Source organism: Vipera ursinii, assembly GCF_947247035.1.
Source record: "Vipera ursinii genome assembly, chromosome: Z".
In the NCBI taxonomy this organism is placed as follows: domain Eukaryota; kingdom Metazoa; phylum Chordata; class Lepidosauria; order Squamata; family Viperidae; genus Vipera; species Vipera ursinii.
Genome location: NC_139517.1, coordinates 99,947,745 through 100,019,833, shown reverse-complemented (window position 1 = coordinate 100,019,833; position 72,089 = coordinate 99,947,745). Strand labels below are relative to the sequence as shown.

Sequence of the window (72,089 nt, the reverse complement as noted above, 5' to 3'; positions counted from 1 at the left end):
CAATGCAATTGCCTGTATGTGCCAAACAATAGTTCCACGCATTTATGGCAAAGTGTGATGTCATGAGTATCTTTGTAACTAAGTGTGTGTCCACACCTCAAAAATACATATTTGGTTAGAAAAGATGTTAAGAAAACATGTAGATTTTAAACCGGAATTATTTTTATATCAGAAAAATATGATAAAGAAACTATATATTTGATGTTGCATGTATTAACAGTAGCAAAAATTGTATTTGCCCAGCACTATAAAAATGAAGAAATATCATCTGAAGAAGAGATAATCAAGAAAATATTGGACTGTGCAGAAATGGACAGACTGACATTGAAAATTTAAAAAAAGAAGACTCAGAATATTTCCAAATATGGGATGTATTTTATCAATGGCTGGAAAAATGGGATACAGTAGGATTTTAATGTATACTATTAAGCAAATTGGAACCAGTCAACACATTTTTTACTAAACATTTATGAATTATAAATATAAAAAATCAATACAAAATATTATTTTAAAAAGTGTTTGTCCACACCTAAACTTATTCAAGTTTCAAGTCAGTTGAATGCATAATTAAGTTATCAATTAGGAATGTTCTCATTATAGCAGATTCCAATAATGATAGCAAAAACAAGGACAAGAAACAGAAAGTGCAAGTTATTTCTAATGCCTATTCCTTACATTATTTACATCATTCAGGCCATAAATTTTAGGCCTTTTGTGAAATAAGATGCCTAAATTCCTGTCGTATTACAGAAAATGCATGATTACATTCATATTATTCCAAAAAGTAATTCAAATTACGGTATGTTCTTATGAAGAAAGTTAAAATATATTTTATCCTTAATCTTTAAACTTAATTATTGACCTTACAGCACATATCAAATATATTCAATGAATAAATTAAAAACAGGACAATGTAATTCCATTATATTCTACAATAACATATATTTAACTTTTCTTTGGGAGATGTCCATCAAAAGTTTTTTAGAATGCTCACAGACATCTATATCCATTATTGACAGATTAACTGGAAATTTCAGAAGACATTATTCTCAATACACTTGTAGAGTCTCCACTGAGGGCAATGGAACAAAAGCCAAATTGAATGATATCAGAAAATAATGACAAGATGTCCTACTTTCTTAAAGAGAAGTTTTAAAGATATTTTAATTGCAGTTCTAGACACAAATGTGCAAGGTACTTAGGTATTTTTTCTGCATTGGTTTCTGTATTTGAATTATTTGCAGTGTAAGATAAACCTCAGCTGTAACATAGTTCTTGTAATGGCTGCATTTAGCAACCAACTGAACAAGAAAAAGAAAGAGGCTGTTTGGCAGTAACTGGGCTTCAGCATCCATAAGGATCTGAAAAAGTCCTTTAGGCTTATTTTCATAAAAGAGGAAAAAAATAGCGCAATAGAATGGAAACATCTCAGAGGTTTCCCCATCGTGTGATTTATGGCATATGTATCTGAAACTAATCTGCACGTCTGCATCCTTCTTTATAAGTTTATGTCAATGGTGGAAATATTTTATTCTTGGTCTTGAGAAAGAGATAGAACCAATGATCTTTTTAGTTCATAAATATAGATCTCAGGCTCAGGACAATACTTGATGGCTAAGAAGGAAAATGGAACAAAAAGTGTGGTTTTTCTTTTCTTTTCTTTTCTTTTCTTTTCTTTCTTTCTTTTTCTTTTTCTTTTTCTTTTTTTGTGGAGAGTTTTTGTGACAGCAGCAGTGGTGCCACATAGCTAACTGCCTGGAAAGAAGCCAAGCCAAATTCTGCAAGCACCTCCCAGAGCAGACGTGGCTAAGCTGAACAATCCCAGAACGCATGCTTAGAGATGAAAAGAAACCACCAGTGACTTTGCCACACACCCTTTTACTCTGGCACACTTTGCTGTACTTATTAGTTTCAGCAAAATATCTATTTTTATCTCGATAGAAGAGAATATCTGCACCTCAGGGCTGAACAGTGCGAGTGCTTGGTGCTCCCTGAGCTTGGTTGTTTATTTGCAAACATTTCATTATCAGAATAAGAAACAACTTCAGTACTAGAAGGGTGTGGAGTTTGCTCTCTGTTTATATACTTGCCCCATCTTGTCAGTCTTGCTGATAGTTCCTTGATTAGGCTATTGTTCGATTGTTGGCTGAGTTGGTAGGACCAACAACAACACAAGCTACATATAAATAGTGAGCAAACCCCATTCTCATCCAACACTGAACATCTATTTCTGTCTATCAGAAATAGAGATGTTGGTAGCCCAAAACATAAGGTCTTCTTCAATTAATTCTTAAAAGGTAAAGGTAAAGGTTCCCCCGCACATGCGTGCTAGTCGTTTCCAACTCTAGGGGCCGGTGCTCATCTCCGTTTCATAGCCGAAGAGCCAGCGCTTGTCCGAGGACGTCTCCCTGGTCATGTGGCTGGCATGACTAGCACGGAACGCTGTTACCTTCCCACCGTAGTTGTCCCTATTTTTCTACTTGCATTTTTACGTGCTTTCGAACTGCTAGGTTGGCAGAAGCTGGGACGAGTAACAGGCACTCACTCTGTTACGCAGCACTCAGGATTCGACCCGCCAAACTGCCGACCTTCCGATCGACAAGTTCAGCGTCCTAACCCACTGAGCCACCGCGTCCCTAATTAATTCTTAGCTGGACATAAATCTTGATGAAATAAGCTAAAATTTATCCTCTGGGGTAAAATCACATATTATATTAAATAAGAAATAAATCATATTAGGACAACATCATGTCAGAACCAGCCAACCAATCTCAGGAAAGGACATGGATACTTTAAAGAATTGCAGGCAGGTGCCACTTTTAACTTTGACATGTTCCAAATGACCTTTTAAGAGGCAATCTGACAAGCTCAGTTGTCCAGTTTCATTTTCAGCCTGAGTTATCAGGTGTAACCAGTCAAACTCACAGGTGAAAAGTTTAAACTAGTTACTTTATTGTTCTATTGCCTATTTCACAGGAATCTTTCCAGACTGGCAATTTGCCCCTGGAAAAGACTAGATAAGGTTCAATGGCATTCAAAGGGGATCGATCAGACTTTGCCCTCTTCTGTCTACCTACCAATCCCAGACTAATCCCCCACTTGATCCTTCAGCTTGATTGGGAAAGCCTCTCATTTTATGCCTACTGTAATTCCATTTGCAGATGAATGTTTGTAGCTTTAGAAATGTCAGGTTTAACATTTTTAGTTTTAAAATGATATTCTCAATTAGCATTTCTGTTCCTCAATTCCTCAAATTTTTGCCAAGTCCAAAACCCAGTGAACTCAAAGAGAACACCATGACCCAGTTTAGTCTTAACCTCTTTCCTGCTTTCCCTCCAAATGAGGAACAGGACAGTGCATAAATTTTATCCAACCAGTGTCCTGTCTTTGTTTTATAAATTGGTCACAGGATAGAAAAATCTTCAGGACCAGGATGCTAAATCTGTGTTTTGGGGGGAAATGGCTAGTTTGGGTCTAGAACTGGGGTCTGCAACCTTGACAACTTTAAGACTTGTGGACTTCAGCTCCCAGAATTCCTCAGCCAGCATGCTGGCTGAGAAATTCTGAGAGCTGAAGTCACAAGTCTCAAAGTTGTCAAGGTTGCAGACCCCTGGTCTCGAAAGTGAGATGAGACAAGTGTTTCCATCAATGAGGAAACTAACTTTACATGAAATCTACTGAGCCTCAACAATAGTAAAGTAAAATACCAGCTTTGCAGAAGTTTAAAATAAATGAGGCCAGAGTTAGAAATATATTTTCTCAGTTCCAAAATGGACCATAGCAGGAGACCATTCAGATTCAGTACCAATCCTTAAATCATGCAAAATATTCAAATATCAGGCAGACCATGATTTGCTTTAAAACAATTTATATTGAATAAAATACAGTTAACTGGATTCAGATCTTAAGCTGTGGATCTTAAGCTATTCAGTATGAGAAGCCAAAACTGAACAAAGTAAATTGTGTTTTAGTTTTTATTTATTTTTTTATTTTATTGGATTTATATACCGCCCTTTCCCGAAGGACTCAGGGCGGTTTACAGGGTATTTAAAACAAAAATCGATACAAAAGTTAAAAAACAATTTAAAAACATTAAATCAAATACCTGAAAAAAAATAAAAACCTCAATTAAAATTCTCAGCCTGGGCCGGAAAGCTCAAAGAGCCAGGTCTTCAGGTCCCGGTGAAATGAACGAAGGTCGGGGGCAGTCCTAAGCTCCGTGGGCAGCTGAATCCAGAGGGCAGGTGCACCCACAGAGAAGGCCCTCCCCCTGGGTGTTATCCGCCAGCAATCTTTTACCGGTGGTACCCTGAGAAGACCCTCCCTGTGGGAGCGCACTGGACGAAGGGAGCTTGATGCTGGCAGCAGGTCTTCCCTTAGATATCCCGGACCCAAGCCATTTAGGGCTTTATAGGTCATCACCAGCACCTTGAATCTCACCCGAAGGGCAACCGGAAGCCAATGCAGCTCGCGGAGTAGAGGTGTTACATGGGAGTATCAGGAAACCCCCATCACAACTCTCGCAGCCGCAATCTGCACCAGCTGAAGCCTCCGAGTGGTCCTCAAGGGCAGCCCCATGTAGACAGCGTTGCAGTAGTCTAAATGGGAGGTCATGAGCGCATGAGTGACTGTGCATAGGGCATCTCGGTCCAGGTATGGTCGCAACTGGCACACCAGGCGAACCTGGGCAAAAGCCCCCCTGGTCACGGCTCCTATGTGGTCTTCAAAATTGAGCCGTGAATCCAGGAGGATGCCCAAGTTGCGAGCCTTATCAACGGAGGATAACACCTCACCCCCCATCGTTAAAGATGGAATAGTCTGGTTAACCCGAGATGCCGATATGCACAGCCACTCGGTCTTGGCAGGATTGAGACGAAGCCTGTTTCTCCCCATCCAGACCTGGACCGCCTCCAGGCAACGGGACATCACGGCGAGGGCATCACTGGGTTGGTTCGGGGTGGAGAAAAAAAGTTGGGTATCATCAGCGTACTGATGATACCCCACCCCGAAACCATCAATGATGTCACCCAGCGGCTTCATATAGATGTTGAACAGGATGGGCGAGAGAACTGACCCCTGAGGAACTCCACAAACGAGAAGCCTCGGGGCGGATCTCTGTCCTCCCATCAACACTGACTGCGAGTGGCCCAGGAGATAGGAGGAGAACCACCGTAAAATGGTGCCTCCCACTCCCAACCCCCTGAGACGCCGCAGTAGGATACCATGGTCAATGGTATCAAAAGCCGCTGAGAGATCTAATAGGACTAGGACAGAGGAACAACCCCTGTCCCGGGCCCACCAGAGATCATTCACCAGCGTGACCAATGCCGTCTCCGTGCTGTGTCCGGGCCTGAAACCCGACTGGTACAGGTCCAGATAATCAGTTTCCTCCAGGAATAGAGGAAGCTGATGCGCCACCACACTCTCAACAACCTTCGCCAAAAAGCGAAGGTTGGAGACCGGACGATAGTTATTTAAAACAGCCAGGTCCAGGGCAGGCTTTTTGAGGAGGAGTCTCACCACCACCACCTTCAAGGCGGTGGGGAAGACACCCTCCTTCAAAGAAGCAGTTATTACTGCCTGGAACCAGCCTCGTGTCTCCTCCCGGGCCGCATAAACCAGCCAGGAGGGGCACGGGTCCAACAAACAGGTGGTGGAGCTCAGCCTCCTCATGATCCTGTCCACATCATCAGGGGAAACAGGATTGAACTCAGTCCAGATAACATGCTCAAGACCGTCCAATTCCTCCACATCAGACTCCACCCAGTCAGAGTCCAAGCCGGCCCGGATCTGAGTGATTTTGTCCGTCAGATGATGACTAAACTCCTCGGCCCGTCCCTGTAAGGGATCCTCCCTCATCTCCTGATTAAGAAGGGAGCGAGTCACCCTAAACAGGGTGGCCGGGCGGTTATCTGCGGACGCGATGAGGGCAGCGAAGTAATTAGCCTTCGCCGTCCTCATCACCGCAAGATAAGTTGCTTAATGAAATAATCCATTGGGCTTAGGATGTTGTTGAACTAGGAAACAACATCACTGTGCTTATTTCTATTGCTACTTCTCCGAGTATATGTACTGTATATTTATTGTAATGCTTTAATATTATTACCATACACACACACACAAACACACACATACATTACACTTGATATTTTTCAAAAGTTAATTAGATTGTAATATTTTATAGGTATTCCTCAACTTACAATCATTCATTTAATAACTGTTTGAAGTTCAAACAGCGCTGGAAAAAGTGATTTACAACCAGTCCCTGCACTTATGACCAGTCATGTAATCAAAACTTGGGCACTTGTAATAATGGTAGTGTATCAAGTGATCACAGTTTGCCACTTTCCCCACTGGTTTCTGACAAGTGAAAGTAAATGAAGGAAGTTATTTACTTAACAAAAAACAGTGATATATTCAAGTATTAAAAAAATGAATTAAATACCCCAAATTTACAGAAATCAAAAGTTAGAAAAAGAGATAGTCATTTATGAACTAAGATCAGCTAGAACAGCTGTGCTAGCTGGGAATTCTGGGACCTGAAGCCCACAAATCTTAAAGGTGCTGAGGTAGAGAGACACTGGGCTAGTTTAACAGAATGATGTCTGAATTAAGCATTTCCCTGAATTAAGTTCATAAAACAAACATAGAAAATTGAGATTTCCAGAATCAAAGTCCTATCCTTTATGATCACCTGCTAGATCTCAAATATTAAAGATGATGATGATGATGATGATGATGATGATGAATAATAATAATAATAATAATAATAATAATAATAATAATAATAATAATAATAATAATAATAATAAGAAGAAGAAGAAGAAGAAGAAGAAGAAGAAGAAGAAGAAGAAGAAGAAGAAGAAGAAGAAGAAGAAGAAGAGGAGGTTGGAAGGGTCCTTGGAGGTTATCTAGTCCAACCCCCTGCTAAGGCAGGAAACCCCATACCATTTCAGACAAATGGCTGTCCAGTCTCTTCTTAAAAACTTCCAGTGTTGGAACATTCACCACTTCTGGAGGCAGGTTGTTCCACTGGTTAGTTGTTCTAACTGTCAGGAAGTTTCTCCTTACTTCTAGGTTGCTTCTCTCCTTGACTAGTTTCCATCCATTGCTTCTTGTCCTGCTTTCAGGTGCCTTGGAGAATAGCTTGGCTCCCTCTTCTTTGTGGCAGCCCCTGAGATATTGGAACACTGCTATCATGTCACCCCTCACCCTTCTCTTCATTAAACTACACATACCCAATTCCAGCAACCGTTCCCTATATGTTTTAGCCTCCAGTCCCCCAATCATCTTTGTTGCTCTTCTCTGTACTCTTTCTAGAGTCTCGACATCTTTTTTACATCGTGGTGACCAAAACTGGATGCAGTATTCCAGGTGTGGCCTTACCAAGGCATTGTAAAGTGGTATTAGTACTTCACATGATCTTGATTCTATTCCTCTGTTAATGCAGCCTAACACTGTGTTGGCTTTTTTGGCAGCTGCAGCACACTGCTGGCTCATATTTAAGTGATTGTCCACTAGGACTCTGAGATCCCTCTCACAGTTACTACTATCGAGCAAGGTACCACCTATACTATACCTGTGCATTTGATTTTTTCTGCCTAAATGCAGAACCTTACTTTTTTCACAATTGAATTTCATTTTGTTAGATAGTGCCCAGTGTTCGAGTCTGTCCAGATCCTCCTGTATCTTAAGCCTATCTTCTGGAGTGTTGGCTATTCCTGCCAGCTTGGTGTTGTCTGCAGATTTGATGAGTTCCCCATCTATCCCCTCATCCAAATCGTTGATGAAGATGTTGAAAAGTACTGGGCCCAGAACAGAGCACTGGGTCACCCCACTACACACTTCCTTCCATGTAGATGCAGTTCCATTGAGGACCACACGCTGAGTACGGCCTGTCAGCCAGCTACGAATCCATCTGGTGGTGATGCTATCTAACCCACATTTTTCTATATTATCAAGTAGTAGGTTGTGATCTACTTTATCAAATGCCTTACTGAAATCCAAGTAAATTAAATCTACAGCATTCCTCTGGTCCACTAGTTTTGTCACTTGGTCAAAGAATGCAATAAGGTTTGTCTGGCACAATCTGTTTTTGACAAACCCATGTTGGCTTTTAGTGATAACTTTGTTCTCATCAAGGTGTTCACTGATTTGTTGTTTGATTATCTTTTCCAGAATCTTCCCAGGTATTGAGGTCAGGCTGATAGGTCTGTAGTTTCCTGGATCTGTTTTTTTTCCCTTTTTTGAAGATGGGAACTACATCAGCTCTCTTCCAGTCCTCTGGAAGTTCCCCAGTGCTCCAGGATCTTTGAAAAATATAGTTCAATGGTTCTGAGATCATGTCTGCCAGTTCCTTGAGAACCTTGGGGTGTAATCCATCTTGTCCTGGTGATTTGAATTCGTCTAGGCTGGACAGGTGCTCACTTACCATGTTTTTGCCTATCTTAACTTGCGTTTCTATTCTGTTTTTTATGGCACTGGTTTTGGTAGGTTGGACTGTTTTTTCCCTTTGTGTAAAGACAGATGCAAAAAACAAGTTAAATAGTTCTGCTTTCTCCCTGTTGCTTGTCACCTTCTTGCCACTTTCCCCCACTAATGGACAGATTGTGGAAGAACAAGGTGAATGGGACTTGTTTACTTTATCTGACACTCAGGTGATGAAAGTAGCAATGTCACATGACTACATTGTTTATCAATGAGGACCACCTGCAGCCATCTAACCTGCAGAGGAAGATGTATGTTCTTTCCAAGGTTCATTATTGAGATTTAAAAAGTGTTAGAGACTTGGGACTAATTTCAGGCCAAAAATTTAAACTGAAGTTAGGCTCCCATAAACCTATATGCTCATTTTTGGATCATGCTCATCTCCACAGTAACCTGCCCCAAGCGGTATCGTTCAGAATGTTGAGTAGAGGTTCCATCACACACAGTAGATAAAGAAGCAGAGTGATAAATATTTGGCAGGGCAAATTCAATGGTACGTCAGGTTATATATAATTTCATTGCATGATCATTAAACTTTCATGAACCAAACATATGATAGACATTACTCTTTAGAAACTGATGTTTGTTTTTGCACCTATTGTGAGTTCATTTATTGAACCAGAAATAGAGCTGCATTTGGGTTTTAAAATTTTCTCACTTTATTGCTTTATTGTATTCTTACTTTATTGCTCTGTACACCGCCCTGAGTCCTCCGGGAGAAGGGCGGTATATAAAACAAACAAACAAATAAATAAATAAATAAATTAGATGTATATAAGGATTTGAACTTGTAAATGCTGTGTATTCTGTAGTTTTATTTGCATGTTTATCTGGTAGCAAATCCAGTGATTTGAAACATTTAGGACTTAACCTGCACAATTTGTACAGTATATTTCAACTTATATTAGTGGAAGCAATCTGACTTTTATTGCCAGCAACTGAGAGAGATCAGGGAAATGTGAGAGTCAGGAAGTGCAACCAATAAAAGTTCAGCTGGGACAGCACAATCTTAAAAAAAAATATCTGGAATATGACAAAATCCATGACTTCAGAGCTGGGGGCTCTGAAACCAGCTGTACAAAGCGTTTCTCCCCCTATCCAGCACAAAGAAAAAATGGAGTCCCTAGCAAGCTGAGACACTCACTCACTCACTTATTTCTCCTTCAGGCAGCTCTTCCTTAGGAAATCGAAATCTACGCACTTTTAAACAAGTCTAGTTACACTTGAATTCTTACTTTTTCTATATAAGCCTAGAAAGTATTCAGTTCTGTTCCTATAGGGAACGCTGTAGCTAAAGTAGTTTTTTTTTTAAAGGAGCATTTACATATTCAAATGAATTATTTCTTCCTCAGTCTTACACTTTGCCCATAGTACAATATGCACAGCTCAGTTATAATGTAAAATAGTGTCTCTCAACCTTGGCAATTTTAAGATGCCATTTTGGGGGCTCAGGGTAACTGAGGAACTACCTCATCCTGATGGGACTAGCCCACCCTACACATTATAGCAGAAAAGACCCTACTTCTAATCCCATTGGCCAAAATATTTAGGCTAGTGCAGACATGTCAAACACAAGGCCCGGGGGCCGGATCCGGCCCGCGAAGTGGTTTCATGCGGCCCACGAAGCCATCCTGGAAACAGGGAGGGAACAGCCCCCGCTGCCTTGGCCCTGGCCCAGAGACCCTCCTTCTGCCAGAGACCCTCAGATCTGTCCCACTCCTGCCCAGGCCCCCATAGGCACCCTTGATGCAACGATGTAGAGCTGGCCACGCCCACCCAGTAGGCCATACGCACTCTAGCCATGCCCACCCAGTAGGCCACGCCCACCCTGGCCATACCCACCCGGCCCCCTGAGGACAACAGCAATGCTGATGTGGCCCTCAATGAAATTGAGTTTGACACCCCTGGGCTAGTGAGTCCAGGAGAAGGGCCTTTACTGTTGTGGTCCCTGCCCTCTGGAATATTCACCTGCTGCAGGTGAGGTCTGCCCCACACTCCTGCATTCCAGAAGAGCCTAAAAACTTGGCCTGCTCAACAAGAACCTGCTACATTGGGGGTGGCTGTCTGGGTAGAGAAGATTCTCATTTCCAGGCCACCCATCATCTTGGTTTTAACCAGATAGGATGGGACTCTAATGTCTGGAATTCCAAACCATTATAAACAGCAACAGAAATTCTGGAGTTGCAGCCCAGAATTCTACACCACAGTATCAATTTGCAACATCCTATAATCGTGTCACGTATCTGAAGCACCGTATGATCAGACCTGCAAGGCAGGCATTTAGAAATCAAATCCCTTTCATTTCATGCTCCTTTTAACTTCCCATGATACCACACACTCTCTGACAATTACAAATTATATTCATTTGCTCTGTGTAGCCCTAACTTTTTACAGGTGTTAATAACAAGATACAGGTTATTTACAACAGTTGATTTAGTGACTGTTCGAGGTCACAACAGCACTGAAAAGGGTCAAATCCTTTTTAGCATCCTGATGGTCATGTGATCAAAACTCAGATGCTTGGCAGCTTATATTTATCACAATGACAGTGTCCCAGGTTTACGGAATCACCTTTTGTGACCTTCTGACAAGAGGAAACCAGATTCATTTAGTAACCATGTTACTAACTTAACTCACTTAACAACTGTGGCAAGAAAGGTAGTAAAATGAAGCAAAATTCACTTAACAACTGTTGCCATAATAACTACAAATCTTGTCCTGGTGTCTAAGTGAATGACTTGAAATATGAGGGAAGGATTGTCATTCATATTTGCCATGCATTGTGTGAGTGGGTTCATGAGAAGGAAGGAACCATTATTTTCATGACCTGTTCTGAGCTTCCCTAGCTCAAATGACATGACCCAGAATACTGATTAAATCTGGCTCTGCTTTTTAAATGAATCCACCCAAAAGGCAAATCTCCTTTCCCCACAAAGAACAATCTACTGCTTAGAAGTAGTCATCTGAATTTCAGATTAATCTCTAATCAACCTAAGATAAGCTATATTATGAGTCACTGTAATGCTTGATAAAATACAAGTGGAGAAATTAATAATTGTTTACATATTACAGAAAAACAGAAACCAATAAACTTGATATTAGCTTCTTCATCATTATCCTTTAGTGTTTTCCCATAGGAACAGGGTGAACATCTTTTCACATCATCAAATGCAGCAACCAGGTCCAACTGGATGGTTTTCATGTCTGCATTAATTGTATCCCACCACCATCAACTCTCACCCAGGTGTTTATCTTCAATGATAAAGTGGTAGACAGTGCAAGCCACAGCATGGGAGGTGCCTGTAGAACATGGCCACATCACTATAGACATTTTTCTTGCATTGTCTCTGTTAATAATGCAACACCCATCTGTTGTCAAACTGTATCATTGCTGATATGGTCAAGAAGGGAATTACTTAATGAGCAATGGAACGTGCCCATCTCCATGCATGTAAAGAGCCTTGGCACTTTTGGTGGTTGGCTAGTACTCAATGCCATACAGCGTTAGTGGGCAGACATCATTTTATACACTTTCAATTTTAGTGAATTGGCATAAGCCAATCACAGAGCACTCCAGCGATCTCCTTCCACTTCAGCCATGTTGCATTCATCCTTGCACATGTTATCTCATTAATGCCACCATCATTTGCAGAAGGGATCCTAAATAGTGCAATGAGTTTGTCTTTGCAAACTTACTAATAGCTATTAAATGTAAATACAAAATCTGAAACTGGCACTAGTGAAATGTAAAGTAATTGAACAAGAGCAGTAAAGCTATACCATAACAGAACTAATGTCAAACCATGGCAGGTTACCAACTATCAGAATGTCAGTTCAATACCTTTCCTGGTTTTGTAACTTACAATGAATGGAATCTGAATTCACTTCATCATTGCTTATGAACAGAATTAATCTCATCTCCCTCAATTTAATACCTTCCAGTCTTTCATATCTGAAACTGTCAGGATGAAAGTTACTTCAATATGTACCTGTGATGAAGCCATTGTACCCAAAGTAATCTTTCTTCCATTCCTTCCTGTTTCTTTTTTTCTGCTACTCCTTATTCATAGGCCTCTTAAACATGGTTGTTTCAAATCCACATAGTGTGAAGAATAATTGGTATAAGGGACAATGGTCAGTAAAAGATAAGAATCTGCATGCTGCACATTTATTTATTAATTATATTGAGTTAGATGTTAATGAAGGGAGGTTGTAGATGTTGCACCTATTGGAGATACTGAGTAGGTTAGTTCCAGAATAAAATATACTTGTTTTTATTAGTTCTATTCATCAACAGATCTAATTTATGCTTTTATCTTTCAAATTATCCATAACATTATTTTATGGTGGCTCTTTCTCTGATTTAAATTAATTGTCAATTATTTTTTATCTAAATTTTACTTCTTCTTTAATAAGACCAAGTATCACAGTATAAGTATTACTGGTATTTTGCATTTTTTGTTGGTTTGTTTACATTTATTTGCAAATATAGAGAGTAATTATAGCAGAGATCCCAAAACCAACATTCACTACTCCATCATTAAACTTTCAAGCGAACATCTTGTAAACAGACTGCAGCCATTCCTCTGAGTCCGCTAACTAATGTAGTTTGTCATCCGAAGATAACCAATGCTCAGTGCTCATTGTTCATAGTCCTTTTTAAGATTTTCATTCCAAAACTAATAAATTAGCAAAAAGTTTTTTAAAAAATACAATTGCATTAATTAGTTAATTGAAAAGTTATATTTGCAAGGTGATTTTTTTTTAAGGAATCACAATTTCAAGTTTTTGGAAATACACTCCTCCTAAACAGCAGTGCAGGGATTAGCAGATTACTGAGTGCCCATAACAGAGCATCATATGACTGACTGTTTAGGAAGCAAATTAAATGCAATTTAATCCCATAAGCCCCTGAGGGTTCCTTCCTATAAACTGATAAATTACTGCATTCTGGAACTGTCTTAATAATATTTTTTTTCTTATTGCTCTATGTATACAGCTTCATAATGGAATTAAAGACAATGGGGATTTTTATAAACAATTTAAATATTTATTATTATTTTCAATGCTTAAACACATCCAGAAAACAGGTTTATAGAGAAAGTATGTATCCACACACGATAACATGACATACTGCCTGTAAATATGATATACCAGAATAACAGACTTGGAAGGGACTTTGGAGGTCTTCTAGTCCAACTCCCTGCTCAGGCAGGAAATCTTATACCATTTCAGACAAATGGTTGTCCAATCTCTTCTTAAAAATCTTCAGTATTGGAGCACCCACAACTTCTGAAGGCAAGTTGTTCCATTGATTAATTCTTCTAACTACCTGAAAATTTCTCCTTAATTCTAAGTTGGTTCTTTTCTTGACTAGTTTCCATCCATTGCTCCTTGTCCTGCCTTCTGGTGCTTTGAAGAATAGCTTGACTCCCTCTTCTTTGTGGCAACCCCTGCTATCATGTCGTCCCTAGTCCTTCACTTCATTAAACTAGACATACCCAATTCCTACAACTGTTCTTCATATGTTTTAGCTTTTAGTCCCTTAAACATCTTTGTGGCTCTTATCTGCCCTCTTTCTAGAGTCTCAACATCTTTTTTATATTGCAAATACCAAAATTGGATGCAATATTTCAAGGGTGGTCTTACCAAGTCATAATAAAATGGCATTAAACTTAATGTGATCTTGATTCTATCCTTCTGTTTATGCAGCTTAGCACTGTGTTGGCTTTTTTAGCAGCTGCATCACACTATTAGCTCATATGTAAGTGATTGTCCACGGGGACTCCAAGATCCCTTTCATATTTACTACTATTGTGCCAGGTACCACCTATTCTATACTTGTTCATTTTGTTTTTCTTGCCTAAATGTAGAACCTTACTTTTCTCAGCATTGAATTTCAATTTGTTAGATAGGGCCCAGTTTATAGTATTACTAAATATCTCCACCTGTCTGTAATGACAAGAAGAGTTCTGCATATGCTCAAGGCACTCTATTCTTTATTGATACTTATCTCAGATTATAATTTATTGCTGTTCACTAAGCAGGGTTTCATTTCTTTCTCTTGTTTGTTTGCTTCCCTCCCTCCCAATACAAAGTAAAGGAACTTCAGTCTGCAAACTCCCTTCTTCCTCCCATCTCCTATTTCTGGGTGTGTGTGGGAGTGAGATTGAAGGGAAAAAGTGGCATAAGAGGATCTTACAAAAGATTTTAATCAAGAGAGGGAGACGCTGTTCTGGAAGCAGATCAGCCAACCCAAGCTTCCATCTTGACACATGCCAATGCAGCTGATTTCCAATAGGAAGGCACGCCCCATCAAGTGGAAGCAAGCTTGGCAAGGAGGAGAGACCACGTCAGCCACCACACAAGGCAGCAGTGGAAAACTGGGGTATCAGAGATTGTAATGACAGCAAGACAGTCTTAGGAAGCTGTGGAGAAGTGAGACAATTGATTTACATTTAATGTTTAAAATGTTTTCTTGGAGGCAAGATCCCTTGGAATCAAATGAGTTCAGAAGTGAGCGGAAAGTTAATTGCCTTTTGGGGGGGGAGGGGAAACAGGCACAAACCTTGTCAGGGGCAAAAGTGTAGCAAGGCATAGCATAGCTATGAAATGAATCCAGACTAAGAAAACGAAAATCTTCCTTATTTCTTGGTCTCACATTTCACCACTTTTGAAATTGTAATATTATCAGCCAACTTGAGTACAGAGTTTGTGAAGGAATTATAACTCTGTTTCAAGGCCATATATACTTTCAATTGAGAAGATTAGAATTCAGTTGTGGAGACAAGAAAGCAATCAAAATACTCTTAAAAGAGACAGGAGGAAGTAGAGGGGCTCCACTAAAATAACTACAAAACCAAAGAAAGCAGAGAATGTGAAGAAATGAAGTATCCTGTATACATGTGCATACGTGTGTATGCATATTTGCATACCTACATATAAATCCCTAGACTGTTATTTGAAAAGTGGTGTCCTCAACTCAGGCTGTGGTTGCCAAAGGTTGTATGTTGTTAAATGTAAAAAATGGAAAAAAAAATCTGTTTAGAGGAAGAAAGCCTGATGACGATGGTGATGATGATGGTGATGATGATGATATATTGTTTATGTGGGTCATGTACGAACACAGCAAGAGGCAAGAGAAGGTTAGCTAGATAAAATAATGTTGACACAATATATTGCAGGAACAACATCAAGCACCACTTTACAGCTGGAAAGCATAGTCATGGGGGCGTCCAGAAAGGGCCAAATATCCAACTCTCCCTCGCCCCGCCTTCTTTTAGACAGAAATCGAAAACTGGCTTGCCTCAAAATAGCTCCCTTCAAACGACCGGGAGGAAGGGACTGGATTGGTGAGGGATCCCAGAGAAAGGCTTAGATTGGCGTGGGATCCCAGAGGAAGCGCCGTACAAGAAACGGAAGGGGGATAGTAAGGAGGGAAGAAAAGGGGAACAAGGGGGAATGAGCGCTTTTTGCAGTGTCGAAACCGTCGAGCGTCTGCCTTGGTGCCTCAGTTTGCGCGCACAATTTCTGTTTCTCTCTTCTCCCGCCTTCACCTTGAGGGTAGAACCTGGACAGCTCCTCCTTTGAACGCGGCGGCGGGTTCCACAGCTTGCCTCGCAGCCTTCAATTCCCCAAAAGGGCCACAGAGGATGAATGCGGGAAGGGGAAGGAGGAGGAATGGAGAGAGAGAGAGAGAACTCAGACAGCCGCATTCTCTTTTGTAAAGCTTCAAAATGTCCACGTCCTCAAAAAGAATGGAATCAATTTAACATTCCCACCTCCAGTCCGCCCCCTTTCCTCCAAGCAGCCCACCCCCCCCTTCCCCCTTCCACGCCCATCTTAGAGGCGTGCGCGGTCCCCGCGCGCCTCCTCCTCCCCTCTCCATCTCCAGATCCCAAAGTAAGGGATAGGTTTTGGGGGGGGAAGTCACGTGACGACCACGGCTCCTCGAGCCCACCCTCATCCACTAGCCAGTTTTGCTAATCTCCTATTGGCTGAGACGCGTTCCACGACTCTGCCGGAGCAAAGAAACTCCTGCCATATAAATAGGGCCGTCGAGGGCTTTATTATTTTAGCATCCAGGGCAGCAGGTTTCTGCTAAGTTTGGAGTTACGCGCCCCACGACTGTATGCCTGCGTCCCTTAGGTAAAAGCTTACCATCGACACCCAGGGACTCAGAAACACAAGGAGTCTGCATGTCTAGCAATTAGACATGCTCAGCTTTGTGGATACACGGATTTTGTTGCTGCTTGCAGTAACTTCATGCCTAGCAACCAGTCAATGTAAGTGCCTTTGGGTCTTATTTGCAGTAGGGTGGGGAACGGGGAAATCGAAGAAAGGAAGACTGACTTGGGATTGAAGTACTGAGAAACTTGCTATAACAGATACTAGAGTACAACCTTATATATTTTTAATCAGAAATACGTCACTCAATATGTCGCAGAGGTGCTTTTTCAGGAGGCAACTGGACTTCCTCGTTTTTCTGTGAAGACGTTTCGCTTCCCATCCAAGAAGCTTCTTCAGCTCTGACTAGATGGTGGGGAATGGAGCCATCACCCAGACAGAGCTGCAGAAGCTTCTTGGATGAGAAGCGAAACGTCTTCAAAGAAAAGCAAGGAAATCCAGCTGCGTCGTGAAAAAGCACCTTTGGGACTGAGAAAACTACTTCGAATAGTTTTGACCATATCCCACCGTTTAAAAAAAAAACACCATTTGCCCTGGTAAAGCGCCATTCGGACAGATTGCTCTAGGGTAAGTAGCGTAAGTATCTTAGTTATCCCTTTGCAATGATTAGAATTGACAAAGGGCCTTCTTGCTTCGGTCGGACGCAACGAACAGTTTAGATTGATTTAAAACTTACTGAATTTTTCCTCCTGCTTTTCTTGGCTTAGATCAAGAGATCCTGGCCAAACGCCAAGGAGACTGCCTCCTCCCTCCTCGCTCCTCTTCTGGTTTAGGAAAGAGAGTTGGAACTTAAATCAGAATCCAAATCCGAAGTAGGAATAAAAAGAAACGACTTGCATTTAGATTAATTTGGAGAAATAAGAACTCCTAAAGTATCTTTAGAGAAATGTTAACGTTATTGTTCATCTTCGACATGCCATGTAAGGAATTTAGAAAACAAGAGGTGATAACAGTTCGCCTTCTGGGCGTTGTACATAATCTTTGCTGAAGTTGCTGAAGATGCTTTAAGAGCTCCCTCTAGGGGAAAACAGGGGGCAGAGCAGGTTAGACTATAAGCATCCCTGAGTTTGTAAAGATTTACAGTTTTTAATAAGAAAATTTTGTGGGAAGTAATGTTCCTAAACAAGGAACATCATATTTTTTCTTGAAAAATTCTTTTAATAAAGAACCACCAAATAAAAGTGTTTCCTGATCGGGAACCAAATTTATATGGTGGATGAATATTCTAGTTATTACATGTTATTAATCTCAGATTGATTTTACCATAAGATTTAAAATGGTTTTATAAATAATATTCTAGAAAATAATCTTAATAAGCAGTGTCTGTTTTTTAGTAAATTATGGAAAGACAAAATTTGATACTAGCAATTCTAGATTAATTTCATCAAGTCAATATCTTCTTTATCTTCATACAGTAAAATTAAAATGAATTTGCTGAGGTCCCCAACTAAGCTAGCATGGATTTAAATTTGTGGATGCCATGTCTAAACAAAATTTTAACAAAGTATAACTTCCATCTTCTATGGACCTCATTCCTAGAACTGTAGGCAAACATTGGAATTACACCTAAACATTCTGCATAATTCAAAACTTGCCAGAGCAGTCAGTTTAGGTATGCCTTTATATCCATGCATAAATGTGATGTTCCTATTGTTCACTAGCACATCCATTCCCCAATTTTTTTGGGGGGGGGAAAATACTTTCCACTTTGAATAATGCAAATCCTAGCTCGCTTCACATAGTTGGCCTTCCTTAATTTCAGACTCTTAAGAGTTATCTGAGAATTCCTGCACTATAAGCAAGACTAGAAAAATAGTGAACAAAATAACTTGGAGAAGAAATGACAAACTACTTCCATACTATTGCCAAGAAATTTGTATGCAAGCAGACCCAAGAGTGAAGCTCAGCTTTAGGTCGTTTTGGAAGAGCAGACCGCCATGTTTTCAAGAAGACAATTAGATCTGGTGAAATCAATTGGCAGTAAGAGATTCTATAATGTTGAATAATTATTCAGGATTGAATTCAGCAGTACTTTTTTTCTTTTTTAAAATTGCAAAGTCATTTTTTCTCCTTGCCACTAGAGGACGTCCTATAGACCCAAAACCTAATACTGTAAAACTGAAGCAACATTATCAGTTTGCTTCAGTTTTACTGTATTAGGTATTAGGTCTATAGGACGTCCTCTAGTGGCAAGGAGAAAAAATGACTTTTTCCAACCAATTAGAATTTCTTTCTACCATTTAGTTCTCCTTCGCTTCAGGTTTCGCTTCCGAGCATCAGCTTTTCAAAAACAATATGTAACTTTATTCAGACACCAGACCTAAACCATAATTATAATTTATCCTTTCACCGAAGTAATTATATATATACTTGAGATAATAAGAATTTGCTAAATTAGTTACCTCCGCTATGAAGTAATGATCTGATTCAAATCAGTCATCAACTTTAAGCATAATACTGTAGTAATGTGCCAGCATCACTATTAAATTTTAGAATAATAACAATTACACATTTGAGGAAGGAGGAGAATGATAGGTTTTTCTTTCAAGAAGTTATTTGAAGTATAGAATTAGGCTGTTATCCTAAATACACTTAGAATGTAATTTTACAAGCATTTTCCTGAAATTACATACTACTGAACTTAGTGGGCTTACTTCAGTGTATGACCTGCTAAGAAAGGCCCATTGAATGTAATTCAGCATATTTCTGATTAAGGAAGATTCCTGAGCATTTTTTTGAAACTAGGTAGCCGAATTACTTTGAATAACCTAACATGTTGGGTTCGTGATGCATCAATACATATGTGTTGATACAGGTTTGATACATAGCATTGCAAGACCCCATGGGACCTCTGTCACAGAAACGTCTCATTTTTTTCAGGTTTAGCTATCTCACCCAGTAGCCAGAGACAAATGTGTGACAAATAAATTATTAACAATGTATATATCAAAAGTAGTTTCTTGTGGTTCCAATTTTAGTGCTAAGCTGATAGATTTGGCTATTCAATTATAAAAAGAATTCCGAAACAAAGGAACAAAACCAGAATGTAGACATTTCAAATACATTAGATGACAATGAAGTTTCAACAATATGGGATCTACTTAGAAGTCTTGTGCAAAGTTTGTTTTTGAAACAACTGGCATCTTGTTGATGCCACATCACAATCTACATTTGGAAAGGTAATTTGGACAAAAGTTAGAAAAAAATTGGCTTTGGGAATCCTGGCCTTCATGTGCCTGGAAAATGTGGTGTGAAATTATTTCCCAATTTTAAAAAGAGTATTTAAAAAAAATAATTTGTGAATTATTTGCTAAATCTCAATTCCCAAAACTTCAATCATCTTCAATTTGTTCTCATATCTGAAAGGATGTGAAATAATACATTAAGCAGAGAAGGAATTTTCCATGTTTAACAAAATTAGCTCAATGTTACACAAATAAAGATAAAAATCTTAAGTTTGAATTATTTTGCATACAATATTACCTAACCAATTTTCTTTATCAAAATAATTCTAGCACCCAGGAATAAAAGTTTATGTAATCAAATTCTGAGTGATCAAAAATATTGGTGCAGATATTTAGAAGGTTTTCCATAAATTTGGGTGCATCCTGAACCTCAAACACTGTAGAGATATTTTTTTTGAGTAATAGGGTTTATATATGTCCAGGTTTCATAGTATAAGAAAATTCAGGACACATCTAGGTTTACAAGTTTCTACCTATGGAATTTCAAACATAATTTTTCATGTTATAATACATTTTACTGAACATATCAATTGAATCAAAATTCTTTGTCAACAATATGCTGCAAAAATCAATGCTAAATAAGTTTTTTCTAAAGAAAAAAAAGACATGTTTGTATTTCCTACAGTCAAGCATGTCACAGTGTAAAATGCAGCACTTCAAATGCAAAACTATTTGCAAGTTAATACTAATTATCTGTTTCTTCTTGTTATTTTTTTCCAGATGTAAATGAGGTCAGTATAATTATTTTAAAATACAAGAGAGTATTACATAGAAATATCAGGTGGCCTTTTTTCGGTGGGGGGCATGGCCATTTACTAACTACTGTTTTCAAAATGTGCATGGGTAAGCTAATTACTAGGTTTCATGGGTATTGCTCCAAATATACCCATCCCTAATTTCCTAGTGGGCTGTCCTTGTAATAAAAAAAAATACCTTCATATGTGAATGCAAGATTAAGAGAAGAGTCACATTGCATGCATAGTAATTGCTAATCTTCCTTGCTAGCTTTTCATTTAGGATTGTGAAGCATGAATAAATTCAGGTATGCTTTTTAATAATACCTAACTTTTGTGACACTAACTTGATTTTTTTGTCTTTCCAAATTTGAAATTGTTTAGGCTTCTTTGTATATAATAAAGATTAACGCTAGCATCTAGAATGCAACATTGCTAATTTAATACTTTCCTTAAATTCATTTTTATTTCTTTCTAGGCAACGGACATATGGAGGCTAAGCAATTTTAGAAACTTCTTATATAAGTATTATAGATTAGATTAAAGGACAACTGATGCTTATTGGTACAAATAAGCCTTTTTAAAGTACAAAATTACACTGAATGCAATTTAAAGTCAACCCAAACACAGAACCAGAATTTGGAAGTAAATATTTTAACTTCTGAACGGGTATAGTTAAAAATGGCTTGCTTTCAGAAGTTGTGGGTGCCCCGTCACTGGAGGCTTTCAAGAAGAGACTAGACAGCCACTTGTCTGAAATGGTATAGGTCTCCTGCTCATGCAGGGGGTTGGACTAGTTGACCTCCAAGGTCCCTTCCAACTCTGTTATTCCATTAGGATACTACCAAGATTCATATTTAGTCTTGTATGATTTCTGTCAAATAATTGTTAGTAACACTCTTCATTAAAACTATGCTTCAGCATGAAGAATGGGTTTTCTGATGTATTAGAGTCCAACAATTAGTGGACTCTACTTAAATTGGTATTTGAAATGATTATTAATACCATTAGAAGAAAAAGGCTTCCAAAATATATGCTTAAATTTTCTTCTAATGATATTATCAATCATTTCAAATAACAATTTAATTTCATGATTTAATAATATTTCTAAGGAATATATTCAACTGCCTTGACTAAATATATAATAAATGAATAGTAGATGTCTGATTGGCACCTCCTAGTAAAAAAATAGAGTTTTGCTCAAATATATTATACATCTCCACACATTTTTTTTACAAAAGTTTATGTCATCTATTAGTTTGTTAACCTGATTCTTGAATTAAGTCTTCTCTTGATAGAGACTATCTATATTAATAGAGTAGCTTTATGAAATAATTATTTGAAGGTTCATTTCCAATTAAGATTCTTTATGGTTTTTTTCAGGTTCCAAGAGGAGATAAAGGGCCACAAGGAGAAACGGTAAAAGATTGTTTTTCTTTGGCTGTATAATATCTGAATCATTTTGATTCAAATAGGAAAAAGCATAACCATCTGCCCAGTGGAATGCAACCAACCCCTAGAATGTCAGTATTAATATGGTGTCTGATTCACAGCTTTCCAAAACTGAGTCTTAATCATGTATGTATATATGTGTACAGAGATATACACACATGCAGTTTAAATATCTTGGCAGTTTGAAATCACAGAATTGGATCGATGCTATCTAAATGAGGCTTCAGTCCCCTTCACTGAGGATTTTTAATGGCACTAAAATAAGGGTCTTGGTCTATCTAAAAACACCCATCTTGGCCACCTGTCTTTTATGTGCTGCAACTAAGCCCTTCCCATTAACCCTTGTTACTCGGATGTATTTGTATGACTGTATGCTTTCTTATATAAGTCACTTGAATATAGCTCTGTGTGGAATGGAATGAATTTATTTGGGAAAGCAGGTATAATTTAGGGGAGCACATAAGATCTGAGGGGAATGTACAATTTTATGTCAAAATTGGGACAGCGGACATCTTAATTTTATAGTTTGAAGTCAGTGACACAGCTTTATTATTCACAAATCCTATATCAATATCCAGGATTTTTCAAAGAGTCTTCACCAAAACTGCACCTGCAGATTATTTTTATGTATTGGGAAAGTTTTTGCTTGTTATAATTTAATTAATTAATGGAGGTTCATGGGTGTCCAAGTGAACAAAAATTCAAAAGAATCGGATACATTTTCCATATAAAAAATTCTAAAACTATTGCTACAGAATTCACATGTTACAGTGACAAAAGGCTCACTTTTCTCTAGCGTACACTCATAAAATTCCTTAGTCCTTATATACAGAAGACTGACATGATCCTGAGTTCATTAGTGGCATCCCAATTATGACAGAAAAAAGTCATATATAAAACTTTTGACAGCAGCTTCTGCCAGTCACTGTCAACAATACTATTCTAATATTATTAACTGTTAGCAACTACTTCAGCTTAAAGCAGTTGCCTTTTTTCCTTGAGTTTCTATGGTTTTAATGTAGCTGTGGAATCATAAATATAGATACCATAGTAATTTGTAGACACTATAAATCTACAGCGTTCCGTGCGTCTTTGGCGTCCAGTCATGCCGGCCACATGACCACGGAGACGTCCTCAAACAAGCGCTGGCTCTTCGGCTTTGAAACGGAGATGAGCACCGGCCCCTAGAATTGGAAACGACTAGCACGCATGTGTGGGGGATCCTTTACTTTTACCTTTACCTATAAATCTACAATCTAATTTTGCTTCCCCAAACTAAATTGTAGGTCATTTCCTTGATATACTTCTTATGACAAATACTCACACACACACACACACACACACACACACACACACACGATACCTTATGATGGTTTTTACTCCCATAGCCTCCAGCCAGTAAAATAGTTTTATTCCTAATAAACTTGGCTAATAATTGAGATACAGATACGACATCATATTGTAAAGTAACAAATTAAGAGAGTAGCTCTTTGTTACAGATTAAATCACACATATTTTAACCTATAACTCTGTGTGTGTGTGTGTGTGTGTGTGCGTGTGTGTGTTGTGCATATGATATTGATATATATATCCAATATCATACAGGAGTATTATTTGCTATATGCAATGTTAAATATGACTATGATATGAAATAAGAAGGTAATATGTCCCAGTGTGGCTTTTTAGACCAACCATCATCAATCCAGTACTTTTCATATGTATTAAGAATGCAGCTCCCATAATTCCTAATTAGCACAGAATTCTAGCTATTAGTCTAGAGTCACTTCATAATTTTAATTAGCTAACAATGAAATAGGCACTGCTGTTTGGCATTTAATTTGTGTAAGCTAATAATATTTGTATTCAGAAAATGCTATACAATCTACCAAACAATTGCACTCCCTCCAAGTTTAAGAGTAGGTGTTACCAAACTTTTTTTTAAGTTAGAACATGCATGTACTAAATCAGAATAGATTTAGTGAAAATAATGTGCTATGGAAATGTCTTAGCTTAACATTCCATCAGAGTTTTTTTACTAACAGTCTGATGGAAGGTCTTTCAATTCAGCTCCATCTCATGCAGTGCAGATTCTGTAAAGCTAAATTATTAAGGATCTGAAAACACCATAGTATTATGTTGGAAGTCATTTTCAGTCTATCAGACAATACAATGATATTTGTTAAGTTCTACCTGTCTTAGGTCATGGTTAGTTTAAAAGACTTTTTGTATACATCAAGACTCTCCATTTGGAATAAAAGTTGGGCATTGTTCATAGGTATGCAAAAGTCTATTAAGTTCTATAGTATATTTTTAAGCTCCATATTAATATATACATTTATTAGTGAAACAATGCTGTAATTATTAATTAGCCAAATTTTCAATGTTAAGATAATCTCCATTTATTGTGTCAAACAGACAAGCTTAAAATCATGAAAGACAATTCAATATTTTATTAAATATTTTAATAGGTTTTTGTTAAACTAACAAGTCTGAGGATGACCACTAGTAGCATCCCATGGTCACATGACCAAAATTCAGATGGTTGGCAACTGACTCATGATAGTTGCAGTGTCCCAGGGTTATGTGATCACCTTTTGGGACCTTCTGACAAGCAAAGTCAATGGGAAAGCCAGATTCACTTAAGAACTGTGTTACTAACTTAATAATTGCAGTGATTCTCTTAACAACTGTGAGAATCAAGATTGTAAAATGGGGCAAAATTCACTTAACAGCCATCTCATTAGCAATAGAAATTTTGGGCTCAGTTGTGGTCATAAGTCAGGGACCACCTATACTATCACTCCTGCCGTTGTAGATGAAATATCTGTGATTTTGTGGGAGCAAGCCAAATGCTTAAATGTCTAAGAGGCAAATTATCTTCCTTTTAAGTGACACTTAGGAATGAGTGCACATACATTACAGGATCAGAAGAACAGATAGGGCTGACTCATATAATTACACTGTGATAGTTATTGGAATATTTATCACAAGATGTTCAGGATTTATCTTCATAATTATTCCAGTTTCTAAAGTAGTAGCCATCAAATGAGCTCAAATTACATAATTCAAATTCCTAGAATGTTTGCCTTTTGTCATGTTGCCTGGGAATTGTGGGAAGTGTAAAGTGTAAAGCAAATGTTTATAAAAGATTGATGTCAAACGATAATAGGAATATTTCTTTTTATTATGCCCTGCCATAAGCCATCCTGAAGTTTGAGACTCCCATCTGTAGTTTTAAGTCATATCAAATATTCATATAAAATTGTCCATGTATTAAAGCCTCTAGGGATTCAGTCAAACAGTTACACTCATTTCTTTGGCAGGCAATACCATTGATCTCAGTATGAGTTACTGCTAAACAGTCACGTCTGGGATTGCATCCCTAAACCTCCAGTTTCCTTGAAATATAATGTAACATGAAGTTTGGATATTTGTAACTTACAAAAATTATGAAGCTAAGGGAAAGACTTTTTGTGCTGAGAATATAGCATGAAGTCTATGAAATCTCCCCTAGTTGTTTCATTTTTGCTTTGTTACTGATTATTATATTTTTCCCCCTAGGGTCCAGCAGGCCCACCAGGCATAGATGGTGAAAATGGTCCACAAGGTCCTCCAGGGCCCCCTGGGCTTCCTGGTCTTGGTGTAGTAAGGCTTCCAACTTTTTATTTTACTGATTATGCATTTAGGGTCTAAGGATAAATATTTATATAATACCCAAAAAGTCACAAAAGACCTTATCATTTTAAAGCATGAAGTATACATTTAAAGGTAACTTTTCAAATGTATCTCAGATGAACTAAAATATGTGCTTTGTGTAACTTAGAAACATTTAATATACTGTTCTCCATTTTCATTCTTCGTTCTTCATTCACTTTACCCATTTTAGAGTCATTTGATAAGTTGATGTTTCAAAATCCCAGAAAGTAAAAATTAAATATTTATTATGATACAGTAATAATCAGACTCTTAATACCATTTAATAGGATGGAGTTGTCATACCTTTTCCCATGTAATTACATTTAATATATATTAAAATAAGTATAAATGTCTTGTGGTACAAATATGCCAATTCAGTATTCCCAAAATAGCTCCTCTTAGTTATGTTGATATCTGTTATTACTCATTTACAGAACTTTGCTGCTCAATATGACATATCCAAATCAGCTGATATGGGCCCTGGACCTATGGTAAGCAAATGTTTCATTTCATACACATCCAAATTGTACCCGCAGGCACCTCCAACAAGGCAAAGTGAAATCAGCAATAAGGCTTCCCAGCATTGCATTTTAGCAATTCGATGTAACCCAACATAAATTAGTGAACTATGGAGCCATTTTGACTTTTCAAATACCATTAGAACCCAAACTGTGCTTAGCAGTGGTACACCAGTAAAAACTGTCCTCTGCAAAAGATAATTATTACAGAACTATTAGAAATGTATATAACTGCAGTATTCAATAGCTGAATTTACAGAAATCTACCTAAGAAATACTGTGAAACCGTGCATGTAATGCTTCTGATAGCTGTGATTCAATGAATTTTACAAGAGATAGATGTTCTTTGTACCCCTTCATAAGCATTAAAAATATTGAAGTGGTTTTGATACCAATTTCTAATACTACATTTGTCTTCTTACATAATACAAACACATGAAGTTGTGAGAAAACAGCACTCCTTAATAATCTCAGAAAAGTAATACTTGCTTGAAAGATACAGCATCATCCTAGACAGAAGATCCCAAAAGCATTAGAAGGCGGGAACAACTTCAGAATTCAACAGAATTGGATAGTTTGTTTCCAGTTTGCAAAGAATATCAATCTAGAATCAGCCTAAGTGAATTTTCAATGTACATTTTGCTTCTTCCAGATTCGGAAAGGTATTATACCAAAGGACCCACAACCAGGAAGCCAGCATTACTTCAAAATATGCAGTTCAGAATAAGTTGTTGTCTTGGCTTAGAATCACACCCTAAACTTAATGCTATCTGTACTTATTTGACCAGGAAGACATATATAGTGATTGGCTTATGATAAATACCATAACTTCTCTCCATGTGGTTGCAGATGCTTGCAGTAAGCTTTTGAGCTATGATCTTATGGATACCAGTTGTCTCCAATTTTCTTCATACTTGGCAGTTTATTTACAAATATTTGGTTTCCTTCCATATATGTGTGTTTAGAGAGATGCCCTAATGAATTGGTTCATCAAATTAAGGAAATGTCCTAATTAACTGGGACATCAAATTTACCTTCTCAAATTAGCCAGCCAAGTTACTTCATCAAAATATATGATGTGGCATACATTCATTGGTAATATCACTTTTGCATAGTCATGTTCTGTAATTCTATAATACCTATATTGATCATAATGTGGAATTGCAAACACAGACACAGTTTTTAGACAAACAGTTCCCCAATCAAGTGGCCTTCATATGAAACAGGACACTCAAAAACCCCACATAAAGTCTCAACTCATTTAAAAAGAAAAAGATAGGGAAATCTGCATTATTGGTTTATAAACCTCACCCACTACCTTTGTCTACATATTTTGGAATGAGATTATCAGAAGAAATCTATTGCATATTGCATTAAAATATTCTTCCAACAGAAGAGAATATTTGTAGCTCAGCATTGAACTGTAGGGTCCTTGGTGTTCTCTGAACTTAGTTGTTTTCATGCAGATGTTTTATTGCCAAACTAGGTAACATAATCAATGGACAACCAAGCTCAGAGAGCACCAAGAACCCCACAACTCTTGTTCCATCTATTGCACAGGACTGAGCTATATATTCCATATATAATAAAATGTATCAGTAGTTGTGACCTCTGGTCTTGGATCTCATTGAAAATAGAGATGATATATTTAACTCTGTAGAATATTTTATTACCTATTCCAGTATATGTAAAGCCAATTTTGTCTAGCAATTAAGCACCAGGCTAGACACCAGGACACTATAAGTTTTGTCTGATGCTAGAAAGCCAGCCAGGGAACTTTGGGCCAGCCACTTTCTCCCAGACCCACTCCTCACAGGGTTGTTGTTGTGGAGAAAATAGAACGAGGAATGAGTATTAGATGTCTTCAACACCTTGAGTTATTTATTAAAAAGTAATAAAGACAGGATAAAAACCCTCGAATAAATAAATATTGTCACAAGTGTAATGTAATATCAGCTTCATTTATAAAACAAGAAGCATAACAAGCAGTATGACTCCCTGGGGGAGAAGGGAGAGGGGAATATTAGCATCAATTTACTTAGGCTTCCCTTTTACAGATGTGCAAAATTAGGGAATTTCACAAAATTTTAAAAAAAAATATCCATGCTCTCTCCCTTTGAGTTACCTGTGACCACTAAAATTAGCATCTTTAGGGAACTGGAAACACTTGAAATTGTCATGGCAAGGACAACATGGAAAACTTATGTTATCTCATCTCAGTGTGAGATTTCTGTGTGGCTTTTTTCTTTCTTTCCTGGCATCACGTTGTTTAGGAGAATCCACTTCAATGTCACAGAGACATTTTGGAAAAAATCAAGAAAGAAGGAGAAAGAAAGGGAAGCTGGATTGAGAATGTTACTCTTTTAGCTAATGTTCAGATTTAAGCCACATTGTAGTTGTCGGGAAGTATAACCGAGATTTCTGGATCAGAGAAACTTTATTCAGAAAGCCTTCCTCATATACTGTATATGATAAATGAAAGTGGTTACTGTCCTAAAGTAAAAGGGCAGAATGAGGAAGGAATGGCTGCACCCGTTATTATATAAGCGGAACAGGTTTTATTTATGCAGTAGAAACTTATTTTCTAATTCCAATTCTTCGGAAAAGATTCAAAAAGTTCATGGGGCATTAGAGAAGGAAGAAATTTTGATCTGTCTGCAGCATCTGTTACTCTGGTTGAAAAGCCCTCTCCTATTATGGCGTATCCTTAATTTTGTCAAACCCCAATGATGAAAATCAGAAGGTGCTCCAAGCAGTAAGATTTTCAATTTACAGTCTAATTAGGAGGCCGTTCTGTCTTTTTTGTTCATACACCTAAAAGTCTTAGAGGATGCAGAACAGCCAGAAAAGAAAAATGAGGAATTTTATTGATTTTTTTGTCAATAAAAGTATATTTTTGTCAGTCTACTGAATTATATGTGTGAAATTACAAGACACCCCCTGGGAGTGCTGTTACATTTTTCTATAGGCTTTTTCTAATGTTTGACAAGCTCATACCATGCTTGACAAGAACTATTTGACATCAGAATACTTTTGCTGTTGATTTGCACTTCTAGCACAGTGAGATCCACTGGGATCCACACTTATCTAATCCAGCTCAAAGTATACAATTTCTGAAATCAAAAACTATGCGTCCCATTAAAAAATATTTTTTTCTTCGAAAGCAGAAAGGTTAGCTGCAACAGCAGCAGCAACAACAGAGGATCATGAAAAAATACCGTGAGGATTTATTTTCTTTTAGACAAAGCCAGGCTAAAATGTAAATATTAACTCTCATCCAATCAAAAATAGTGTACTGCTTAAATTCAGACTAGATTCAGACCAATGTAGGGATTAAACATATTTTCATCAATACTGTATTAATGGTCTGTTATGTGGAAACAATAAGTCAAGATTAGCTTTTTTAAAAAACTCCAATAAACATAGTCTTCAGTTATGTTGGATCTCAAATTCAATAATCCTCAGACATCGCCTTCATTGTTATTTTTAATGCCAAAAGTACTATTTATTTAGACAAAATATTACTGTATATTTCATGACAGATTATCCAGTCTCTTATTTTGATATGAATTTGATCTTTTAAAATACCGTTTTTCAGGGATTAATGGGACCTAGAGGCCCACCTGGAGCCAATGGAGCCCCGGTAAGTATATGCTGATCATTCCCATTGATAGGAAAGGAGTTTCATAAGCTATAACTGTCCAAAAGCATGAGTTGCCGATATGAATGACTCTGTTACCTGCAGTAAGACCATAGTGTTCCACATTGGCGAGTTCCATATTATAATCCTCAATTGGTGATCAAATATAACATGACTTTGAATTTTTCTAAATGTTCTGCCATGGTAAAAAAAAAACCATATCCTCCCTTCTTTGATTCTTCTATTTAGCCCATTTTCCCATTTAAGCTTTAATATATCTGCTAAGAAAGATAAAGTATGCAGTAGATGGCTTTATACTATTTACTCAGCCATAGTATAATTTATCACAGTATAAACTTAGCCACTAGTTTTTATGCTTAGCACCAGTATGAATCACAAAATGTGATTAAAACAAATCATGACTTAATACAATGTGAGACCTAGTCACAGTCCTCCTCATGACATGCTTGGCATTTCAATTAAATTATAGGAATAATTTGGAATGTTCCTTCTGCCAAAACAGATTAGTAGAATTCTCCTCTATTATCGGTGTTTCTTGGTCACATATTTCTTCTACTGGAAAGGGGGGAACAATCTCAGCCACTTAAGAATTGCCTCGAATCGTGAGATGGGCAGCATATAAATTTAATGAATAATAATAATAATCTGATTCCAATAACTCTGCATGGTCACAGCTTGGCCATTAGAGGTTTTCCAAATTTATCATTGTGTCATTGAGCCCTGCGTTTACTGGTTGAGTCGGTTCAAACTATTCTCCAGGCACCTTTATTATAGAAGAATGTGTACTTTGCTTTTTCTCACAAAAATTGAATAACGTGCCTTCTTTCTATTCTAGGGTTCTCCTGGCTTCCAAGGACCTCCAGGTGAACCGGGTGAACCTGGACAAGCCGTAAGTAAAACAATGTTTTACTATAAGAGCGATTCCAATTATTGAATAACTATTTCATTTCATCCACAACACACACATTTTGACAGCCTGCATAACTCTACTGCACATTTTTTGCAGGAATTTATGAATTTATTTTTTTCAGATCTAAATTATGTAAGACTTTCTGTGAAGTATGACATCTTGCTTAAAAGGAAGCCAGAATAATTGCATTGTATTGTCTTGTGTTAATTGAACATTGATTTTAAATGAAGAAAAATATTGAAAATTGGATTATATAATGAGGAGCTATGATTTCATGAAATCTAGAAACCATCTTAGGGAGAAAGGATTCAGAATTATGGTTTTGATTTAGTTAAGTCAACATTCAAATGCAGGATAAAAGGATTGACATCTCTTAATTCTCATTATCTTGTTTCAAAATTAACTTTTATCATTAGGGACCCCAAGGTTCTCGTGGTCCAATGGGTCCTCCTGGAAAATCTGGTGAAGATGTAAGTATTCATGAACACGTCATGATTTTCACTAGCTGAATTTTATAATGTGCTTGATTGCAGTATTATGAAAAATATGCAGAATAATCTTATGACAGAAAAATTAATGGAGATTTTGCATGTATGTGAAGAAATAATGAAGAAATAATATTTATGCCTCTTAAAACCTAGAAACAAATAACAAAAGTTATTCAGACTAATTCATGGAAATCATGTGTGGCACTGAAAGCCATCAACTTTCTAGCCATCTAGCGACTTCCTTCTGCATTTAGTTGACTAATGTAGGAACAAACTGCTGGGATCGATGGACCAGGTTCTTCTTATGTTCTTAAATACAGGTTTAATTAATTTGTATATTAAAAAGTCAGTTGTTCTCTCCTTCTTAGGGCCATCCTGGAAAATCTGGAAGACCTGGAGAGAGAGGTGTTCCTGGACCTCAGGTGAATATTGTATTTGGGAGTGAAATTATTTGTTCCTGATTTTTATTATTTTAGTATAACCAAATTCATCATTGCACATAATGACAGAAATTCTAGAACAGTTTTCTCCAATCTGATGCCCTCCTGTTATGCTCAACACTAACTTCCAGAATTCCCATTCAGAGTGGCGAATGTCTATACTAATTGGGGGGTTAAAAGATCCAAAATCCATCAGGAAGGAATGCTTCAATATTCAAAGTCTGTAATCATAATTAACAGCTAAAAGCCTCTTTATGAAGAAGAGAGGCAACAGCTCAGTGGAAGAACACATTCTTTGAATCTAGTAAGTCTTGCTTTCTTTCCTGTTTTTTTCCACATCAAAGTTTCAAACTCTAGGTAAAGAAATAAAATCCCACCTTCTTCAGACAATATTGGGTGAAATCGAAAAATAGTTCCATTTGGATCTGGGCAGTTTTGCACGCATGATGCTCACACTTGAATGGGCCAGTGACTATCTCAATAAAACAGATAAATGATTTGTTACATTGGCAGGAGATGAAACCTGGCCCATTCATTGTCCATCTGCCGCTTCCATCTGCCTGAATTACAGTTCTTACTGCAGTGATGCTGATCAATGCACAAACATTGGATCTAGCAATAGTGCCTGTAGAGTAAGTCAGGATATTTGGAGACCTCACAGATATTTCTGGAAAAGAAAAGACTCTTTTCTACATTACAAGCATAGTTATTTAAATTCTAAAAGCTGGTGACTTGTTAAACTAACAGCCTCCATGCAACATCTCAGAAGTAAGCATAGCAACAATGTTTGACCTTCTCTCATGCAATTTATAGAAACAGAAAACAGAGAGACTGGATTAGCATTCTGACAAACAGTCTTATGTTTGCACTGTTAACCCTGTAAAAACACAAAGTCATTTTTAACCTCATTTGATAAGGTATTCAATTTGTAAACTTGTTCCAGGATACCGAAGGTCTTATGCTACATTTCAGACAGATTAGTTTCCTAATTAGTCCCTTATATCATTTTTACATGTTGTGTAAATAAGATGTAAAGTGTTTTTTTTAATCCCATTTATATCCCGCCCTTCTCCGAAGACTCAGGGTGGCTTACAATCTAAAGCACAAATCAATGTGCTTAGCAATAGCCTTCATTCTATGTATATGCCTGCTTATTAGGGCTTTCGCCTCCCCCCCAGGCGGCATTATTACAAAGTCAGCTTATTGCCCCCAACAATCTGGGTCCTCATTTTACCTACCTCAGAAGGATGGAAGGCTGAGTCAACCTTGAGCCTGGTGGGACTCAAACCTGCACTAATTACAGGCAGCTGGTGTTACTTAAGGAGGCATTAGCCCACTGCTCCACCAAGGCTCTATTTACACAAATTAAGCCTATTTTCCTGTTGTTTTTTTCTCAAGGGTGCTCGTGGCTTTCCTGGAACTTCTGGTCTGCCTGGATTCAAAGGACTAAGGGTGAGTGTTTTATAGAGATTCAGGGGAGCCTATTAAAAGGGTGACACCTTAGAAGATATTATGTACAACTGTTCCTCTAAGACCAGAGATGCAAGTAACTCCCAAAATTTTAGAGTACATTTACAGAATGTGTTATCATCATGCCCTCAGGATACCAGAACTGGAGAATCATGAAATGTACAGCAAGTAATATATTTCTTGTAACTGTAAAATGCACCCTTTGTTATTAATAAGAGAATTACTATTTATCCAGTTCCCTGCACCTCTCAAAAGCAATAGCATTCATACAGATCGTAACTGTCCATAACCATTGGTTATGTAGTCTACTCTTAGCAACACTAGCAGGATAATGTTTAAAGCACTAGTTTCCTAATGATATCAGCAAAGAATTCAGTGAGACATCAGCAATACATTCTAATCAGCCATCTTGAGAGGGAGAGGAAATTATAATGCTGATTCTTTCTATAACATTTCATTCATGCATCCAGGAAGGAGGGGAAGGAAGGAATAGCAGGACTGTGAAATTATAAAGTTGAAGGGAGCTTCATCTAAATAATGTGTGAAGCTTCTCTCTTTGAATGCCTATCATTTAAAAATATTGTTCTAGATTTTTTATTTATACTACATAAAAGTAAATGTTTCTCCATAACAGGGACACAATGGTTTGGATGGTCGCAAAGGAGAACCTGGTGCTGCTGGTAACAAGGTAAAGTAATTATATATAGTTTCTGAAAATATGTACTGGAGACCTGCAAGATCGAGGTAAATGCACCGAGAGACACAGAAAAAGTCCTTGCTGATAAAGATTTTAGCACAAAATCCTGTTTCAAAAGAATAAAGACTGTCAAAAATTCTACAGTTCTACAAATGTCATATATAAGTATTTATAGTGAGAGAGAGCAAAAAAAGAGGTGCATGGTGTTACAATCATGTATTTACTTTCTTTAGAATAAAACCAAATAAATTATCTGAATAGATCAATGCACACTGAGAATTAGATGCTAAGAAGCAATAAAAGCCAGAACAAGGCTCATGGTTACCACTTGATCTTGAGATTAGATAGCAAAAATCTTGCAAGGAGTGAGGCAGATAATAAAATATTTCAGATTTCCTTTATGACAAGTAATCATATTCATTAATTTATTCATTACTTTCTCCAGTTTGTCCACAAAATAGTGTGAGGGTAGAAATGCAACCTGGAATATATTGATCCCAGAATTAATTATTGGCCTGGGGTGTCATATTTAATTATACTATGCATGTCTAGACTATACTTTTAGAGTATATCCTGGTTTTTCCATAAATTATATCATAGTGAGCCTTTGTAAATCCATTCAAGAGACTTTTTTCGAGTTAAAACAAATATTGTTTTGACTGAAAGCTTAAAATACAGCAGATCAAAATCAAACCTTTCTAACAAATTAAATATATATTTGGATTTTGTTATATTCTTATGAACATGTAGTGATGACTATGTGTAGATCTTATGTTACATATCTTGTTTCTCTGTTGAAATGAATAGAAGAATCCTAATTGCAGGGAAGTTCTAGCTTCTAAAATGGGCCTTATCGGTTCAATAGCCATCAGATAGAAAGACTGGATAGCATCTCTATATATTAACTAAACTGTGTCGAGAGCTAAATTATTCAATACAGCTGTGATATTGAACTTTTAGCCATTCAAATTATTCAAATCATATATCCTATTTATGTGAATGTGACTGAATTGGAGCTTAGCTCTCCCATTGCTGGAAAATTCTGGGTTGACTAGTTTACCTGGGTAACAGCCAGTATTTATTGTGTCCTTTTTATAGGGTTTGAAAATGTATAATTAAGTATTTAAATATAAGCTTTGTTTGATATTAGTATTACTAAGTGTATGATTGGTTGCACAGTCAACCAGGTGATTAAGAGTAGATTTGGCATTATTATCCACCTATCGAGTCATTCCCAAGGAACTGAGATAGTGATTGATAATGATGGTGATGTTTCCATTTTGCATTTAGATTTTAGAAGCATCAGCCTAAATTTTCTAGCACTTTTTCAAATATATCCATAGTAATCTAATACAAATGTTCACAAGATGTATTTGCTCTTTACAGGGTGAACCTGGTGCCCCTGGTGAAAATGGTACCCCAGGACAAGCTGTGAGTATTTTCTCTTATATAACTTACATAGGATTAAATTTATGAATAGAATTCTTTATTGGCCAAGTGTGGTTGGACACACAATGAATTTGTCTTTGGTGCATAAGCTCTTATTGTACATACAAGCAACAGGTGATAAATTATGATCATAATCAACATAAAAATTCATTCATCCTCATAAGATACAACCCTTAATGATCGTCATAGGAAACTAAATTAGCAAACAACATAAATCATACTAGGATACTAAATAAATCATTCATATAAATATAAATCATAAGATACAAGCAAAAAGGTTGTAGTCGTAAGAAGATAAGGCCATAGTAATAGGAAAGATGGGAGGAATAATAGTAATACAGAGTTACTAGGCAGTTTGATAGGTTGTAGGAATTAGCTGTTTAGCTGAGTGATGGCATGAGGGGGAAAAACCGTCCTTCTGTTGTTTTGGCATGCAATGCCCTAGAGCAGGGGTAGGCAACCTTGGCTCTTTTATGACTCGTGGACTTCAACTCCCAGAATTCCTGAGTCAGCTATGCTGGGAGTTGAAGTCCACGAGTCATAAAAGAGCCAAAGTTGCCTACCCCTGCCCTAGAGCATCATTTAGAGGGAAGAAGTTTAAGCAGTTTATTCCCAGGATGTGAGGGGTCTGTAGATATTTTCACAACTCTCTTTCTTGCTTGTGCAGTATACAGGTTATAACATATTTTAAAGCAACATTTATTAATCTCAATTTTATTGCCCCCCAGTAATGGTACCCAAGAAAATTAATGATACTATTCTTATGCATATATACTATGTCTTATTAAATAATTTGCATGTAATTTGCTTTCAGGGTGCTCGTGGTCTTCCTGGTGAAAGAGGAAGAGTTGGTGCTCCTGGCTCAGTTGTAAGTTTTTTTTCTTCCTGTGCAACAAGGTCTTAAATTTGTTCGTGTGTGATTATTTTATTTTATACCAGGAATTTAAAATTGACATTTATTTTCTTTAGGGTGCTCGTGGCAGTGATGGAAGCGTTGGCCCTGTTGGTTCTGCTGTAAGTCCAGCTATCTTCTATCCAACATGTTCTTACTTTGAATGAACTTCACTGGGTCTACCTCTGTAATCTGTTTCACCTCTTTCCCCCCCTTTAATTAGTGCATAGCAGGGAGTTTTCTAAGCAATTTTCAGTTATTTCCAAATGTGTATCAAGTATTTTCATTTCTATAATATTTATTGTAGCATTAAACAATGAAAGTCATACTTACAAAGTGACATTTTGTATTTTGAATTAATGCTAACATAGTTCAAGACAGGTGTTACTTCTTGGCATTTTGGAAATGAAATACTATCAAGTCTCATTCTTAGGGAAATTCTATAGACTGTTCAGTTAAAATTGCATATTTTCTTCCTGGATAAGTTGAGAAATAATTGGATTCCAATCATACCTTTCTGTTTACAAAGCATATCTTAATTTTTAAACAGACATTACATTTTTAAGCAAACTCCTTACGTACTATTAGCTTTGCATGACTTCCTCAACATTGATTTTAGCTTATATTTACTCTTTCATCTGTAACCAAACCCATCTAAGTTGCTATACAGACCCCAGAGACAAACCTCAGCTAAAACCAGGTTCTGTTGGAAGTTCACAATATATTGAAGTGAATCTTGAGAAAGAATGTGGTTTCCTGGTATTCCATGATATCGCAATCCATGATATTTCAGTAGGAATAAAGCACTAGTTTTTAAGCCACAAACTCTTCCAAAACCTTCAAGGAGCTGACAATCTCAGCTTTTCCTGACTGGCAGTGCCACCACATCATTGCCGTACCTGCTTCAAAAAGATTTTGCAATGATTTCAGAACACACTTCTTCTCTTACAATTTTTCACACTCACATTTTTCCTTCCTATGTTCATGCTAGTGAATTATTATTTCAGTAAAAATATTTGTGCCACTCCATTTGGTGGAGTGGCATAAAGTATATCTTTGTCACTCCATTAAATGTACCAGGCTTAATTTCCGTTTTATCTACTTTAGATAAGTTCTTCTAACTGTAGATGACTAATCCTTTGCTTTGTCGTTTATCTTGCAGGGCCCTATTGGTGCTGCTGGTCCTTCTGGATTCCCCGGTGCTCCTGGAGCCAAGGTAGGAACATGCATCAGAATGAGAAAATACCTAGAAAATCCTTCATAACTACATCCTCTGATACAAAGTTGGCACATCAAGAACAAACTACTTTCAAACAAAGACATCTAAAGTTATATAGTTTAGAAGGAAAGAGAGAATTTCCAGCTACTAACAATTTTCCACTGTTAGTCTCACATTTTTGAAAAAAAGAGTTTTGATGAATGTATCTCCATCTTGAAAGAGTGGTTTCTTTGGAGATTATGTGATAGACAACTTGGTTGCTTCTGTATATAAAGCAACCTTGTCAGTCATCATAACCACATGGTATCCATTTCAAACATCTAAAGGTTAATCAACTCTCCAAATCTGGTAACTGCTTTGTTATAGAGCCACCCACCATTACTCTAGGAATGTATCCTTTAAAATTAAAATTGCAGGAAAGGGTTATATATAATGAGGTAATTTTTTTTTCATAGTTCCATCTTTTCTCCCTACGGTATTTCATAAAATAAGAGCTGCATAAAATTCTGTTTGTTTTTCTGCCATTGTTGTTATATAATTATTTACCTGTGTATTTTAAATACAATAAGTATTTTGAAATGCAGTAGATCCTATGATGCAAATATAAATATAAGGATATAGATATGTTTTAAATATTTATTAGTTTTTAATTTCTCAAATACCACACTTGAGACAGGGGTTTCATATGCATGTCATTTTTACTAAACTAAATAGTAAAATGGCTATAGTAATATTTTTTTCATTTCATTGATAGGTATGTGATATTGCCATTGATACACTCTACTCATTAACAGATTTAAAGCACTAAAATTTACCTCCCCCTTTAACAATTTTACTAAGTTTCAAGAATTTTGCAAAAAGAAAAAATGCATAAAAGAAAAGAAAAGGTGTACATCGTCACATTAAAATATCTGGGAAATAAATACCTTGTAAGCTATCTTCTAGACTATAGCAAGAATGTCTCAATTCTAGCAAATGTTTTGTATTTTCCCCATCAGGGAAAAATAAGTGTTGCTGATGTTGGACAAATCATGATATAAAACAGTGCAAACAGTGCCCCATTGAGAACACTGAGCATGGAACAGACTGTAAAGGAGTAGATGGTCTGGATTTAAGCACCACTAGGCTTTTGCATTAAATTGAGTATCTTGGACTATAAGGTCGCGAGTAGAGCAGTCCAGATAATTTACACTAAGCTATCACTAATTTGCACTAAAGCAAACTACATCCATCTAACACTGCCAAAACCGTATCAGTGTCTGATCTCTTTCTGACAGGGTGAAATCGGTTCTGCTGGAAATGTTGGCCCAAGTGGACCTGCTGGTCCTCGTGGTGATATCGGACTCCCTGGCGCTGCTGGACCTGTTGGCCCTGCTGTAAGTGACTCTGCCATTGATATTATAAATCTGGCTGGGGATATTCTGGGATGTCCACGCATCTTAAAGTTGCTGAGGTTGAGAAACACTATTTTGGATCAACTATTTCCAGTGCTTCTTTTGTAAAAGAAAAAGGTGCCGGAACTCACACATGTCATACAACCCGCCTTGCCTACCCTACAAGGTTCCATCCAAAAAAGGTGCCGGAACTCCGTTCTGAGCGCTCTATGAGAAAAAAAGCCCTGACTATTTCCAACTTGAAACTTCAAGAACATTTCTGCAGAATTCCTAGCCAATATGAATTCTGGGAGTAGCTTTATTTTCAATAAATTGCATCCCACAAACACGAACCTACCATCATATACTTTTGTAAAAACAATTAATTTCATATGCTTTGCTTTCTTTTTTAGGGTAACCCTGGTGCCAATGGCCTTTCTGGTGCTAAAGGTTCTGCTGTACGTATGCTTGTGTTGAAACAAATATTTCTGTGTTCATATGGAGAAGATCACTCTTGGGGTTGCAGAGATGATCCTAGCATTGTAATGAGGTTTCTTTTTTTTTCTTCCTTTTTGGACAGGGTCTTCCTGGTGTGGCTGGTGCTCCTGGTCTGCCTGGTCCTCGTGGTATACCTGGTCCAACTGGTGCTGCTGGTGCAGCTGGTGCCAGAGGACTTGCTGTAAGTTGCCTTAAATGCACTTAAATCATTTTCTATCTGCTACTTTTTCAAAGCCTGAAGCGCCCAGTTTTAGTAGTGAATGTTTTAGCTGACTATTAGACTTGCATCTGTACTCTAAACCTACACTCATCTTCCGGATAAAAGCTATTTAAATGATACACACTTGACAGATTTTTAATATTATTAACATTCTGCATCTAGATTTAATATGGCTGCATCTCTTTAAAAAGTTTTAAAATATATAATTTATTAAATCTAGAATTCATGAAGTCCAGCACTATTCTTCCCAACTATTTTATGAAGGAGGCTTTGCGGTTGTTTCTCCATGTTCAATTAGCTAATATAATCAAATGACCACTTGATTATGCACAATTGTGGTATATAGTGAAAACAGTCTTCTCTATTAGGTTATCATGGCTTAGTCCTGTCTTAAATGTATAATGTATAAGGATCCTATTTTCCACCAAGATTTCTACACAGTTTAACGTTTTGAGTCCGTACTGTAAGCTTATATAATTATCATTAAATTCTGAGAATTTAAAGGAATCCCAAAATCATGTTGTTCACTCCTGGCAGAGGTCATATTTTAAATTCATCACTTCATACATACATGCTACATAAACAATATTTCTTATTTTTCCCCCAACTCATTTCTTTCTTCTCATATCTGAACGGGTACATTTTCTAAGCCAGGACTGAAATTACCATAAAGTATAATGAAATATAATTTTGCTAAAATGAATAGGTAAAAGCAGAGAATATTTTGTTTAAAACGCCTGTTTTGGCCCACTCCCTTAAAATTCAAACAGTAATCCAAACTAGGATCAACTTGATTGGTATGGGTGAGTGCATGATTTTTAAACATAGCTTTTTCCATTATGGTTCTTGGAAAAAAATATGTACTTAGAGAGTACACCAAAGTACACTTCTCTGATATTTTGTTCCGTTTGGTTCTAGGGTGAACCAGGTCCACCTGGATCCAAGGGAGAGACTGGTAGCAAGGGTGAGCCTGTGAGTATTATAACAATATGAAAGATCTTTAATTTTCAAAATGTCTTTTCATCCAAGTGATCCGGGTTAAGAAGCTAATGGCTTTTCTGATCTCTTAACCACCCACAGGGTGTTGCTGGCCCAGCTGGTCCTGCTGGTCCATCTGGTGAAGAAGGCAAAAAAGGTCCCAATGGTGAAGCTGGCTCCTCTGGTCTACCAGGATCTGCAGGTTTAAGAGTAAGTCTCTTGCATGCTGTAAAAATGATGATTTGAAAATATTTGGAAAATCAGTAGGAAGAATTCAATAGTGCAAGTCCTTCGTGAAAAGCATATTCAGTCTCCTGGAAGTTAGAAAACCAGACAGGTGATCGGAAGAACCTACCAGAATTATATAGTGGTTAAGGTGTAAGACATTCCTAGAAAAAGATCTGATTTCAGTTCCCCATCTGATAATGGAGATCAGTGTGTGACCTCTCTAACATCTTATTATGATTTCCTCAATGCAATGAGGAAAAACCTTCACTTTGCACTGCTGGTTCTGACCTCAAGGTACCCAACAGACCAAAGAGGTTTTCTTCCTTTATATGTAAAATGTGTTGCAAGCTCATGGTAATTGCAGAGTTTGATAGGTTTAGGACCAGGTTTCTAACTGAAAGGTCCCAGATATCAAGGGGGAAAAGACACAATAAAATAAGAGAAATGGGGATAATGTGCTGTATGTTAAATTCTTATGAATGCCGTAGTACGTTTATTCTGTATTTATTATGCACAATCTCCAAACCTTCACAACTTTAGTAATGAATTGTTATATGATCTGCTTCTCTTGCAACGTACAATTGTTAGTCTCCTGAACTAATTCTGAGAAAAGAAGCAATGCACATACACAAATAATGAATGAAAATAAGTAAGAGATATACATGCATGCCTAGTACAACCTACGTATGCTCATGCTGAAGTCATATCATGATTCTTTAAATTTTACTATGCTATAATCCATAAAGATACTGAAAGCTGAATCTTAGAAGGACTCACTTTTCAGCTTCAGTCCCATTTGCCGAATTCAAGTTCCATGATAAAATGCAGGAAAACCAACATTTTGGATCTTTCATAATGTCTCCCTTTCCACTGAACAAAGAGACCTCCTTTATATGTTCCAATGTAAATGCTAATGCCTTATGTGTTGTTTACTGAAGTCCTTTTCAAGTTCTGATCAAAAGTTGTGGTTTCTTTCATAGGGTGTACCTGGATCTCGTGGTCTCCCAGGATCTGATGGCAGACCTGGTGGTTTAGTAAGTTTTCAAAATTTTTACAATCAGTTTTATATTTTAATCAAATAACACCCCCTCTATCCTATCCCATAAAGCAAGCCAGTGGGTTTCTGGCATTGTCCCCTAATGCAAGCTTCTTCCTTCCTAGGGCCAGGTTGGCAGTCGTGGTGCTACTGGTCCTGCTGGTGCTAAAGGTCCCAGCGGTGACGCAGGTCGTCCTGGTGAGCCTGGTCTGATGGGTGCAAGAGTAAGTAAAGAGGATGATGTTATGAAATCAATGAGTAGTTTCAGATAGCAACTGCGTTCTGAACTTCTTTGTTTTCCCAATGGCCAGTTTTAAAAACCATATTTTTAAGAAAATGTTTATCAGATATAATAATAATTTATAATAATATAAATTATAATAATATAAATTATAATAATAAATATATTGTACATTCATGACCTTATCTGCCTCCCATACTTACACCCTAAGGCAGGTTATTCCTCTTCTTGTTTTAGACATATGAAGCTGAAGTTTCAAGCTCATATACATTATGTTGTACTCCTATGCTCTCTTCCCCAGCAGAAAGTCATACTGAACTGAATAATGGGGGGCGGTGTTACTTTTAAATATATTTCTGCAATTTTGGCAAATAAATCTTAACTGAAGCAGGGCATCTCTAGATAACATTTTTTTTGATAAATAGAACACTGCATTATATTACATTTATACCCATATTTAAATATGCACGTAGAGTGAAATTAAGTTTCCCATACCAGTTTTAAGTAACTGAAAAGACACATTACAGCTAAATACTGTATCTCTGCTTATTTAGGGTCTCCCAGGACAGTCTGGAAGCCCAGGTCCAGCTGGAAAAGAAGGTCCTTCTGTAAGTATCTTCCTTCCCTTTGTTCTGCAAAGATTGAACAGTAGATACATAGATATTTTAAATGCATTTTCTGCATTTATATTTAATCATAGTAAGCTTTAATATTTGAATCCTATTTTTCTGAGATTTTTTTTTAAAAAATGTGGAATGTTCAGAAATTAATAATTAAGCCATGAACTAGAATTGCATTTTTATGTATATTGAACCTTAGCAATAGCTGTGTAGCCAAAGCTACTCATTTAATGTTTATTTTTTTTTTTTAGTTATGTAGAACCATTTCCATAAAATTATGAAGAAGGGGTGATTTGGATATTTTTCTTTTGGTACTGAACTATTGAACAGTGCTATACAACCATGTAGAAAGATAATAAACTCTGAAATGTCTTCATGGCCAATTTCAAGTGTCTTGCTCTCAATGGACACACAATATTCAAGCAGTGATACTATATACTACAATGCAAGATATGAACTTTTTTTCCTGCAGGGTTCTTCTGGACCTGATGGTCGCCCTGGCCCAACTGGCCCAGCTGGTCCACGAGGTGAACCTGGAAATATCGGATTCCCAGGACCAAAAGGTCCAAATGTAAGTACTATACAATAGAATATTATGAAATTGACAAATGAGACATGTTCATAGCCTCAATTTTATGGCACCCCACTGAATGTCACCTCAGCCTGTACATACCAGAAGTATACTACTCTATTTGTCTTACTTGACACCACTTTGCTGATCAAGAGTGCTCTGGATTTAGTTGGTAGTCCCATTTATGAAATCCTCTATTTTCCTTTGTCATTTTAATTCTTTACCAAGGAAAGGGCTGAGCCTCACTATGAGGAATGTATTTTCAGCTTAATGCTTGTTTTAATTGTAAACCACCTATTGTTTTAACTTCTGGTGGGTTTCAATTATATTTTCTTTCTCTTTTTTTTCATTTTGGGGTTTATGTGTGTGGGATGCTTTATTTCCCCCCCCCCCCCGGTGCTTGGATAAGGAATTGTGTGGATATAACATTTATTTGTATTCATTTTTTTCATGGTTATAGCAAACATGTTACCTAAATCTTGCTTGGGTGTGAATAAACATACTCAATGCCATTGAACTGGAAGTAAATGGCAAATATGTTAAAACTATAGTGGAATAAATTGCTTAGGAGAGCTATGGAACTGTTACCTTCGGATTACTTGAGGCAACTTCTGCCTTTGATAAATATAATAGCTGGTTAGAGGAGTGATAATTTGTCATTTCTCTTTCAATTCTGCATTTACGTGATTTTGTACATATACATTTTCATTTTATGTATTTTTTTTTAACTGGGAGGAAGTTCCTCAGTCAATATGCCTGTAAGTGTAGCTTAGGATGTTTTATTCAAGCAGGTGTGGGGAGCTTATCGCTTTGACAATTATTTACTTGCCACTGAAGGTCTATGCAAGCTTCAGCCTGTGTTGCTGCTTGGTCTTTTATCAGAACTCCTAATTTACTCATTCGTTCTTAGTCTGAGAATGGATGAGTCAATAGATAGCAGCCTTAAGCAAGAGAAGCAGCAAATTCAAGATATTCATCATGCTACATCTTCTGCTAGAGCAGACATCTCAAGAAATGCCCAACTGTGCCAACTATAGACACTGTACAAAAATGTAGGAAACTGGAGCCACTGAAAGTGTTGTGGCGGATAGCTGTTATTAGTTTTAATGCAGTAACTTATTTAAATGTGTTTCATTTTAACAGGGTGAACCTGGCAAACCTGGTGACAGGGGCAATGTGGGTCTGGCTGGTTCACAGGTAAGTGAGACTAATTTATACCCTACTTTATATCTTTAGTAAAGGAAATGTGATTTACATAGGTTTAACAAACTGCAATAACTGAATAATTTATAAAACAGAAAAAGACAGCTGTATTTATAAGTTCTCTGGCAATAGTCAGAAGTTAACATTTTGAATGATTGTTACATAAAATGAAAACAAATATTGTACCCTCTAAGTCTAAGACATCATTCTGGCATCTAAATGATCAGTTTTAGGTTTTGTATGAAGTTAAAAATTTACCCTGCCTTATGTTATGTTCTGCCTTCAAGATAACATCTTTAGGGGAGCAATCTACACTAACAGATTGTATTTTAAACCAACATATAAGAGACTAACCTGTTGTAATACAATACTGAAGGTTTCTGTATCAGATCTACTAGTGAGAGTTCCATATTCATTAAAAGTAAAGTTTCCTTTATGTTGAAATCAGCTCTTGGTAATTTCACCGAAAATCATGGAAATAATTAAATAAAGCAAACGAACACAATGTATATTTTAGAATATGATTTTCTACACTCTAAACAACTGAGGTTTTGTGGTTCTAGGGTCCTCCTGGTTCTGATGGAAACAATGGAGCTCAGGGTCCACCTGGTCTCACCGTAAGTTCAAGATTAATCCTAGTTAACCCTTGATGCTTCTTTGCTAATGACTTATTACTCATCATTTCAATTTAATTATTTATTTTAGGGCAGTGCAGGTCCAAAAGGTGAAACTGGTCCAGCTGGTGCTCCTGGCTTCCAAGTAAGTAAAGTTAGCTTTTATCAATATTGCATTTTCTTAATCTGTAATGCTAGAATGGAATAAAGGCTGTTTAAATGATATTAAATATCTCAATAAATCTTGATGAGTGAAACATAGACAAGCATTTTATCCTGCCAAGTACATTCAAATGCTTTGCTGAACCTACATTGCTAGTTAGATCATACCTTGCAAAGTGCATTTACTAAAAATAGGCATGCATAGAGTTCAAATCATTATGCTTCAGTGGCTCAAAGATAATCAGGTTATAAGAATTGAAGATACTGTTCTTGATTGACAATAGATACACATACGTTTGCTGTGTAGGATTCTGCAGTGTCTCCAATTCATTTCAGAAGAGGTGTTTTGCAATATACAGGAATGTGAACTCAACCCAGTTTGGCAGCTCATTAAAGAAATTAAATATGCTTGGAGAGTCACAGACAGGTGCTGTTGTCACATCACTAGGCATTTTGAAGCATCTCTTTCAAGTCAGATCTGAAGTATTATATTGCTGTGTTCACCATATCCAGCCTTAGTGGATGGGGCCAAGTCATAGAAGGACTTGGCAAGGGTGGAGGGAATCAGTTGCAGAGAAACAGAGATATCATATAGAGTGATTACTTTCATGTAGAAGGCTGGTTTTACAAGGGAACTTTTGGTTTCCTATTCAAAACTCAAGAATGAATAAGATTGAATAGAGGACAGGGACAGATGAAGATATTTTTTATAGATGACCTGTGGTTTCCCTTATCTACAGCACATAAACAAATTACAGGGGATTGTTTTTAATTCATCTGTTTATTTTTCTGTAGGGCCTTCCTGGTCCCTCTGGTCCAGTTGGTGAAGCTGGCAAACCAGGTGAAAGAGTAAGTAGTAAAGTAATTCAGATTATCCCTCATGGTTTAATCAAGAAAATTCTACTGTGATTTAACACAATTTTTTTAACATGCATTGGATAAACTTCAGATTGTGTTCAGTAATTTGGTCTTTCCAAGTCTGGATCCTTCCAAGGATCTTCCATCATCCTCAGATCCTGGAGCCATTAGGAAATTATACAAAGAAATTGAGATTGAGGGAGTGATTAAGTCCCTTGGAAAGACATACTTCATAAAGTGTCTAAGACCTAGTCGTGAGTCTTCCTTTTCCCTGCTATAATCAAAAAACACTAAAATTAGTGAAAATAGCCTATCAGGTAAATATTTCCTCAGCTTTATTTGAAATTCCCCTTTCTCATATGAAGAGGATTTCATATACTTGCCTACCCATCTTCTGGCAAATTGGAGAAGCAAAGTAACTGCTTCTTTTTGTCCTGTGAAACAGAAAACAAAATACTGTCATTTTAAAATCGGGTCTGTTAAAACAATTCCACTGGCTAAGTTTATTTTGTTATTTTAGACAGCCTTCAACAAGTGTCATATGCATTGGACACAAGTCTTCCCTTATCTCCAGATTTTCCCTTCCTTTTAATCTCACAATTAAGACTGAAGTCTCCTGGTTTCTTGTATTCCTGGAAACCAGCTTGAACCTGGTGACTTCGCTGATTTGTCCATGTAATTTTCATGCAACAATACAATGGTTTGTCATTGCAAACCCACTTCCTAATGTGGGGATGACCTACATCATTCAAAACTTTAAAGCAATTTTTAATCTTACGTACCAGTTCACTTGATATCCCTCAACCTATCACATCTTCCCTAGCTTCCAGCTCTAGGAGAATTAAAATTCCCAGAATTCCCAAATAACATGGCAAACAGGCTGTGCTGTCAGTTTTCAGCAATCATAGGCAAGGATAAATTCAAGAATTACAATAAAGGAAATTCAAGGGTTTTCTATGCCATATGGATAACAAGTATCTCTCCCCCACCCACTATTCACAAGTTATTCTGAATTGTACTGAATTACAACAAATACTCTGGCAGAAAGGCATAATCTGGTTTTACTCCTTTTAGTGACCTGGTCTATCTCTATCTATTGCCTTTTATCTTCCTGGATGAAAATATCTTTATTTTCAAATGAATTCTGAGGCAGTGATAAGAAAATCCTTTTAAAGAATGCCATATTAAATATTTCTTTTGTGCCCAGGGTGCTCATGGTGACTTTGGTCTCCCTGGTCCTGCTGGCGCAAGAGTAAGTATATACTTTTTTGTATTTTAGTATTTTTTTTCCATGTTGTATTTGAAATATAGTAGAATATACTATTAGGTAGTATTGTACTATAATTTGAAGTATGAATATATAATTTCCTTATGTTGTAGAAATCAATATTTTAAGATGAGTTCTTATATAGAAAAGTAATCATTTTCTAAAGATTCTTACATAGAAATATAAATATTGAGATAATATTTCTACTGTTGTATTATTTAATGTGATTTATAAGTTTAGTGTGTAATGTACGTTTAGTAGGACCCAGAACAAATTAACACTCTAAATAAATAGGCCCCAGCATTTCCCAGATTTGGTTGTACTTTCATTAAATACTTTTTATGACCAACTCAGACCCCACTAATAATATATGTATACATCCAGTGGTAGCCTGTATAGATATTAAGATATTAAAGTCTGTATAATGATAGGTCACATTGGAGAAATTAAGATGTGAACTGACCAGGACATAGATCTAGGTACTTTTTGATCTATGAGCAAAACTAGTAGTGAATCCCATTGGTCTAACTCAGGGGTAGGCAACCTCGGCTCTTTTATGACTCATGGACTTCAACTCCCAGAATTCCTGAGCCAGCTTGGCTGGCTCAGGAATTCTGGGAGTTGAAGTCCATGAGTCATAAAAGAGCCGAGGTTGCCTACCCCTGGTCTAACTGAACTTTATTTATGGATCAAAGTCTACCTGGGATTTTGAAAAAGTAATTGGAAGAATTTCTGGAAATTGTTATATATCTAATCGGAATAAATATTCAAGGCTTATCAAAGTGCCCTCTGCCATCTCTAAATTAAGCTCCATAGACCAGAGGTGGACACAATTAAATCTCAACCTACTTAAGTAGCTGTGACATCTGTATGAACAAAAATATATAACATATACAGCTTTCCACACATTTCCAGTTTCTGTATTAATGAGATTGAGGCTATCATATTGCCATTTACTTATACTAATCTGCTTCCTTCAGGGCGAACGTGGTGCACCAGGTGAAAGCGGTGCTGTTGGTCCTGCAGGCCCTCTGGGAAGCCGTGGCCCATCAGGCCCAGCAGGTACTGATGGTAATAAGGTAAGGGAGAAGGAAGGGTTGCTGTTTTTTCTTAAATCCAGGAGAGGGCAGTGTGAAGGTCTTGTGGGGAGAATCCAGCGGGATGCAGAAAGCAGCAACATCTGCATTATTTCTAAAGCACCAAATCTTCATTGAGAAAAAAACATATTTTAGCATGCTTTCTGTAAAATTTTGCAATGTGAAGAATATACAACTGGGAGACATCAAACAATTATTAAGACGATGAAACCATATGGCTCAAGTCTTTTTAGTGTGGGCTTTAGTACTTTCAATTAAAAACAGAACTTTAAAATATTACATGTGTAACATCAAGAGTTCCTTCTATGTTAAAAACTTTGGGAACATGCTTTCAAAAGTTCACATTTAATTTTTGCTTAAATAATATCTTGTTATGTAACAGTGATGAACTGTTCTTTGATAAGAGGGACTCGGAAATCTTCTGCATCAGCTGATCTATACAAAAAAGGGTCTTCTTTGAATGTCAACCTCCTCTAGGGGTACTTAGGAGAAGAGTAAAGCTATCACTAGCTTTACAGTAAGAGGACATTTTCAGTAATAGTCTACTACATTTCGCTCTAAACATTTCTGTTTTACTGAATTTAGGCAGGGAAAGCAAGAGCCAGCCTGCCCCTACTGTAAAAAGAAATAATATCACAAATTTCTGTAGTCTATTTTTCTCATCTGTTCTATATTAAGCCCCTCTCAAATGTAAAACTATGAAATGATTCCAAATTGTCTATCAGACCTCCAGTGATATATGTTTAGCATAAATACATAGTTAACATATATTTATCAAATTCTAATCGCTTGAAGAATGCAAGATAAAAATGCCCTCTAACCTGTTGATGATGATGATGATGATGATGATGATGATGATACCCAATAAACCCATTGCAGGTTAGGGGCAATAATCTACAATGCTGGTCCAATGCAAGTTTGTAAAACAGATGATTTTTTTTTTAAAAAAATTTCCAGTCTAGGGTGAGACGTTGACTGGACTAGAGTCTTCAGCTGGCTTCCGGCTCCTAATCTAGCATCTTAACTGTTATATCACACTGGCTCTCTCTTTAAATGCCTTAAATGTCTTAATATTGATTTTCTTGTAAAAGTAACAAATTAAAGTAGCAGGAGAAACCTTGCCTGGTTTTCTTTTGAGACCTTAAATTTTCTCCTTTCTTGTTTCACTAGGGTGAACCTGGAGCCGTTGGTGCACTTGGTTCTGCAGGCCCATCTGGTCCTAGTGGAGTCCATGGTGAGAGAGGTGCTGCTGGTAGCCCAGGTGGCAAAGGTGAAAAGGTAAAAGAAAGCTATCCCACAATTAAGAATAATGCATAATTTACCATCAGTTTTTTTCTCAGAGAAAAGGCTACAGCTCAACAGTAGTGCACACAGCTTGCCACAGCATGACCAGAAATAGCACTTAGCAGAAATAGCAGAAATAGACTTATATACAGCTTCACAATGTTTTACAGCTCTCTAAGCAGTTTACAGAGTCAATAAATTGTTCCCAACTATCTGAGTCCTCGTTTTACCAACCTCGGAAGGATGGAAGGCTGGGTCAACCTTGAGCCAATGAGAATCGAACTGCCAAACTGCTGGCAGTTAGCAGTTAGCGGAATTAGCCTGCAATACTGCATTCGAATCACTTTGCCAGAAATGAATCCTTTCTAAAAGTCTAGTGTGCTAAGTGTGTGTGTGGGGGGGGGGGACTTGATCAAGATGCACTAATAATCTTGGTGTGGAGTACTTTGTGATGCCAGGAGAATGGGAAGGTGTGGGGGAAGCTGAATTGGGGATGTATCCAGAATATGGGATCTGTGATCAAAGACATTTTTGCTCAATTTCTGAAGTAGTCTTCAACTTCTACAATGCTCTACCAGTGTGAGCAATGTGCTTAGAATTTACCTGATTTGTTTTTTATAGTTCTGGTACATGTGTGAAACCATACAGTCAATATGTTATATTAAGAAAGGTTAATTGATTAATTAAATTAAGAAAGGTTTCAAATGCTGAGAAAAGACAGAGGAAAAACAGAAGAATACTTTCTAAGACCTAGGTAGAGGGTTTAAGCATAGTTAGAATTAAGAGAAGGCAAATAAGGTAGAGGAAATATTGTACCAATCCTCAAATATTTGGAAGGATGTTACACAGAAGAAAGTCAGTCAAGATGCAAAATAATGGATTGAAGTTAAGGGAAGGCAAGTTCCTAATGACCTCTTGAAAACAATACCTAACAATAATAACAGTTCAACAACTAAGCCCATCCTTTCGTTCATCTATTCAAATTAAGGCTGGATAACCATTTATCAGAAATGTTTTAATTTAAATTTTATATTAAATGGGATAAGACCATATGGCTTAAAACAATGTTTCTAAACTTTAGCAACTTTTAAGATGTGTGTGAACTTAAAGTCCCAGCAACTTGGCTGGATCATTTTGGAAACTGAAATCCAAACCTATTAAAGTTGCTGAGTTTGAGAAATATTGATTTAAACTATTGTTTCCAACTCTTTGTTTCTATATGCTTGTCAGAGAATGCAGCATTGGATAGGTTGAAATCCTTAACTTCTTAATAATTGAGAAATTTAAAACGAACTTTTTTAAAGAAAGAAAAACTAGCCATTTCTTTTAGAAAATTTAAATACTGAAATGTCTTTAGAAGGTTCACAGTTATTTTGAAACTACATTTCTTTCACCCCAAATCAGAGAGATTGTTTCATCAGTAAATCAATGAATTGGCTGAAATGGCTAACCAAAACAAAATTTTAAAGTAGAAATCATCACACTTGGAAGACAAAATAAGCAATAAATATTTCAATCACTATCTACATTCATCATTGTGATTATGTACGATTTCTTTAGAAATCATTATCATATAAAGCATCCCACACCTACCTAGGCATAATCACAATTTGTGCTTTATTTCAGGGTCCATCTGGCTTCAGAGGAGATGCTGGAGCAACAGGAAGAGATGGTGGAAGGGTAAGCATGTGTCTTTAATTTATTTCCAAGGAACTGTGCAATTCTTTTAGCAACTACAACATGAAAGCTAGCACTTAAAGAAAAATGTAGACTCGTGAAATTGGCCTTACCTTAAGTGATCTTAGCTCAAAATCAGCAGCAAAATACATAAAAATTGTTTAGAATTTAGATCAAATTACACTTTAATACAGAATGACTGTATTTATTTATGGAAACTGTGAAATTAAACTTATTTGAAATTGCCTGGGAAGTTAGGAACATTTGGGGAGGGGAGGGTGTAGTAGAAATGAAAAAAATAAAATATTTTTTTAAAAAATGGTGTAGTATTTTATATTAAACTACCCTATGTTATTGAGGGCTTAATACTATCAGTTTGTGACCCTTCAAAGTTAAAACAACACTAAAAAATGATTTATGATCAGTCCTCACACTTATGACCTTTGCAGCGTCTCTACAGTCACTTGATCAGAATTCAGGTGCTTGACAACCAGCATGTATATACAATTGTAGCGGTGTCCTGGGATCACATCATTGCCATTGACAAGCAAAATCAGTGGGGGGATGACAGATTCATTTAATAACTGTGTGATTCACTTAGCAACTGCAGCAATTCACTTAACAATTGTGGCAAAAAGGATCATAAAATTGGGCATCACTCATTTAACAACCACCTTGCTTGTAAACCTGGTCTGAGTTAATTCAAGGACTACTTGTACACTAAACTCATCAAGATAAATTATTCTATTTTATTCTCAGGGAGCTCCTGGTGCTGTTGGTGCCCCAGGACCTGCTGGTGCTTCTGGTGAAAGAGTAAGTCATTTTTTATTTATTTTATTTATTATTAAATTTATGTGCCACCTATCTAGTCTAGATATTTTTTGGATATTTCCTAGGCATATTCCTAGAAAATAGGCAGAATATAGATCTGGAACATTGACATTTATATAGCTAAAGAAATCATCCTTAGTTATTGTTCAGAAATGGTAGGTTTCTGTTCACTGCTTAACATATTAAAAGCTGGAACAAAAATAAAGTGGTTGTACGTTCACGCCATGATAAAATAAGGGGGGAAAATTAATCATGACTAAGCTCCATTGAAATTTTCTGGAGTTTTAATTAATAGATTTGTTTAATAGATTTTAATATTTATTTCAGGTTGGTTTACAAAAAAGTTACATATCCAAATAAAAAGAAAAGATAAATAGAAATTGCATAGGTGAAAGAACATTTAACCTGATGTCTTGGAAGTTGTATTTCTAACTAATAAAGCAGAATATATGTAGCTCAGGGTTGAAGTGAGGGCTCCTTGGTGCTCTTTGAGCTTGGCTGTTTTCTTGCAGACATTTCTTTACCAAACTAGTAACATTATCAGTGCTAGCACAAGGGACCCCTCATATGTTTCTAAGTTTGCAGCACCAGCATACTGAAACAATCCTTTCTTTAAAGCAATACTGCCCAACCTCAACAAGTTTAAAGGTCTATGGGCATCAACTCCAACAGTGCCCCAGGCAGCACTCTTTCAGCATTCTCCCGGGATTCTGAGAGTTGAAGCCCACCCGTCTTAAAGTGGTCAAGGTTGACAAACATTGTTCTACAGCCTAGCAACAGCTGATCTCAATGAAGGAGAATATTTGTAGCTCAGGGTTGAAGTGAGAGATCCTTGATGCTCTCTGAGCTTGGTTGTTTTCTTGCCGATCTTTCATTACCCTGATTTTTTGTTTCTATTAGGGCGAAAGTGGTTCTGCTGGCCCTGCTGGCCCTACTGGACCTCGTGGATCCCCTGTAAGTAGTACAATAATTATATTTTTTAAAAATGACATTAACATTTTGGGGGGAATCTTTGAAGTAGAAGAGCAGCTAAAGATGTCCTTACTTCATTTTTTCCCCCTCTTATTCTAGGGTGAACGTGGTGAAGCCGGGCCTGCTGGTCCTCCTGGATTTGCTGGTCCTGCTGTAAGTATAAAGAAATACAGTTTGCTTTCTCCAGTTTTAGAGCAGTTAGATACTACAATTGTTTGATTAAATGTCTCAACTTTGAATTTTATTTTATTTTTTATCAGGGTGCAGCTGGTCAGACAGGTGCTAAAGGAGAAAGAGGAACGAGAGGTCCAAAAGGTGACGTAGGCCCTCAGGGCGCCATTGGTGCCGTCGGTAATGCTGGTCCTGCTGTAAGTAAACAAAATATTACATCAAATTCTTTACTTTTTGACTATATGATGTAACCTTGATATTTCATATTCACATTCTTAAACCCACTGCTAAGATGCCATAGCACATTTTCTAAGTCTCTGTCTGTCTGTCTCTCTCTCTCTCTCTGTCTGTCTCATAGGATATAATGACTCACAGCAGTTAACAACATTTTTCACTGCTGGAATAAATAAGTTTTTTAAATCAGGTGTGATGTAGTGGTTCAAGTTCAAGAAGTTATGATGATTCATACTATAAGCTGTAATTACTCATAAATAATTACAAATTATCTTACATACTAATGAATTTTGCTAACTGGTCATGTAAACACTATTCCAAAGTTATAAATTTTGTGAACTGTCCTGTCATGTTATATCCTAAAAGGGGTGGAGCACGCGAGACCTTTAACACACAGCATCTGTTTTGGGGAAAGAAACCACCTCCACAAACTATCTGTTACTGTGACATTGTTATAAGACAGCTAGGTAGGCAGCCTATAACTCCTATATGGCAGCAAAAGAATCGGAAACATTTTGTTTCCTACCTGTAATAGCCCTAAGAAAAGTCATTGTTCTATTGTCCTGCTCAACAAAATTTTTCTATTTTCTTAAGTCTGAAGACCATTGTGAAATAGGAGCAAATAAGTCAGTCACATAGCTACAATTAATTCTAAAGGAAAACAGGGTCATCTGGAGTACCTCATGAGTCTTATATTAGATGTGCTTTCTTCCTACATACAGGGTCCTGTTGGTCAAGCAGGTCCTTCTGGAGCCCGGGGTGATAGTGGTCCACCTGTAAGTCTGGAAATGTTTCTTATTTTATCCATTTCACCCATAAGAAATATAGCTATTGATGACTCTGAATCCTAATTTTTTTCTTGTTTTTTTAAAAAATAGGGTCCCAACGGTTTTCCTGGTAACGCTGGCAGATCCGGACCTCCTGGCCCTGCTGTAAGTAATTCCTGAAGAAATCCCTTTGTAATTCATGCAAAGTAAACTGACGCGGTGGCTCAGTGGGTTAGGACGCTGAGCTTGTCAATCAGAAGGTCGGCAGTTTGGCAGGTCAAATCCTGAGTGCCGCGTAACAGAGTGAGCACCTGTTACTCGTCCCAGCTTCTGCCAACCTAGCAGTTCGAAAGCACATAAAAAAAATGCAAGTAGAAAAATAGGGACCACTACGGTGGGAAGGTAACAGCGTCCTGTGCACCTTTGGCATCTAGCCATGCCAGCCACATGACCACAGAGACGTCCTCGGACAAGCGCTGGCTCTTCGGCTTTGAAACGGAGATGAGCATCGGCCCCTAGAATCGGAAACAACTAGCATGCAAGTGCGGGGGAACCTTTACCTAAACTTCTGCTTGCTCTGCCCAGATCAGTGTTTCTCAGCCTTAAAAACCTCAAATTGTATGAACTTAAACTTCCAGAATTCCACAGCCAACACTATCCAGTTGGTTACTTTATTTAACTGACGTTCCTTAGAATTTTTATCAAGCCATTATAATATGAGAAGATTATCCATTGTCTTCAATCCATTACTTACCAGTTATTGTACCTAAAATGGTTGGGGCTCTTTCATATCTCAACAGGCAGAGCCAGAATTATATTGAAATTAAAGAACCAGTATTGTTTGTGAAAAAACCACAAAAGCAGAATGCAAAAAAGATCTAAATCTGGAAGACAATGAGGACTTCTTTGCTGTTTTACTGTCTGTAGTTTCAGTCTTAAAATGACAGGAAACCTGCTATCAGTTTTCACCCATCATGATTGGTAGAACTATTAAGGGTAAAAAAAAGGGAGGATGTGAATTGCTTATAACCCTAGGAATGTAGGTTGTCTATGCCTGATGTAAAATATATTTTGCCCTATTTTTTCAAAATCAGAAATACCTCAAATCACAGCCCTATTCATTGCAGTCTAACAACCATAATGAGCAAAGTGTTCATATAGCCTGCATGTAGTATTGTCCAGGATCAAATACTAAGCCCTGTGAAACATAGCTGTGACGTAGTGTTGTAACACAAGGGAGTTTCCATTAAGTAATCATGAACACCTGGCATTTATGTAGATTTGCTTGAGACTTGACAATACATATAATACTTTGTCTTATTTCACATTTTCCATTAATTCCAGCTGGAGTGGCTCATAATGAGGAACGGCTGGAATTGCAGTTTAGATAGACACATGGATAGGATATATCTATAATATATAACAAGCCACATAACAATCAATCTAGATGACTAAAATTCTACCCCTGAAGGAGAGCAAATGCTATTTTACAGTGATGCCAAGTTTTCTTTACATACTTATTTGATTCTGTGTAGTTTCTTAAAGTAGTACTACATGCTTGATGAAATTCCATTAGTGTCTCTGTTTACTCTTTATTTGGATTAATAATTTACTATCTTCTGACTGATGTAGCTATGCAATTACATTATTATTTTATTCCTAGGGTATCACTGGTCCACCTGGCCCCCCTGGTCCTGCCGGCAAAGAGGGAATTAGAGGCCCACGTGGTGATACTGGCCCAATGGGTCGTACTGGTGAAACTGGCATTACTGGACCCCCTGGTTTCACTGGAGAGAAAGGCCCAACAGGAGAAGCTGGTGCTGCTGTAAGTTGTCCATAACACTTTTCAATACTTGTTAGATTTATATCATTCTCCTTTAAGCTTTTTTCCTCTTTCCTGATAATTCGTTCTTCACTGATCTTCTTGTGTTTCATGAGAATATACAACTGGTCATTCTAAACAAATAGACACGTTTGGATAATGGAACTTTTTTCCTCTATGAGCAAATATAAACACTTCAGAGTCTTCTGACTTGGTATCCCATGTAATCAATTTGACCACTAAGAGGCGCCATTTCATCCTATTGGGATTTATCAGATGTGGGGAACTAGAAGTTATTCTGTAGGATTCAGACACTGTACTGGGAATTGTATTCACAGACTGTCCTAGTTTAGATGGCTATATCTATTTTTTATCTATTTTATTTTTATATTTTTTGAAATCCTGCTTTTATTATTTTAAAAAATAACTTAAAGAAGCAAGCATACCAAATTCTCCTTTCTCCTTCTATTTTCTCCACCACAACAACCATGTGAGGTTAGTTGGGCTTGGATTGAGTGACTACTCAAAGTTACCCAGTCAGTTTTCATGCCTAAGACAGGACTCCCCCACCCCCATCTCTTTCTTATACAATACAGCGATATCTATTTATTTGTAAGCCACCTTTATTATTTTTACAAATAACTCAAGGCAGCAAAATTACCCAATACACTTCCTCCTCCTATTTTTTCCCCACAACAACAATCCTATGAGGTGGCCTAGACCAGGGATAGGCAACCTTGGCTCTTTTATGACTCGTGGACTTCAACTCTCAGAATTCCTGAGCCAGCCGGCTCAGGAATTCTGAGAGTTGAAGTCCACGAGTCATAAAAGAGCCAAGGTTGCCTATCCCTGGCCTAGACTGAGAGAGAGTGATTGGCCCAAAGTCATTCAGCTGGCTTTACTAGCCAAAACATTAGCCTTAGGAACTATTCAGATTATCACTCAGCTGCTGCAAGAAGGTCTGTGTAAAAGCTTTCAGACATACAATCTAGCTTTTATGTTAAGCTCTCAGAACCAAGAAAGTAGATGTTATGTTATTAGTAAAATAATGCAAAGGGTTCTGTGGCTCCAATTTCTGCTGTTTTACCTGCAAAAATATTTCACTTTGTATGTAATGTTTTTTATTTGTTTGTTTGTTTCATGTTTCTAGACCACCATCTCCCTCAAAGGAGGGAGCCAGTAAGCCATGATATTTTGTAATACCATCATTTATTTGAATATGTTCTTACAATGGAGCATGGATTAGAAAGCTAGCTGACCATTATCATTAGGAGTGCTGCTAGAGTTTTCCATGTTTCTGCAGACAACCTGTTTCCAGAGTTCAAAATTACAACCTTCATTTTAATAATGGTAGCAATTCCTTTTCTACACACTGTAAATAAGGCCAATAATCTCAAGAGTGAGAATATAAGCATGCCATAAGAATTTTTCCTTAGTTCATAATGGTAGCCAACTGCATCAGGCACAGGTGGGCTGCAGTCCCCAGCAAGCAGTGCTTCTCGCAATGCCAGTCTTTCACTGGAATTACAGGGGGGGGAATGATTCAGAGAATGCAGACCATATTGTTTCATAATATTTCTCCCAGTGAGGGTGCATAGCCAAGGAGCTTGCAAGATACATTTAAAAGGAAAAAAGGATTTTTAAGGATATTCTGTCTCAATGCATAATTTTCCTTCTAATATAAGATAGTCATGACCTAGCTTGACCCACTATCCATAATACAAAATAAGGGCAGGTGATCATAATTTATCCTGCTGAAGGTGGTCAGTCAGCCAAATTGTTTTATTTTTCATTAAAACTAGTCACAGTATTGACTTGTAAAAGAAGAACTATTTTGAATGTCTGTATTAATAAATTAGGGATGCAGTGGCTCAGTGGGTTAGGACACTGAGCTTGTTGATCAGAAGGTCGGCAGTTTGGTGGATCAAATCCTGAGTGCCGCGTAACAGAGTGAGCGCCTGTTACTCGTCCCAGCTTCTTCCCACCTAGCAGTTCAAAAGCATGTAAAAATGCAAGTAGAAAAATAGGGACCACTCCAGTGGGAAGGTAACAGTGTTCCGTGCGCCTTTTGCGTCTAGTCATGCTGGCCACATGACCACGGAGACGTCCTCAGACAAGCGCTGGCTCTTCGGCTTTGAAACAGAGATGAGCACCGGCCCCTAGAGTCGGAAACGACTAGCACGCATGTGCGGGGGAACCTTTACCTTTACCTTTTACTATTAATAAATTAATCCTTCCTATTTCTTCATGAACATACTTTCATAACTTCACATAGAAAATGGTTTTTAAGGCAATACAGAATGTTTCCTTGTTTGAAGATGGCTAGATGCTAAAATGGACTAATGTGCTAATCTGTTATACGTTCTAAAAAAATGTTATGTTCCCCTTTTTCTTCAGGGTGCTCCTGGCTCCTCAGGTCCTCAAGGTCTCCTTGGAGCACCTGGTATCCTTGGTCTTCCTGGCTCTAGAGGAGAACGTGGTCTTCCAGGCTTGTCTGGAGCACTTGTGAGTACCACCTTTCCCAAATTTGCCAATAGAAGACGTATTTGATTGGATTAAATAGCAATTGCAAAAAATTAACTGCTTGTCCTATTGACAGCTGATGTTTAACCCTAGCCATCGTACCGAAGCACAGATTGGTTTATAGTCCTCACTAGTGGCAAAGACGGACCTAGGCAAGAGAAGGAGTTGTTATAGATTTGTGCAAATTAGCATATACAAGTGATTGGGAAAAGCAGCAAGGTATTTGGGTGTAAATAAAAGCAATGTATTTGAATGGATACAGCATATCATTAATTTAATGATATAAATGAAGCAGTTAAATAGTTGATTGGATGAGGGCTATAACTGTGAGGTAATGGAGCAGAATTATAAATACAGTGGTGAGGTTGAAAGAACAAATATTGCTTCATAAATATAGCTTCTTTCTCAACAGTGACCATTTTGGAGGATTTCAAATTGTCCCTGGTTCCCAGAGTCTATATTTGCCTTCTGGTATCTGCTCCCCAAGTAGAATTAGTTCACCTTGTTATGCTTCCTGTCTACTGGGAGGACTGATATGTATTAGGGGCACATGTCTTGTGATATTAGATTTCAGTGCAAGGATAAGATTCTAGGAGTAGCTTCTTGTTGATTTTGAAGGGGGAAAACGGTTTGGGAAATGCTCAGGAAATTAAAAAGTTCTGTTTTGCCTGAAGGCCCTTATGCTTTGATGATGATGCAAGTTGTTGGTTGTGCTACTCTAGTGAGGATCAATAAAGAACAGCACTTGTAGTTTTTGTACTTTGTGTTACTTTTGTACTATTGTAATATATTGAATACAGTGAAATATCTCACAAGGATTAACTAAATGTTTAATACCAATCAATTCAATAACTAACAAATATAAAATGTTCACAACATTTTGAAAGTTCATGTATAATAACTAAAAAAATAAAATATATTCCCATTATTGCTGTTTTCTTAGGGTGAACATGGACCTGTTGGCAATTCTGGTCCCTCAGGTGCCCGTGGCCCATCTGGTCCCATCGGTTCTCCTGGTATAAATGGTGCTCCTGGTGAAGCTGGACGTGATGTAAGAAATTTGTTTTGGTCAATAAGTGGGACTTTGACATAATTTAATTCTTTTTTAATATTTGTATTCATATGTATTTTATTGTTGTTAGCCGCCCTGAGTCCTTTGGGAAATAGGGCGGCATATAAGTCTCATAATAAATAAATAAATAAATAAATAAATAAATAAATAAATAAATAAATAAATAAACAAACAAACAAACAAACAAACAAACAAACAAACTGTCAGGAAAAATATTAAAGCAAAATATATAAATATGGAGCAGTATTTGATGTAGCAGCCAGTTACTATATGATACAGCTCTTTCTCCCACAGTTTTTAAAAGATTTATTTTCAGTTCAGTTATATAAATTGGGATAAACAAATGAGGTTGAAGTTCTAAAGCATTTTAGATTGTGTTTTTAAAAAATTCTAACAGACATAGGATTGCTTTAACAAAACAATGTATTTTAAATCATTGCAGCAAAAAAAAGCTAAATGCATATTTTTCAACTCATTAAGATTTTAAAGTTATAACTAGCTTAACTATGATCCTTCTTAAAACTTCTGCAATCCTTAAAAGAAATGACTATTAAGAAGACACGTGAAGGATTACAGCACATACCTTCTTTATATAAAGTTTTTCTAAACTGCTACCCTCCATACTGGTTGGAACCAATTCCATAATCCCTTAGTATAATGGCTGAGGATTATGCAAAATAAGTGTAGAGGACATCTGGTTGGTTGACTAATATGTAGCTACCCACACAAAATTACCATTAGGTTAAGTGCTGTTAAGTATAGATACTTTGTTTGCTTTAGATTTCTTTTTCTAAAATACCATACTGCTCAAACATAGATACTAAAAAACAAGTTACAGGATTCAGAAGATTCTTGTACTATTTCAATATGGCCAACATTCAAGTGAGGAATTTGGAACAAAAAGGGAAAACTGTTTTACTGGAAGTAGAAAATATCAGTCCATTTAAGATTTCAGTTTATGCTATAGATCAAATATAGTAAGGACTATAGTTGGTAACATAATTTTTAAAATACTATCTGTCACTAAGAAAACATTTTTCTTCCTAGGGAAATCCAGGTAACGATGGTCTTCCTGGCCGTGATGGTGCTCCTGGTTACAAGGTAATTGTGGCTGTCTTCTGTAAGCAAAATGTGCTTCTTGCAAGCCAACTTTAGCTTGTACATCTAAATCAAACCACTTTTTTGTTTGTGCATGTTAGGGTGAACGTGGTGCTCCTGGCAACACTGGTCCTGCTGGTGCTCTTGGTGCTCCTGGTCCTCATGGCCCTGTTGGCCCCGTTGGCAAATCCGGAAATCGTGGTGAACGTGTATGTAACTTAAACCACTGTGAAAACATTAAAATGCTTATAATTGTGTCCAGTGCTTTTTTTGTAAAAGAAAAAGGTGCCGGAACTCACACATGTCATACAACCCCCCTTGCCTACCCTACAAGGTTCCATCCAAAAAAGGTGCCGGAACTCCGTTCTGAGTGTTCTATGAGGAAAAAAAGCCCTGATTGTGTCAGATATAGCCTATCAAGGCTCTGTGCTAAACTCTTAAAGAAGCTGGCACATCTTTTAAAATTTTGTCAAGCCAGAAGGTCTAGCAAACTCAAGGAACAAGAACCAATTGGATTCTCCAAAAGATATTTCATTAGTAGTAAGATAATGTAACAAAATCTCAAACACCTGTTGAAGCAATTCCCCTGCTCAGCTTATACCTAGAGTAAATAAGGAATAGTTCTAAAGCAGGGGTCTCCAGTCTGGCAATTTTAGGAATTGTGGACTTCAACTCCAAAAATTCCCCAGCCAGCTGGACTGGCTGAGGAATTCTGGGAGTTGAAGTCCAAAGTCTTAAAGCTGCCAAGGTTGAAGACCTTTACCCTAAAGTTTATTTGCACTTTAGATTATAGTTCCCCTGAACATGGTGGTCCCTTTTGCTTGCTTAGCTACAAACCCTGACAGAACTTTCTCCAGATGAATTTGTTACTAGGAGTAATACTTTTTTGAATCTTGAAGCCCCATCAATTCATAGGGAAATCAATTTATAGTTCCACCAATTTATAGGGAAAGAAATAAATTGCTAAAGATGTGATGACAGCGCTTTGATTTCATCCAGCTTTGAACCTATAGTCATATTTTCTCATACATCCAGTGAAAGATATCTATATCATCTGTTCTCTTACTTAACTGAAATATACAAAATCATTATATTCACTTTTAAGATAATTATATATTATTTGCTAAGGCCAATAAGCAACATCTCCACTGTGTTATCATTTCAGGGTCCTGCTGGAGTTACTGGCCCGAGCGGTCCTGCTGGTTCAAGAGGTCCTGCTGTGAGTATAGCTTTAATTATTGGATAGTTGCTGGCTTTAAATAAAACCTGAATGTATGTCAAGTGTTTTTAAGAAGACACTCTTTTTTGCACTAGGAATGTAGGCATAGGTTTTCGAAATAATTTAGAGGGATGCCTAACTCATCAAGAAATGACTGAGTGAATAGGAAGTGAGGATATTCACTCAAGGATGATCCAAGGCATTTCACTGGCCAGGTCGAAAGACAACATGAGGATCTCATTTCTATACAAGAAGTCATATGGGCTGGTATTATATAGGTATTTTTGCAATATGATAGTGTCCTCAGGTAGCTTAGAGATTATGCATCATGTCTTCTCAAAAAAAAAGAGATGTGGTTGCCTCAGCTGGATTAAGGTGTAGAGAAAATCCAGGAGAGGGAAGGATAGTGGTCACTCCCTATAGGTAAAAGAGTTAGGATTATAAAGGCATAAGAATGTCCTTGGAGACTTAACATAATATTCCTTTATCATACTGGCCTCATGAAACTTTGGAAGATGCTAAGATAAATAGAGAAGCAAAGAACAAGTTTAATTTTTTTTAATGCAAGTTCAAATACAGATAACCAGGGCTGCAACTCAAGACTAGTACAGGACCTATGCAAAATAAAGGTATGGGAACATAATTCCTGAGCCAAGAATTTGATTTCTTTCTGTTAGTGTAGATTGGCTTTTCCCAAGCTCCTGTCTTCAGAGTAGATTTGGTCCCAATTTCCATCCTTCATTTGATAATGGGAAATGTAGTCCGGTACATGCAGATCATGGCAAATTGAGGAAGAGTAATGGAATTATTAATAGCAGTTTGGAACAAGTTATAAATCAAATAAGAAAAGAGGGAAATAAAAACTAGTGCAAACTGATGTCTGTGGAAATTTGCAAATTGAAAGAATCTACCTGCATTTTAGTTTTTGGTTAATGGGATTATTCTTGGATAAAGGTGATGTCTCTGAAACTTCTTCCAAGCTTTCTGGAGTAGAAAATGTCTATTTGTAACTTTTCTCTATTTATCACTTGATTTATTAGGGCTCACAAGGTATACGTGGTGAGAAAGGTGTTGCTGGTGACAAGGGTCCCAGAGGTTTACCAGGTTTCAAAGGACATAATGGACTTCAGGGACTGCCTGGTATTGCTGTAAGTACAGTTATCTGAACTATCTAAATAGAAACAAATCCACTCTTTAGAACAGATGTAGGTGCTCTGCTGATGGAAAAAGCAGGCATTCTCATTCTCATTTTCCCATCCTGGATCCTTCAGGCAAATGGTCACCATTTTAATGTCTACTGAAATGCTTAGTGGTTTTGTTATTTCTTCTTTTTCTGCTTTGTTTGAGGGCTTGAGTTCACTTCCCAAGCCAATACAAACTTTCCTATTCAAGCTTGTATTTCAGTATGGTTCTGAAACACTGGTTTGTGTTCACATATTTATAATAACATACAAGAATATTGCATATCAGGATATACAGGAATGTCAAGGTGACTCATGACTCGGTATAGTGACTGAAAGTTATGCTCTTAAGCTCCAGATTATTTGATCCATATAGACCAACAAGTTCATCCAAGATTCTTTGATTGCCTAGGATTTTAGTCATGCATAGAGTCATAAGTGCAATCAATTCAATCAAGCCCACTGAGAAGTAAACAGCCCTATTAGAAATCCTGCTTCTGCCATCATTTCATGATAAGGAAGGGAGAAGCTGTTTATGTTCAGTGGTTTTCATAGCTGAGTGCCAAATTCTCCCAATCAAAACAGTTCTTGGTCAAAATGATTCCTCCATTGCAATTTCCCCCCAATTTTGGAACCCATCAGTTATGCAAAAAATAAAATTCTGCAAGAAGATAGCGGGAAATTATAATTTCAATAATTTCGCTTCTTGTCTCATATTAACAGGGTCATCATGGAGAACAAGGTTCTCCTGGTGTTACTGGGCCCGCCGGACCAAGGGTAAGTTCATATGAAAGTTCTTTGTGCGGGATATTGAAATGTCTCATTAGATCACTGGGTATATTACTCCGTATTTTTATTATTTAATTGCATCAGAAGCATACTGAGTGCTGTGTTTATTCTTTGATACTGTTTTAGGGTCCTTCCGGTCCTTCTGGCCCGGCTGGAAAAGATGGTCGCAACGGTCTTCCTGGACCTGTTGGTCCTGCTGGTTTGCGAGGATCTCATGGTAGCCAAGGACCCTCTGTAAGTTTAACTCTGAAGGATTGTTAGGGTCACAAAAACTATTTTTTTTAAAAAAAATGAACAGCAAAACACCCTGCATGGTTATTCAAAAGAAAACCCCACTTCACTCAATAAACCTGACTCTCAGATAAACGTATATAAATTTACAATCTCCTGTCACTGTGACTAGGTTCCTTTGGCTGTGCTGGATTCCTTAATATATAGGTGACTAGGTTCTTAGTATACTTCAGCTCCCAGAAGTTTAAGAGAGAATTTTAAGAACTGTGGCCTCAATGTATCTGGAAGATACCAAGAAGGGGAAGATTGCTTTATGCCATAGGCATAAAGTTTGATTTCTAAATATGCTTAATATTGAAATATGTGAACAAATGTTAGTGATATATATCACTATTAAATAGCTGCCATTCCAGGTATTTTAATCAGCCTTTTAAATGAAGTCACATAATGCAGCATTCACTGAAGACATTCTTCCTGTTTCTACAAGTTGCCAAATAAAGAATTTGCTTTCTGATTAATAAACATTTCATTAAGAATATATATGTTTGTTATGCATTCAGAGTGCTGTTCTCCAGTTTAGTTAACACTGACCATATATGAACACAGGCATGAACATGTATTGTTATAATTATAACTTATTCAATTTATATAGCTTTCTATCCAAAGCTTATAGCCCTAGTAATAGTTAAGCCATTCAGATAATCTTGGGATAGGACCTTCTGCATGACCATGGTCAACTGAGTTTAAACAAGCTTATTTTATTTCTTCCAAATGTATATTTTAGGGTCCACCTGGATCACCTGGTCTTCCTGGCCCACCTGGTCCCAATGGCGGTGGCTATGAAATAGGCTACGATATGGAATACTATCGTGCAGATCAGCCATCTCTTAGACCCAAGGATTATGAAGTTGATGCCACTCTGAAAACCCTGAACAACCAGATTGAGACTCTCCTGACCCCAGAAGGCTCCAAGAAGAATCCAGCTCGTACTTGCCGTGACTTAAAACTCAGCCACCCTGAATGGAACAATGGTATGTTAGCACCAAATACTCAACACAAAAGTAACTGGTTGCATTCTTAATTTTTACAGTCATCACACAAATAGTATAACTTGCATACTCACAAAAGACATCTTGATAGTCTTAGTTATCAAACCATTTAAATCATGATGTAATGACACATGTTATTCAGACATTATCATAGCTTAGCATAGTATGGAATCAATAATGCAACTGGACATTGATACAGAGCAATAAACTTTTATGTATAATATTTTCAGTGGAAATCTGTTTGTACCATTTAACATAGTGTAGCTCATCCCTGATATGAATAACACATATGCATGACAATTTTCCATTTCATAAAAGAAGGAAGCAACCATAAACTCTTTCACTTAAATGTGCATAAAAAGCAGACATTTGAACAATTGAGTTTTTCCATCTGTATATTGATTGGTGGAGCAGTGGGCTAATGCCTCCTTAAGTAACACCAGCTGCCTGCAATTAGTGCAGGTTCGCATCCCACCAGGCTCAAGGTTAACTCAGCCTTCCATCCTTCCGAGGTAGGTAAAATGAGGACCCAGATTGTTGGGGGCAATTAAGCTGACTTTGTAATAATGCCGCTTGGGGTGTGTGTGAAAGCCCTAATAAGCAGGCATATACATAGAATGAAGGCTACTGCTAAGCTTGTAAGCCGCCCTGAGTCTTCGGAGAAGGCAGGATATAAATGGAATTAAAATAAAATAAATAAAAATATTCAAATGTCTCTCCTGAAAGTGGTGCTTTCTAATATCAACTTGTGTTTGGCTTCCAGGGATTTTATTGGTAATCACATTTATTTAGTTCACTCACAATAAGGGTGTTTTTAAATGCATTGTTTTCATATTTGCTATTTTTAAAGTAATGATTTTTTTTACTAAAATTTATAAAGCAGTTCTTTCTCCGTAGTCTAGATTACATAGTTAGCCTGGATCTCCATAGTATCAGGTGGCACCCTATAAACCTTTTGGATTATTATATCTGAAAAAAAGATCAACATACTTTATCTGTATCCATGCTATTCCAACAGTTGAAATGTATATGGATCTCTGATACGTACCTAAATCTTTTTCTTTTTTTATAACAGGTTTCTACTGGATTGATCCTAATCAAGGCTGCACAATGGATGCTATTCGTGCATATTGCGATTTCTCCACTGGTGAGAGTTGTATCCTTGCTAATCCTGGAAACTTCCCAGCCAAGAACTGGTACAGTGGCAAGAAACCTGATGAGAAGAAACTTGTTTGGTTTGGAGAAACCATTAATGGTGGTACCCAGGTAAGTTCATTCTGTATATCTTTTGATATACATGGAAACATATATGGGAGGAAATATTATTTTAACCTATATATTCTTTATATTAGGTTATGCTACATATAATACATTTATGTAACTCATCTACTGTTGCTTGCTGTCCGTGCAGCTCCATTTTTTCTCCTTAAAAAACCTTCAGTTTACAAATAGCATGTTTCTGTAGATATTGCTTTCTTGTGAAGGTTGCTGCCATACTGAGCAACAAAACTTTCATAACCAAACACACAAACACACACACACATACAACACACAAAATAAATCAATAAAAGAAATTATTATGATTACCTTAAGCAGACTCATGCCTTCCCTGTGCTAACGTGTTGTTGGGGAATTTTGAGTCATAATCTACAGGTGCAAAGCTCCAGATTAGGGAAAACTCATCTGTGCCTCAAATCTTGTTTAAAACTGTCTAAACAAGTTAGTTACCACAACTGTATGTCCTGATTAGATCCGTTAAACTCAGTTACATGTTTTTTGATGAGGTATATTGCTTTTACATCAATAAAAAATAGCTGCAGGAAAGATCACTAAGTTCTGGAAGGAGATAGTTTCTCTTCATGTGCCATTCATATTATTCATAAATGCATCTCTTTGGAATGATTAGTCAGGTTATAACAAATAACCTATTTCTGGATAGGATAAAAGTTGGGTTAATTGGAATTCAGTTCAGTACTTCCTAGACTATCCATCAGTTGTGATTATTTTTGGTTCTATAATGAAAATTATTTCTTCCACCCTTCTCTCGATTATTTTAACTTTCACATGATCATGCCTGCCATTTAAGGACAGAGTATGTGATAGTTTATTTCCCTCATTTCATTTTTTTCAGTTTGAATATAATGAGGAAGGTGTGTCTACCAAGGACATGGCTACCCAACTTGCTTTCCTGAGGCTGCTGGCTAACCATGCTTCCCAGAACATTACTTACCACTGCAAGAACAGCATTGCTTACATGGATGAGGAAACAGGCAACCTTAAAAAGGCTGTGGTGCTGCAGGGATCCAACGATGTTGAATTCCGAGCTGAAGGCAACAGCCGTTTTACTTTCACTGTTATTGAAGATGGCTGCTCTGTAAGTTCTACATTACTTCCTGCTTGTAAATATCTTTAATTTTTTGAAGGGGCTTGGTAGAAAAGTAGGCCTTAAATTCAGTTTTTAATTACTGAAGACCACTTTGGCTCTGCCCCTGCCTTTGAGAACACAAGCTCCAGGACATTCAAGAATGGCTGGTGTGGTCCTCAAACCACTGGCAATGGAAAGGTCATGAGAGGAATGACAAAAGCCCAGAAATGGGACTATGAGGGGAACACTGAGAAGGGACATGATTGGGCTAGAGGTTGAGATCTCTAGAAGAGTGGGTGTATGGAGCCACAATTCAGTGCCAGGGATTATATCTTAGAAAACTTTAACGATTTCTGATAACAACAGATCAGTGGATGCCTTAATAATGTTTTTAATGATTCACTATCATTATCTTGCAGAGAAAGACCAATGAATGGGGCAAAACAGTGATTGAATACAGAACAAACAAGCCTTCTCGTTTGCCCTTCCTTGACATTGCACCTTTGGACATTGGTGGCGCTGACCAAGAATTCCGTTTGGACGTTGGCCCAGCCTGTTTCAAATGAATGAACTAAAACTAACTTAAAAACAAAACAAAAATTTTTCTCTCTTTGCCATTTCTTTTTTTATACTGAAAGCTGACTCCTTCCATTCTTCTGTTCATCTACTTGCTTAAACTTTTGGCGAAAAAGAAGGAAAAGGATTTTTTTGGGAACATTGTGCAATGCAATTTAATACAGCCCCAAAAGGAATCAGAAGTTTTTCAAGATTTTGTCACCTTGTTGTGGAAAATGTCAGCCTTTGTGTAAAAAAAAAACACCAAAAATATTAAAAAAAACCAAATAAAAAAATTCCTGAAAGTTTGCACCATTTGTGGCCTTTGAATATCTTCCACAGAGGAAGTTTAAAACCACAACTTCCGAAGGTTTGAACTACCTCATACATTTTTAAGCCAAGTGTGATCCACATCCTTATACATATGTTCTGAGGTGCTTTTGGACCCATTCATAGTAGAAAGGTGCTTATTCAATATTACAGAGTATATTACAGTACTTGAAGTTTAATGGTGCTAGAGTCATTTGGGAAAAACAAAACAAAACAACCAATCCCTGCCTTTCTGTATTAAGTTGTATTGTTTATTTGCAATCTGTCTGAGAATAAATTAAGAACGCCCGATCTTACCACCAGATTAAGCATGTGGATCATTTCTTCCCACACCCCATCTTCATCTTTTTCTTCAACATCAGGTGTCCATGCTTTTAAATCTCATTTTCTTCCTCTGCAATGGGCCAAAAACGAATCATCATTTCTCAACAACAAAAATTGTACCTATTTTGTATATGTGAGATGTTTAAATAAATTGTGAAAAAATTGAAATAAAGCATGTCCAGTGTTCCAAAAGAAACCAATGATGAGTAAAGTTCCTTACTTTAATATATCTATTGATATTTTGCACTTAATATTTACTTTCTAACTCTTCTTGTTGCCTATTAAAACTTTAAAAGGTAGTAAGATTTGCCTTTGCTCCTAGTGCATATGACTGTATTTCCCATTATATTTTGGGTTTTCTTATAAGCAGAAACTACAGGAAAATAAATCTTTCCTGTTTTAATCTCTCCAAACATTGATGAATGAAACAAATTAATTTTTTACTTTAACAAAGGATTTGATCATTTTTATCAAAGATACATGACATTGGAATGCATTTTAGAACACACATGCTATAAAACTGATTGATTGATTTATTAAACTAATTTATATAGCTATCCATCTAACACTTAGGATACTCTGGGTGGCTTACCATATTAAAATCCAACATAAAAATCATAAAGTTATTAAAAGATTCCTGCCCATTGAAAGCTAACATACACTTGTAATATTATATTCTTAATATGTTAACTTACTAGGTAAAAGGAACTGCTAAAAGCACCCATAACACTGAAGTGACTTAGTCTAAAACATTTATTCTATCTCATTTTTTGGAATATATGCTCAGTTGGTCTCAAACAGAATTGTTCCAAAATAAGAGTGAGTTTATTCTCAAAATGAATTATTTCATTATTATGTTTAACTAAAGAACTATCCTGAAAATGAGTCAATCTGGGAATATTATAGCATAATCAGACCTTTACAAATCCTGACAAAGCTAAGCAAGGGCAGACTGTTAGTATTTGGATAGGAGGCCAAGAAGATATTCCAAAACTGGACTATACGCTAGACTGAAAAATAAAAGCAAAATCTTTGATGGGGAGGAATGGCCATCCATTTCCATGGTCCCAGAAAAAAACAACAGTGTCCCCAGGAGTTAAATTCAATGTTTAGAATGCATTGTCTGCATACTGATATTAAAGAAGTTTATGCTTTACTGAAAAGTTCATGCACATCAGCAAGCTGTCAATTTTATCTAATTTCATAGAGATTAGCAATAGCACTTAGACTTATATATTACTCCATAGTGCTTTACAGCACTCTTTGAGAGGTTTACAATGTCAGCATATTGCCCCCGACAATCTGGGTCCTTATTTTACCAGCTTCAGAAGGCTGGACGGTTGAGTCAACCTTAAGCCAATCAAGATCAAATTCCTGGCAGTGGGCAGAAATAGCTTGCAATACTACATTCTAATCACTGGGTCACGACACTACATTCTCATATATTGTACCTACAAATGAAATGAAACTGAAGCACAATGGTCTGGCATGCAACATACTATCAACTCTTGAGCAGACTCAATTAAAATAAATACACTCATTTTTTAAAGAAAAATCATCGTCCATATGCCTAGAAGAGATGTCGTATCATTAAGTATATTATCATAATGGCAGAATGCGGCCGCGCGAGTTGTGATGGGGGTTTCCCGATACTCCCATGTAACACCGCTACTCCGTGAGCTGCATTGGCTTCCGGTTGCCCTCCAGGTGAGATTCAAAGTGCTGGTGATGACCTATAAAGCCCTAGATGGCTTGGGTCCAGGATATTTGAGGGAACACCTGCTGCCAGCATCAAGTTCCCTTCGTCCAGTGCGCTCGCAGAGGGAGTGTCTTCTCAGGGTGCTGCCGGTAAAAGATTGCCGGCGGATAACACCCAGGGAGAGGGCCTTTTCTGTGGGTGTGCCTACCATCTGGAACCAGCTGCCCGTGGAGCTCAGGACTGCCCCTGACCTACGCTCATTCCGCCGGGACCTGAAGACTTGGCTCTTTGAGCTCTCTGACCCAGGCTGAGAATTTTAACTGGGGTTTTATTTTCAGGGATAATTTAATCTTTTAATTCTCTTTTAACTTTGTATTTTATATTGATATAACCGCCCTGAGTCCTTCGGGAAAGGGCGGTATATAAATCTAATAAAATCTAAAAATCTAAAATCTAACTACATGTTACATTATGGAAAAGGCATAATCTCTATAAAATCTCTATAAATTTTTTTGCGGGACTAGCGATCAGGAGAGTGATGGAGAAGTGTAGAGTAGAAGTCAGAGGGAGGAGAGGAATTCGGGTGGAGCGGAGGGGGGAGGGGAGGAGGGGGGCAGAGAGGGAAAGGGAGAAGAATACAAGAGGGTAACTAGACAGACTAACAAATCTAAGGCCCCACGTAAGTAAGGATGTGTCAAGGGGTGAATTTTCTGACACTCAATGCTAATGGTCTTAATGCTCCTGTTAAGAGAAAAAATATCTTAACTATCTGCTGAGGAGAAAAAGAAGGGTGTAGCAATATATGTTAAGAAGTACTTGTGCCCTAAAGAGTTACGGGCAGACCCGGAGGGGAAAAGCCTGATGTTGGAGATAAAAATGGTGGGAAGCAAAGTGTTACTGGTAGGCATATATGCACCCAATAATAATCAGGGAGACTTTTTCCAGAAAATATATCAGAAAATATTAGACCTGGAGTATGAGCAGATGTGTCTCTTGGGGGACTTTAATGCGGTGGTAGATAGGGCTAAGGATTACAAAACAGGGAGGGTTGATTTGAAGAAGAAAAAAGGAAAAGATACGAGGGTCTTGCCCAAAGTATTTAGGGATATGTGCGAAGAATTTGGCCTTAGGGATATATGGCGTGAGATTAACCCGGCCTCTCAATGTTATACCTACTATTCCCCCAGGCATAACTTGTGGTCTAGGTTGGATATGGTATGGTTGTCGGATGGGCTGATATCTTATGCAAAAGATGTCATGATTTTGACGAACAAATGGGAGGATCACAACCTGGTGGCTATTACGTTGATAAGGGGGAGTAGAGTGAGGAGTAGATGGATGATGAACCTGGAGGCTCTAAAGGATACGGGTTTTGTACAAAAAAT

At 37.2% G+C, this 72,089-nt stretch overlaps 1 protein-coding gene across 1 annotated transcript; it reads left to right on the top strand.

The window, feature by feature from the left end:
• The first annotated feature begins 21,933 nt into the window (after positions 1-21,933).
• Positions 21,934-69,205, top strand: COL1A2 (collagen type I alpha 2 chain). The gene is made up of 49 exons (XM_083378569.1): positions 21,934-22,072; positions 25,667-25,750; positions 26,236-26,292; positions 29,918-29,962; positions 30,816-30,869; positions 31,307-31,360; positions 31,747-31,800; positions 33,217-33,270; positions 33,923-33,976; positions 35,372-35,416; positions 36,249-36,302; positions 36,404-36,448; positions 37,489-37,542; positions 38,823-38,921; positions 39,332-39,376; positions 39,499-39,597; positions 40,555-40,608; positions 40,717-40,824; positions 41,823-41,876; positions 42,004-42,102; positions 42,674-42,727; positions 43,212-43,310; positions 44,454-44,507; positions 45,077-45,130; positions 45,219-45,272; positions 46,085-46,138; positions 47,355-47,399; positions 48,395-48,493; positions 49,682-49,789; positions 51,422-51,475; positions 52,232-52,285; positions 53,204-53,257; positions 53,375-53,428; positions 53,536-53,643; positions 54,403-54,456; positions 54,559-54,612; positions 56,111-56,272; positions 58,667-58,774; positions 59,736-59,843; positions 60,912-60,965; positions 61,064-61,171; positions 62,128-62,181; positions 63,222-63,329; positions 64,086-64,139; positions 64,278-64,385; positions 65,167-65,413; positions 66,507-66,697; positions 67,563-67,805; positions 68,216-69,205. The coding sequence occupies exons 3-49, from the start codon at positions 26,275-26,277 to the stop codon at positions 68,360-68,362; spliced, it is 3,834 nt and encodes a 1,277-aa protein (XP_083234695.1). The 5' UTR covers positions 21,934-22,072; positions 25,667-25,750; positions 26,236-26,274; the 3' UTR covers positions 68,363-69,205.
• Positions 69,206-72,089: the final 2,884 nt, after the last annotated feature.

What these genes read in the sequence shown, in the direction of transcription:
- COL1A2 (XM_083378569.1), top strand. An exon ending in AGGGTCCACCTGGTCTCACC is followed by an intron (nt 45,131 to 45,218) that starts GTAAGTTCAAGA and finishes TATTTATTTTAG; the next exon opens with GGCAGTGCAGGTCCAAAAGG. An exon ending in CAGGTACTGATGGTAATAAG is followed by an intron (nt 48,494 to 49,681) that starts GTAAGGGAGAAG and finishes TTGTTTCACTAG; the next exon opens with GGTGAACCTGGAGCCGTTGG.